The sequence below is a fragment of the Haliotis rufescens genome, unplaced genomic scaffold (assembly GCF_023055435.1).
Source record: "Haliotis rufescens isolate VD_foot unplaced genomic scaffold, xgHalRufe1.0.p SCAF_11, whole genome shotgun sequence".
In the NCBI taxonomy this organism is placed as follows: Eukaryota; Metazoa; Mollusca; class Gastropoda; order Lepetellida; family Haliotidae; genus Haliotis; species Haliotis rufescens.
Window position 1 is genome coordinate 38,739,754 of NW_025963791.1, and position 72,089 is coordinate 38,811,842.

Consider the following 72,089-nt stretch of genomic DNA (forward strand, 5'->3'; position numbering starts at 1 on the left):
GCGTCCCTTAGGCGTGACAGAAACCAATGATTATGATTTGAATCCCAGACTCGTCCTGATTATGTGTCTGGGTTTGTCAGACCCATACCTATGTTCGTGGGTTTCACCAAAGCTTTAAATAAAAGAGACCAAATACTTTCCACATTCAGAAGAAATCTCTGCTTTAAGCAGAGCCGATTGTACGACTCTGACTATATCATGAGCGTACGTTTATTAATCGTTATCAAATGTATAATGTGATGCAAGGTGTTTGCAAAAAGGCGAGCGTATCCTGCCCCATAGGTGACACCCGTCACAAACACATGCAAAGGCAAGTCAATTGTTCACCTGAATCAAAACACGGTAATATCATGGTACAAGTCAAAAAAGGGAATTGACTTGTCTGGCTTTCGTCCCACATCAAGCTGACACACCGTGATATAATAGTGAGTGAGTGTGTTGGGTTTAACGCCGCTTTTAACAGTATTACAGTTATATCACGGCGTTCAGGTTAATGTGGGAGGAAAGCCCGAGGTGATGCAGGTCTCAGACGTTTACCACTTCGGTGAAACCCACGAGCACGGGTATGGTGCTGACAAACCTAGAAACATAATCGGGGCGAACCGGGATTCGAACCCACAATCATAGGTTTCTGGCGTGCCCAAGGGACGCAACTCTGCACAGCGAATCGCGGCGCCTTAGACGACTGGGCCACCGGTATCCCCTTGCAACGAGTAGTTGTAGCTGGTGTTGTATTTCTGTTTGTCGTGAGTAGATTATGCTGCAGAGTTGAAGTGGTTGATAGTGTTAAATGAGATAGCTACGCGATAAATCGCAAAGACAATGAAGAACGTGATATAATAACTACTGAAATACCGTTCAAGTGGTGTTAAACTCACTCACTCACTCATTCACCACAGGATGTCTAAGCGATAACCATATGGAGGGAGTGAAATCAGAAAGAAAACTTTCTAAATCTTGTCAAAGAAACTGAGATTGACCTCCAACAGCCCCTGACCTTCAACAAGTCTTAGGACACTGTTACACCCTTTGAAGTGTCATTTTAATGAAATTGCCCTGAAACTCTAAGATATGTAGAGATGATATAAACAAATCGGTCCTAAATTCAAAGCTAAAATGTTGCATCAAAATGCAAATATGAAATGTAGATTATGCAATGAATGTAATGAGACTGTCCAACATATTGTCAGTGGATTTCAAGCTTTGGCACAAACACATTATCTTAAGCAACATGATGGAGTGGCTCGGTCCTTTTATTACCGTCTTCGCCATGCTTGTGGTTTTGACACAGAGGTCCATCCATGGTACGACCCAGAATATGAAGAGGGCGTCGTGGAAAATGATAAATACAAACCTCTTTGGAATAGTCCCTTATACAGCCTACGACGTATCTCGGCCAAAAAAAACCTGATATTGTCCTTTTTGATAAATCCAATGAAATCATTTATTTTATTGTATTTTCTGTCCCTTTTGACAAGATTCGAGAAAAAAACATGGCAAATATGCGAACCTCGCTTTCGGAATGTCACGCTTGCATCCCAAGTACCAAGTTGTCCGACTCCCCATTGTTCTCGGTGCCTTTTTCGTACCTCCCAGACTGTTGACTGACATTGGGAGAGTACCCGGGTTTGCTACCAGGAATACAGCCCTTCTGACAATATGGGTAATGCAGAAGGCTGCAGTTTTGGGAGTCTTCACAATCTCCGAAATGTTCTGTGTGAGTGTGAGTAGGCAGCGCTTCCTGGGAGAAGTCCCATTTGCTGTCTGGGCTGCGTGTAGCGGGGGCTAGGGCCCTGAGCTGATGATGAACCTAACCAGCCTGACTGTGCCAGGATCACCAAAACCCTCTTTGCTGCATTTTTAAATTTAAATCTGTAAATAATAATAATAACAACAACAACAACAATAATAATAATAATAATAATAAAAATTAATAATAATAATAAAAAATAAATAAAATAATAATAATAATTACTCACTGACGCGGTTCTCGCCCGTCTGACATTTATACAAATATTGATTTACGTAAATAAACAAGAAATGTACAGTGCCTAATGCCTAATGCGATTTATAGTTTTTGTGTATGCAAGAACAGCACTACATACATATTGTAACAAACCTGAGATTGCCAAATATAGTGTGTACATATAATTGTATTTTTACATCGTTCAATACAGATATATAATTAAGTATAGCTTGAAAAATCACATCGGGTTGAGAGTGTTTTGCCATCTGATAGGGACGTTTTTGAGCATGTTGAATAAATAGATTCTGTCATGCAACACATTTTTCTTTTGACATTCTGTGAAATAAAATGAATAATAGCAGTTTTCATTAGGTGATAAATGTCTTTATATGTAATATTAGTACGTCTGACGCCATTACTATACATCAATCTGATACGGAGGCTCGGCTATATATGACGAGGTATGTCTATCTGATAGCAAGGGTTTATCCTTTAGTTAGCAATCAACTACACATCTGTCCATTTCCTATTACACTTGTCATTTTAGTTCCCTCTAAATCAAACAAGTGACTTCCCCTACTGCAACGTTACCTATTCCATTCATAACATCGACACACTGCAACCTCCACCCCCTCCCCCTACAACGCTAGCCATCCCTGAAGTGATGGTTGTTCAAGTCGCCCAAGCTCTCATTTCCGGCTACAACAACCATGATGCTACAACACAATAGCTGTAGCATTATGGTGGTTGTAGCCGGAAGTAGTAGATAGTGTTATAGTGTTATGTTAATGGATAAACACTTTAACTCAATCTCCTACTAAAACAAAATCTACTCACAATAATTTGGTCTATTCGCTATCTTACTACTATAACGTTATCTACCACTATGACACAATCTACTCACAACTAGATCTTTTTGCTATCTACCCACTATAACGCTATCTACCCACTATAACGCTATCTAACCACCATAACGTGATCCACCGCTACAACATTATCTAAACACAACTAGATATAGTCTAACCACTATAACGCTATCTACCCACTATAACGCTATCTAACCACCATAACGTGATACACCGCTACAACATAATCTACACACAACTAGATATATTCGCTATCTAGCCACTGTAACGCTATCTACTCCTGTCTACCATTACAACACAATATAATAACGACAACTAGACCTATTCACTACCTACCCACTAGAAATGACGTCATGATAGAACAATGTTTTATCGTGACGTATAAACATGTTTTGTTCTTCATTGTCTTTGCGATTTATCGCGTAGCTATCTCATTTAACACTATCAACCACTTCAACACTGCAACATAATCTACTCACGACAAACAGATATATTCGCTATCTACCCGCTACAACACTATCTACCAAGTACAACACCAGCTACAACTACCCGTTGCAAGGGGATACCGGTGCCCAGTCGTCTGAGGCGCCGCGATTCGCTGTGCAGAGTTGCATCCCTTGGGGACGCTAGATTGTGGGTTCCAATCCCGGTTCGCCCCGATTATGTTTGTCTAGATTTGTCAGCCGAAGTGTTTATTATTTTAAGGGGACACGGCAGGCCCAGTCGCTGTGTCCCTTGGGCTGGCCAGAAAAGTAGGATCTGGGTTCGAGTCCCGGTTCTCCCTGATTATGTTATTCGTGCTCGTGGGTTTCACCAAAGAGGTAAGCGTCTGAGACCTGCATCACTTCGGGCTTTCCCCCAACATTTGGCTGACACACCGTGATAAAACTGGAATACTGTTAAAAGCGGCGTTAAACCAAACTCACTCACCCACTCACTCGCTCACTGCCCGCTGCATCCTACACTGCAATTCTACCTCGAGCTAAAAGGTACAACTCAAGCTAAACACTACCACTCCAACAGAATTTACGGTTTTAAACCATCCGTTACATCTCTTACTAAACACTACATCTCAAACTAAACACTATAACTCTATGGGACATTTACAGTTATATCTACCCGTTACAACTGAAGGTCAACATTATAAAAATAAAATACTACCCTAGCAAAACGTACAGATTGATGCCCTCAACAATGTATTCCCACTGCCTCGGATTAAAGCATGTCATTGTTACAGCCCGCACGTGAAGTCCACATTATCCACCGTCATTTTAAGTCCGTCACCTGAAGAAACTGAAATATTGCCTGATATTAAACAATGGACATGTTTTGTAAGCTTAGATTCATGATTCTATTTGAACATTAATATTTTGAATCAGGGTCAGGGTTTTGGCAATATTCCAGCTAAATGACGTCAGTCTATGAATATTCGAGTCTGGACCAGACAATCCAGTGATTGATATCATGAGCATCGATCCACGCAATTGGGACATGCATGAACCAAATCAGAGAGACTGACCACCCGATCTCGTTAGTCGCCTCTTACGACAAGCATAGTCGCCTGTTTAGAAGTACAGAAATGTTCCTCAAATAATGGTTACCAAGCAGTTCAAATTGATTACAGGAAGTACATCTGCAGATTCATTTTCAGATTCAAGCAGTTTATGTTTACTGTAAACAAACTGGACATCACCGAAACTTGATTAATGTTTATATCTGCATGGTCCACTTAGGTGAATGAACTGCCTTTAGCCTCACAAGAGTTACCTCCCTGTCCCCGCCAAACTCAGTTAGGGTGTGATAAAAACATCAAATATGAATAATATAGTTATTCTCTTCAGCCACCTCGCGGCGCTTCTTGCTGATGACTGCCAAATACGCCGTGCCATGTCCGTGATGCCCTGTGTTCTCGCCCAGAGCGTATCGCCTTTCTTGAGGTGTGCCTTTTCAACCAATTGAGGACAAATCAGTCATGGGTGGAATATGCCTCGTGCTAAAGTCATATATACGGGGTATCTAGTTAAAATCCTTGAACTGTTTTATTGTTTTCAGCCACATACCCCGAGTGCGTGTATAGATGCTCATAATATCAACCTCTTGTTTGTCCAGAATGGACTCGAACCCCACGATTAGCTGTGATGGCGATGGTTTATCTTTTTGAGTTTGCCACTATCATACGCCTGCTCGTTGGAGCATCGGTGACGGTCCGGGTCAGAATTTGTCACTGGATTGTCTGGTCCAGGTTCGATTATTTACTATAGGCTAGAATATTGTTGAGTGCTGCGTTAAACAACAACGATCAAAACAGACGTTGTTTCGCAACCGTTGTTACCGTGTACAACCCTGTGTCAGTCTACTCCAACGTTGACATATACTGTGTGGTCACTGTAATACCGCACAAAGCGACGTTTTACAAACTCACTCACCTTAAAACTGATATTCATCCTGAGAGCTGTTTACATGACAATAAGGTGCAAAAAACTTTAATACTGGATTAAGATACAAAGTCATATTTCCAGGTGGTTTGGGGAGTGTAAATGTCTGCAAATCAAACATAATTCTGCTATAAGAAAACTCAACTTAATTCAAGACCATCTATCGTAAATTATCAGTTGGTGGGACCTGTAAGAGCTGGCTTAAAACAATCTAGAGGCTCAAGAAATCTAGAGGCAATATATATAACAAGGCCGTAGTGAACTTTTTTTGAAGGGGGCAAATATTTGTACAAGTATCACTTGTCCCAAACTTGTATTTTCATGATTCAAATAAAACTGTTTTCTATAAAAAAAAATCCAGGGGGGCCAGTTACGGCACTGTATAACATCTGTTAGTAAGAAAAATCTATCTATCTATCTATCTATCTATCTATCTATCTATCTATCTATTTAGATTTCTTGAAGGCTCTGGATTTCTTGAATCCAGATGTAGATATATATGACTCTAGATTTCTTGAAAACAGCACCCAGTTAAATGGATCAGTGAGCATTTTTAGTCTCAGCTTCCTGGGCGGTATACATGAGTGCGGAAAAAGGTCGGAAAACATCTGTTATTAAACAGCAGTTAATAAACATTGAAGGGATCTAGTTTATCAACGCATGGATAATTCCATCAAGAACATGGAAGCGGACATACAATCATTATAACTCATCCACCATCGACACTTGCCACGATAGATAAGGTAATCCATTATCAACAGCGTCTTTGTTGCATTGAAGTACTTTAGCGTCAGTAGCCTGTTTAAAGAACAATTGTCAACATATCCCTATTTCATTTTAACCACAAGCTGAGTTTGTTCCAAAACGGAGTCTTAATTAACTAGGTGTCCAGCAACCATACATAATTGAATAGATGACAGCATGGTATATTCTCACATAAATTATTCCGCCAATTTTTCGAATTCTTACCAGCATGGGAACGTTTCATGAAGATGGCGTATTTTCAAAGAGACGGTTCTTTGTAAAATATAGTCGTGTACATGCACATATTTATACTTATACATGCCATGGCAATCCTATTACCGAAACGAAATAAAACTAAAATGTCCTCGTATACGATTTACAGATCGCATTATATACGTCTGAAATCCTTAAGACCCTATTTCTATGAACGCATTTTTCATATTATGCTCAGACAGTTTTTGTTTGTTGTTGAGATTTTTGGCCCCCCAAATCAGGTCGGTGGGTCGAAAGTTGTTTTTTTTCACATTTCATGTTTTTGGAGTCGTTGGATTCGTAAATGAAGTTTTAAAAAAGATCAGGCGTAACTTGAATAAATTATCCTACATACATGAATGAAGCAATCCCATTTCCGTGAGTAGGTCAGCGTTTGAACCCATGTGTTTTCGCGAGATCTGTATAAAACACAAAGACGGAACATATGTAAAGAATAATGATACTTATAATATGATTGTAATAATAATGGTACGAAGTGCCATCAGAACAACCATCTTCATATTAATACAACTAAGCCTCCCTTATTTGTAGAACCTAACACCACATTCAGCTGATGCATGAAACAGGAAGTATATCTGCTAGGTTGTTTTTTTCACTTCGACTAAGTGGCAGTTTTTTGTAGAACCTAACACCACATTCAGCTGATGAAACAGAAGTATATCTGCAAGGTTGTGTTTTTTTCACTTCGACTAAGTGGCAGTTTTTTGTAGAACCTAACACCACATTCAGCTGATGAAACAGAAGTATATCTGCAAGGTTGTGTTTTTTTCACTTCGACTAAGTGGCAGTTTTTTGTAGAACCTAACACCACATTCAGCTGATGAAACAGAAGTATATCTGCAACGTTGTGTTTTTTTCACTTCGACTAAGTGGCAGTTTTTTGTAGAACCTAACACCACATTCAGCTGAATACCCCACTTAGACACAGTATACTGACTCCGAGCCGCCAGTCCTTGTTTTAGCACATTAATGCCGAGCGCCAGGCAGGGTGACTACAAGTACCATATTTTAACGTCTTTTGGTATGACGCGGCCCGGATCTTCCGCTCTCCGGGCGGACGCTCTACCAATAGATCACGGAGACGGTCCAATCACATCACGAATAATATTTTATAATGAAATATGCTCAGATTTAAATACAAGGTGAAATGGGCGTGTGTGCTTGTTATGTTGGTTTGATAATTAACGCCACAGTCAGTAAAATGCCGACATAACACTTTGAAAATATTTTTACCTGACAACCAGTGATCGATATCGTGAACAACGGCCTACACTGTCGGGGTACGGTGACAAGCATTCAACACAGTCACTGGGGCTGACCACCCGCTCCATTCAATCGCCTATTACCCCAGACTTAGGTTGCTAGGAGTATAGTCAAACCCAGATCCCCACAGGGTCAAAGCAAAACTGAACGCACGACTAGGTTAGTACACACGTACCTCTGGGACTACACCACTTGAAACCGTCTCGTCAATGCAGCGCTTAGTGATTGAAACGACCAGGGCTCTAATTACCAGACCACTGAATCTCGCCTCCGATCCCAAGGTGCAGCCCACCGGAAGTTGATCGATCAATGACCTTGAAAAGACTGCGCTGACGTCATACGGAATAGATGAACCGTTGTCAGACGGCCATAAATAGACATTGCTTCTAATATTAGAATGGCTGCTGACCAGATTGAATGATTAAACGCTCAAAATTAGATTTTCGTCCTCCTATCGCAGCTGTTTTGAGCGGTGTCTATATCGTGTCTTGTAATGAGGAAACACGTATTGCCCGTGTTCCGATCAAAAACTATACCATGGCCTAGCTGTGTTTTTACTCGCTAAGGGTGATCCTTTCCGATCTGGTTGGAAGTAGACCTGACCCTGGGCACTGTGCTGCTTCAAACGCCGAAGAGAAGGTTGAAATGTCATTTACTCAACACCGTCTGAGAAGGACATACATACAAATTGTCTATCGTGATGTCTCTAGAAAAATTCAACTCTCCATGATCAAGTCATGCTCAAACAATTACAGTCACGCAGGGTTGGAGGAGGGTTCTGAAGACGATCAGAAGTGGTTCTTAAAGACACAGTAGGGAGGGAGGTTGGAGATTTAGACTGACATACATGACACCAACTTGGAACTCGATGTGATAATAGTTCAACACATTCCAAGAATTTGGAAGAGTGAGAGCGGATAAGGGTTTGGGGTCGTTTGCCACTTCAAAAGACGGTGTCAGTCTGTGTTCCAGCAACGACGGTTGTTAAGATTAGTCTGCCACACAGACCCTGAAACAAAATATCTAGAAGCCCACGTACGTCTATAATAACTGGCAAGTCTAGATCATTACTCATTCAGGTTTTGTGATCCATTTTCTTATATCTTATTAAGATAATTTTATTTAAATCACTACGTTTTTCTGTAAAATAGTTTCATTTCAGAGACTAGAATGTTAGTCTATTGTCAAGTTATGCAAGGCAACAACAAACATTGTTAAGATTTCCATCTGACGTCTTTCCGGACTAAACACTTCCCCATCTGACCCGTGAAGATTCCGGGGTAGATAGGTCTTCAGCAACCCATGTTTGCCGTAAAAGTTGACTATGCTTGTCGTAAAAGGCGACTAACGGGATCGGGTGGTCAGGCTCGCTGACTTGGTTGATGCATGTCATCGATCCCAATTGCGTGGATCGATGCTCATGATATCTATTACTGGATTGTCTCGTCCAGACTCGATTATTTCCAGACCGCCGTCATATAGCTGGAATATTGCTGAGTGCGGCGTTAAACAACAAACCAACAACAAAAATCTTCCCCATCTGACAACTTCCATATCTGATAACTTCGATTTCCCACCCGACAACTTATTCGTCTAAAACTAATAATAAAGCTATAATAATAATAATTGTATATTTGCCCAGTCCTATCTGGAAGGCTATCATAAGACACTTATACCAACATGTCTGATTTAGACGTGTGGAATAAATGCATTGAAACAAAAGTGACAACCCTATAAGAGTGTTCCTGTTATTCAGACAGCCCATAACTCGTCCACTCACTCAAGCTTAGGAACACAGTTCGACGTGGTCTTAACTAATCAAATAGCCACAGGGTCCCTTTGCCACTGTCGCTTCCATTTGTTCTGTGCTGTAGCGTCTGACCACCTTCCCGTGACGGAGATAGAAGTACGAATACGCCAAAGGCACTGCCGTGTTTAATTCACAATACAACGCACAAGGTCATTTACAAGAACCTCCGTATCGAGTCCTGTCCCCTATCAATGTGAAATTACCAGAAGAAATCTTTGTCATAACTTTTTCTTTGCTTAATGTCTCTTTCTAAAATATATTCTCTTGGTAAGTTTGTACGATGAACTGTAATTGGTGCCGACATCTTGATAAACATCGCAGCGACGATAATTTCTATATTCGATGGATATTAGTTTATAATCTTTCCCAGTTCGTAAAGGTGAAAAAAATAATTTCACATTCATTTCAAATCTAAGGAAGTATCTCGATGCCTCGAGTCGGTCCCAGCTACGGGATAATGACTCTCAGTAAGGGAAGGAAGAAAATGTCGTTTATATATGCGACAATAGCCATTTCTATAGTCATAAGAAACGCCAGGATCCCAACTTGAGAACGTTGTAGGATATACATCGAAACATCGTTAATGCAATGAACCAATTGTTATCCATAAAGTTGTATGTTTTCTTCTCCCCAACTTCTTTGTTTGTTTGTTTGTTTGTTGTTTAACGCCGCACTCTGGATCTGGATCACACAATCTAGTGATTGACATCATGAGCATCGGGATACGATGACATGCATCAACCAAGTAAGCGAGCCTGAGCACCCGATCCCGTTAGTCGCCTCTTACGACAAGCATAGTCGCCATTTACGGCAAGCATGGTTGCTGAAGACCTACCCCGGATCTTCACGGGTCCCCCAACTTCTAGAATGGCAATGAAAATGCAAATGTATACAAGAATTTGTTCTCTTCAACTGCCGCAGCCTGCCAACTGAAAGACATTATTAGCTCAGTGCATCCGTACACTGGTTCATTAGATAGCTTACATGGACGTTTACCTTTAAACACTTGTACTCAAAATAAACATGGAGGTAATTCTTCAGTCTGTTGATGCCATTCACCCATGAACAATCTTTGAGTACCGTGTGAGGAGACAAAAGGCCAAGGTGTACTTCCCGGGCGGCTCCCGTCTAATTACTGCAATAAACTTCGTAAACTGATTAATTTGGCAGTCGGTCCGAAATTCCACTGACGACAGCCAAATCAATACTTGGGCCCCAATCAGAAATAACATGCAGTCGCGCCAACTACGCAAACACGAATAAACAATGTAATTCCAAAAAACATACACTTACTTTGATATTGTGACAAACGGCCTTTGATTATGTATGGAGATTAAAACTATGTTCCTAAATACATAAAATGAATTTTAACCGCCATGCAACAAATTGTTTTCAAACAATATATTTTCAAGCATTCTCTGGGACAAATCCCTAGTGAACTGAACTTAATTACCCTGCCCGAACTTAGAGTCAGACTAACGGTAAACATTGAATGAGCAGAATCCTACTTCGCACTTTATGTTTTAAACACATTTACTGGGTTTCTATTTCTAATGAGAAAATAATTCAGCCCAATCTTGTTTCGAGAATAATATTATTCGATGCAATGAGCCCCGGGTCGATAATACATTTCAGTTGCTATTGGAGGAATAAACAGCCGCGCCATACTGTAAGTTGAAGGAAAGGTGGCATTTCTTCTGTTATGTCAGTTTTACCAGTGCTTCCAGTTTGAACGATTTTGCATTCGTAGATTGATATGACGTGCAATTTTCACTGCACTGGGCAAAGTTATTTCTTATTAATCATCTTATAATCATATCCACTTATTGTGTACGTAAAATGGTTAATAGTTGCCCTGCGATCAAAGGTCAATCATATAAAGTTGCATAAATCATATAGCAAGCTGGACAAAATTACTAATCCCATCGCAATTCGTTGATTTTTTTTTAAAAAAAACGTTGCAGTTAATCTGTCAGGCTGCTCCGGTATGTGTAAGACTTTCAAACTGACAGAACCGCCTCCGTGGTCTAGTGGTAGAGCGTCCGCCCGGAGAGCGGTAAAGTCATACCACAAGACTTTAAAAGATGGTACTTGTTGTTACCCTGTCTGGCGCTCGGCATTACGGGGATAAAACAAGGACTGGTCGGCTCGGAGTCAGTATACTGTGTCTGAGTGGGGTATTGATGTTACACTGCGGCATGGTATCTCAGTGGGCTAGCAGTATAAATCGGCATCAGTCCGGACTAGTACAAGCAGCCACACACACACACACACACACACACACACACACACACACGTGCATGCACGTCGCTATATCAGTGCAATAATCTTGGACGCGACGTTAAACCCAATTTCACCTCACCTCACCTCAAACTGTCAAAAAGGAGTGGACAGGTTACAACCCTCATTCAAGAAAGGGGTGTAAGAAAGGGGGAGAAACCAATTCCAATTGAGGGGTATGACCTAGAACAGTTGGTGGTTTGGTAGCCGATGAAAACGAACACATGCAGCGTTAGCACTATTATACACGTTCATCTGGATCGGGTTGTACAGTTACAGTTTAACGGACACCTCCATGGTGTAGTGGATAGAGGTCTGACGGGGAGCGGAAGGTCGGTGGTTCGATTCTGGGTAGCGTCATACCAAAAGGCGTTAAAAGATTGTACTTGTTGTTCGCCTGCCTGGCGCTCGGCATTAAAAGCATTCAAACAAAGCCTGGTCGGCTCGGAGTCAGTATATTGTGTCTGAGTGTGGTAGTCATGTTAAACTGCGGATGGTATCTCAGTGGGCAAGCGCTATAAAACCGACATTAGCCTGGACTAGGACAAGCAGCCACACACTCACACTCGTGCATGCACATCGCTATATAAGTACAGTAATCAGAACCGTCTAAATCATCCCACTTCACCTTTACGCTTTACGACCCGTGAAGAGCCGGGGTAGAATAGGCCTTCAGCAACCCATGCTTGCCATAAAAGGCGACTATGCTTGTCGTAAGAGGCGACTAACTGGATCGGGTGGTCAGGCTCGCTCACTTGGTAAATGCATGTCATCGTATCCCAAATGTTTGGATCAATGCTCATGATGTCAATCACTGTATCCAGACTCGATTATTTCCAGACCGACGTGATATAGCTGGAATGTTGCTGAGTGCGTTGTTAAACAACAAACAAACAAACGAACAAACAAACACACTTTACGTTTTACATGTCGGCAGAGCAGCTGGATTCAGCAACTGAGAGAGATGCTTTGCCACTGATCGCAAAGATTCAGCAGGTGACGAAGCTGATTTTTTATCAGTGGTCATCCCGGAGCACATTGCCATTGTGAGACTTGGTCGAAGTTATTAATACTGCTTATCCATTGATGATGACTGTTGTCCATGTAGTGATTTTATTGCGGCAGATTCAACGAGGCTGTCATGTGTGAGTCAGTAATTGCAGAAAACTGGTTCTATTGCTGTTTCGCGCAGCAAATATAGCGCTTTTAGCCAACAGGCGGTAGCCACAAAAGTAAAATCTGTACCATATCCGGTTATAGGTGCGCATGCGTAGTATGCTTTGATTAAATACAAATGGAGAGATGTCTACACCTAGAAATAGTGTTTTGGGTGATACAAAGAATAACTAACTGCTCCGATGGTGCTACATTCAGTCTACAATGTCAGTCAACCATTTACTTTCAATCCACAAAGAGACCAATGGACACTGTCCTTATTGTCGTCCAATCGCAGCCTTGGATAAATCACGGCGGAGCTCAGCCAATAGTTTAAGCCCCAACCAAAACTTTGTTCAGTTCCGCAAAGAGCACTGCGCAGCGCTTTAGTTTAAAACTGTTTTTAAACTAGTACTGTCGGAAAAATGCTTTTATGGCGTCATGTTATAAATACGAAAATAGCTTTCCTCTACACAAAGCACCCCGAGACCCCAAACGTTTCTATAAAATACAAGCAATTGGGGACCACGACATTCAGTCTGATGTAACTAATGATGTGCGATTCCTGTTTTGTTGGTTTACACTCATAGCAGCAACACTCCACTGTAGGGCTTGAACCCATTTAATCACTTTTGATGAAGATGGATCGACAGTGAAGCCAATAATAGCTAATGTATTAAGGTTGGATATGTACAGAGCACAGCATGTAGAGTATAGCCTGGTTATAGAGTACAGCGTATCCAAATATGAGTTACTTGAATAAAATTTGCTGGAAGTTTCAAGTTATATAAAGCTTACCAGGTTATACGTGGATGTGTTACAAACAATTTGAAATCTACAAGAAATTCTTTTTGACATGGATATGAGGCTCTGAACTGACAGTGGAATATTTGAATTATTGTTTTCATTTTTCGTTTCTTTGTCGTTTCCATAAATGAAGTTTCTTTGGTTGAAACCTTTGGTTCCGCTAAAAAATGTTTCGTTAATAATATATTCCTATACCTCGGATATATGAATACTATATGGAAGGGCCTGTGACAAGATCTAGTTCCAAAATTATACTCATAAGTACCCAGGTTGAAATTCCCGTTTTGGAGAATAAGAGCAAGGGTAGATTTGCACGTCAGAAGGTAGTTTCCACAAATTGAAAAGCCGGATAATATATCATCGTATATAAACATCAACATAAATAGCGGTTATCACGCTTGTGTGTTTGGGGATGGTAAATATCATATATTAGGAATAAACATTGTATTTAGCGAGCCTTGGCACGAGTCCTTGATTTGGATCCTTAATGCCGAGTACCAGGCGGGGTGACAACAAGTATTACTGTTTGGCGTCATTGGGTTTGCCACGGCCTCGGATTGAACGACAGACCTTCCTCTATCCACTCTACCACGAGGCCATGGCGGTGGTCACTGTTGGAATAAGGGTACGTCACAAATATACAATTTAAATAGCTCTGACATCATGTCATAAGTATTTTGACAATTATAACTTTGTCCAAGAACGTCTAAGTCTAATGTATCAGCTAGCCCATCTGTTACTGTGCGCATGTACATTTCTGATACCCTCTGACCCCCAAATTGCAACTCTGCGTTTCTGTCTATATCTAGCTCGCTGTATCTAACGGCGAGATTATCTGCTTCCTAACCAAGTACAAATCTAGCTGTAATCACGTATCCATGCTGAGTACTCCACTTAAACACATTTCATTATAACCTTTGATTAAATGTCACGTGATGGCGTGTCACTTTTCCATCACTTGGAATATTAGAGGTACTGATAGCTGTAAACAAATCGCTTTGGCATGTTGTACAGTAAACAGCTATCTCTAATCAGATAATGATACTTCTCGGTGACCATACTGGCATCTTGTTTATTTATCTACGTTCCATTTTTCAATGCCAAAAACAAATTAAAATCCGTTTAAAATGCAGTATGATGACAGGCAGTGGACGTGGACATATGTAAACAGGACATACAAAGGGAGGTAACTCTGACTGCCCTGTTTGACGCTGGGACTGTGGCTCGACTCAGAAGGTGCTGAAGAAAACATTAATATTCGCTTACATTCAGAACATTAATCCTAGTTCGACCTGTCCGCACATGTTAATGTTTTTACCTTTCTGTACAATTTGATTATCGTGTTTGCGCTCTAGGCTTTACAACTCGTGTTCTCATAACATTCTAAGAACATGTAAAGCATTTGTCTCTACGATAGTACTCTAGTCAAACTTGGAATGCAGACAATGCAGCGAGGAGATGTACATGTAATTTGAAATCAGTAACTTTATATGAAGCTGGATTTTGTTATACGTCTGTAATCATTCTGCGTTTGGTACTTAGGTGTACAAACATGAAAGCTCGCCAGAAAGGCGCCACGAGAATCATTATAATTATGCTATCGCCCTTTCAGGGTGTAATCAACAGCATTCTCTAAGTTCACTAATACACTCGTACTGAATTTAATGTTAATCTTTCAAATATAAATTAAGTATAATCTCTGATAATCATGAAATGAACTTATTTTTTAGGGTTAATGGTTATAACATTTTATTAAACTTTTTTTATAGCCGTCTACGTGTATAAAATCGTTTTAATCTTATCAGATTTTAAAGGGATGAAATTTAAATATACAGAGAATCTTATCCGAGTATGTTTAATATAAACGATATCAACACGTCTATGAAAGATTAAAACTCCGAGTTTGACCGAGGAGTTGTATGTTTTATCGACGAGTGCTGATATATTTAATATCAAAAGACCACAGGTGAGATTCTGTTTATAATCCAAAAGTTTCTTCGAATGTTTTTCAGATTGTAAGCATTTGTAGTCAGTGTCTTGAGTGTCAACAGTACAGCTAAAGCAGCTTCTTTTGTAGAGCGATTAGTGATGTAATTTGATTGTGACGTCACGGTCACCGAGGACGCCACGATGGTCCATCAACCTAGCGGTATCTCTCATGGAAGTCAGGTTTAGATGATAAGGATATTTATCATCCCAAACTGGCTCCCATAGGAGAGATATCGCTGGGGTGAGATCAAGCGATATCTACATTATTGGTTACCATAAAATCACAATCAAATGACATCACTAATGCTGCGTCTGAAGTTGTTTGCAGTAATATTTACACTTAAGACACTGCTTATTACTGTCTACAAACTGAAAAAGTTGGAAGAATGATGTTGGATGATAAATATAATCTCACCCTTGTGTCTTTTGATATCAAATATTAACACTCGTTGATATATTTGATATCAAAAGACACTTGGGTGAGATAATCTATTTATTGTATTTATTTCCGAAGTTGAGAAAAGTGACATTTTCATTGCAGTGAATAGAACAATTTATATTTCAATGCAATGAACAAAACACGATATATTTCACTGCTTTAAACATAAACACTTTGACGGAACTATTGACATACAAGAGTTACCTCCCCTCAAATTATCTCCCTTCATCGTAAGTGTCTGGCCCGAACACAAACTGTTGACTTCCTTTTCACGTTAGTTTACACTGACAAGGCAAAATAATGACAGATGGTCATTTACTGAGTTAATATTGCTTCATTCCGTTTGTTATTCTCTTGAAAATATCTTCTTTTCCCCGAGTCACTCGATGAGAGAAACATGCCATTTCACTCGACACATGAAATATCCTCAATATATCACTGAGGTCACATATCACCTGAACCCGAACGGTTACTTATTCCTGGTTGTGGAGTGTTTGTTACTATTTAACCTCGTTGTGCGGATAGTTGTCCTCGAACGGTGGATCTGTAGGTCGTGGCTTGGAATCTCAGTTTCACTGCGAATATGGTCCTTGGTTTGCCAGCACTAATAATGTGATTGGTTGTATCCGTGCAGAACCAGTCTCACCTTTGATTTTTCCACTTTGTCACACAACTATCCAACATGACAAAAACCTAAGGAAAAATGTCATTCCTTGATCCATGGGGCTTTTGTTACAAAACGTGGTGACCACATATACAGTTACTTATCTATATGCAGAGGTTCAGGACAATGTGTGAAAACTTAAAGCAAATGCCATCTGAAGTTAACTGAGAAAACAATATTTGAAATGCTGGACTTCCTCATTGATAACATCTTCATACATTTGGGGGTAAGACATTTAGGCAAGAAGGAGGCATCCCCATGGGCACCATTTGTGCTCCCCTTCTTTTGGATCTGTTTCTTTGTGGACATGAATCGGATCTTCTGCTCGGGTTGGCAAAGTCAAAACAAGGTAATCTGGCCAAGAAGTTTAACTTAAACTTCAGGTGTATCGATGATCTGATATCGTTCAATAACAAAAGTAGCCGTCCACTGATTTAGCCACCTGGACTAGAAATGAAGGAGACAAGTGCGACCGCCTCATATGTTTCATATTTAGATCTACGCATACAGATTCAGAGTGACAAACTACTCTCAAAACACTCTGTATGACAAGGACTTTCCCGTCCTGTCGAACAATATTCCAACAGCTCCAGCCTTTGGTGTTTACATTTCACAACTTTTGAGATACAATCGAGCATGATCTTTCTACCAAGATTTCAAAGAGCGTCATGCGACTGTTCCTCAGAAGTTGTTTGATCAAGGTTACATCTTTCAAGGCCTCAGTAAAGTTTTCAAAAAGTTTTGTGGTAGACATGTGGATGACATTTCGAAATTTGACGCATCAGTGACAAAAATGATGACCGATGCAATTCCTAATTTTGACTTGTACCATAATTCATTATGTTCCCGTGCTTTTTCAGGTGAACAATTGACTTGATCTTGCATGTGTTTGTGACGGGTGCCACCGGTGGGGCAGGATACGCTCACCTTTTCGCGAACACCTGGTATCATTACTATTTGATAGTGATTCATAAACACTTGCTCGTGATATAGTCGGAATTGTACAATCTGCTTTATGCAGAGATTTTTATTGGATATGGAAAGGATTTTGTCGATTTATTCACGCTCACTCACTAACACTAACATGCTGTGGTTATGACGTTACAGATGATGATATTTGACAAGTGGGTACTATATTACTTTGCTGACACTGGTAAATCATGAAATGAGAGAGGTTAGTATACAAGGAAACCTCATTTATCCGGACTGTATTCTAACGATCCCTGTGAAATTTCAACTATACAAGCAGCGAAATACAAATGTATATGGATGCGTAGATGAGATGAATTCAATTTGAGTTATGTCATTGCGTGTCAGCTGCAGAGCCAAGGACCTTCCCATTGGTGAGGTTGGATACAGGAGGAAGCACAACATGATGCCTGTTGTTCTGCGTAGTATATACATATATATTGTAAGTTTATTTCTGATGATTGTAACACTATGTCTTCATATATAGAGTGATCTCCCTTAGTTGTGGTTACACGCTCCATCTCAGCGTTTGCTACTTTCGTTATCCTCTCGGTTAAGAGAGCTCCACTGTGTGGAGTTTGTTTACAGTTTGTGATTCACTTCCGGGACTGACTACCTCATTCGATAAACTTATGTTGTGAGGTTTCCTAGAAGGACGACGGCACCTATATAAGACAAGGACGAGGGCAGTTCGAGGCATTCTACGACCTGACATGCGCCTTGACTACTGGTCAAGTGCTAGCGGGTTAACTATTGAAAGCCCCACCTTTAGCACTGCATCCTACACGGCCCCACCTTTTAGCACTGCATCCTACACGGCCCCACCTTTTAGCACTGCATCCTACACGGCCCCACCTTTTAGCACTGCATCCTACACGGCCCCACCTTTTAGCACTGCATCCTACACGGCCCCACCTTTTAGCACTGCATCCTACACGGCCCCACCTTTTAGCACTGCATCCTACACGGCCCCACCTTTTAGCACTGCATCCTACACGGCCCCACCTTTTAGCACTGCATCCTACACGGCCCCACCTTTTAGCACTGCATCCTACACGGCCCCACCTTTTAGCACTGCATCCTACACGGCCCCACCTTTTAGCACTGCATCCTACACGGCCCCACCTTTTAGCACTGCATCCTACACGGCCCCACCTTTTAGCACTGCATCCTACACGGCCCCACCTTTTAGCACTGCATCCTACACGGCCCCACCTTTTAGCACTGCATCCTACACGGCCCCACCTTTTAGCACTGCATCCTACACGGCCCCACCTTTTAGCACTGCATCCTACACGGCCCCACCTTTTAGCACTGCATCCTACACGGCCCCACCTTTTAGCACTGCATCCTACACGGCCCCACCTTTTAGCACTGCATCCTACACGGCCCCACCTTTTAGCACTGCATCCTACACGGCCCCACCTTTTAGCACTGCATCCTACACGGCCCCACCTTTTAGCACTGCATCCTACACGGCCCCACCTTTTAGCACTGCATCCTACACGGCCCCACCTTTTAGCACTGCATCCTACACGGCCCCACCTTTTAGCACTGCATCCTACACGGCCCCACCTTTTAGCACTGCATCCTACACGGCCCCACCTTTTAGCACTGCATCCTACACGGCCCCACCTTTTAGCACTGCATCCTACACGGCCCCACCTTTTAGCACTGCATCCTACACGGCCCCACCTTTTAGCACTGCATCCTACACGGCCCCACCTTTTAGCACTGCATCCTACACGGCCCCACCTTTTAGCACTGCATCCTACACGGCCCCACCTTTTAGCACTGCATCCTACACGGCCCCACCTTTTAGCACTGCATCCTACACGGCCCCACCTTTTAGCACTGCATCCTACACGGCCCCACCTTTTAGCACTGCATCCTACACGGCCCCACCTTTTAGCACTGCATCCTACACGGCCCCACCTTTTAGCACTGCATCCTACACGGCCCCACCTTTTAGCACTGCATCCTACACGGTTTCCTGGAATCAGGAACGGAGCACATACCTCACTCAAGACATTCAACTGTGACATATTCTGGATTTTTGTGAGTGACCTGACCATTATAAGCGAGTCTATTATTTATTGCTGTTGTAACATAGTAACATTTTATGATTGTTGATATATAAGTGTGTTTTTTAATACAATGTCTGGATTGGTCATTGATCTTGTGTGGTTATGTACTGACTTCACAATGTTGTTCCGAGTTGTTCTGAGTTTGATGTAACGCCGATTGAATATCTTCAGTTATATCACGGCTTGTCAGCTTAAGATGGTAGCTGGGAAAGCCCCAAGTTACACAGGATATCTGCTACTAAACCAGTGTTTGTGACGGGTGCCTCCGGTGGGGCAGGATACGCTCACCTTTTCGCGAACACCTGATATCATCACTATTTGATAGTGATTCATAAACACATGCTCATGATATAGTCGGAATTGTACAATGGACTATTTATGCAGAGATTTCTCTTGGATATGAAGAGGGTTTTGTCGCTTTATTTGTGAAACGCATAAGCACGGGATACTGATGACAAAATATGAAACATAATCAGGGCAAATCTGGGATTATATATATATATATATATATATATATATATATATATATATATATATATATATATATATATATATATATATATATATATATATATATATATTTATAATAATAGAGACGATAGCTGGAAGGGATGTTGACACAATGAACACAAATACTTTCACATTAGATCTACGTTTATCATTCGTTTATGAGGTATCGAGTCGACTGGATTATACACATATTAGATTAAACCTTTCTACAGAAATGATGACAAAAGGTTCAAACCACTGGAATCCTTGCACACAAAGAAACAAATATACAAAGGGAGATTATTAGATATTTGGCGTAGTCCATGCGTAGGTTGTATTTATGTTATGCTTTATTTTAAATAAATATGATCAGCAAAAACACTTCACAGATATGTTAATGAAATCATAGCCTTAAATACTTGTAAATATATCTACAAATATTCATGTAGGCTAAAAATGTAATTATGTGTTTGTGGGAAATAGTGAGTGAGTTGGGTTTAACGCCGCTTTTAACAGTATTCCAGTTATATCATGGCGTGTCAGCTTAATGTGGGAGGAAAGCCCGAAGTGATGCAGGCCTCAGACGTTTACCAGTTCGGTGACACCCATGAGCACGTGTATGGTGCTGACAAACCTAGAAACATAATCGGGGCGAATCGGAACCCACAATCATAGGTTTCTGGCCCAGTCGTCTAAGGCGCTGCGATTCGCTGTGCAGAGCTGCGTCCCTTGGACACGCCAGAAACCTATGATTGCGGGTTCGAATCCCGGTTCGCCCCGATAATGTTTAGCTAATCATCGTGTATGTTTGTTCATGGTTTATTAATCATTGTTAGTGTCAATTGGGATCTTGATCCTTTAGATTGCCTTTAGCTACAATTATCTGATGATGATATAACTGTGAACTTTTAGCACGTTTTCTATTATTACTTTACCCTGGTCTCAGGAGCACAGCTCCGTGACAGTTGTTTCGCATAGCAACCACATGTTTATTGAACAGAAACACAAATATCCCGTTCTGATTATCAACATTTGAACATCCGAGCTGAAAATATAATTGATAAACAATTTATAAAATTGAAGGGTATATCATCTTCCCGAGGCAAGTGCGTTAACTGACTTTACAAGTCCAGTTTCCACCCTTGCCGAACTAGGCTGGAATTCCTGAGCTCGATCGTAGCACCACCAGTGGCGATTACAAGTTATGTCCATTCTATGCCTCTCCCATATGTACCAATCAGACTCTACCTCTCGTATTACATGCATTTGTTTCAAACAAAATGGTGGCGCCGAGTCAAGACGATCTTATCCATAATCAAGATCTATTTTGTGATAAAACGGTTCTTACTTCGCAAAGTACATCAAATCACGTGAGCACCTGGATTAAAAACATGAAAAGATTTGGAAAATATCTGTTGACAACGAGTTGGCGATGCACATGCATGCTTTACAAATCCTGCAATCGACCGAACTCTGCATGACAGTTTACGAACCGGATTTCGATTTCGGTGCGCGATTGTGATTGGACTATGCATAGACTCGTTAGCCAACATGTAACTCCATAATCCCAGCCTAGTTCGGCAAGGGTGGAAACTGGACTTTTGTAGTCAGTTAACTCTCTTGCCTCGGGAAGATGAGGGAATATCGACGCAATACATAACCAGAAACAATCTGCGCATTCAGCAGTTATAAAGAACTTCTCTGAGCGAAGAGGAAACGTTAAAGAAGGATGAACAAGAGAGCTAAACAACATCACATCCTTCAGAAAGAAAATTTGAGCGCGAAGCATCAATGGCTATTTACTGAAATAGTTTGACAGTACCCTGTCGACTGCGTGCAATGTTCCTTCTGACCAGACACCCAGCATCCCCTCCGCCCACGAGTTGCTGACCACATACACGTCATCTGAAGGTGATGGCTTCATCATTATTTCAGCAACCTCATCTTCTTTGAAGCCGGGCTTGAAGCAGTGCCAGCCAGCCTCGAACGGGTAACGGTCCCACAACATCATCCCTCCACCAACAGCCTCGGGAATATCGGATTGATTGACATTGTAGATGAGGCTAAGATACGTCTCAAGTCTGTTCTTGACGACGTCGGTAACAGCATTAGCTCCAGGAAGACTGCCAGGGATGGGTGTCCCGAACTGACTCAGCTCCCGCCAGTAGCGAGTGGTTTCTCCGTTGTGGTAGGAGGCAAGGATGATAGATACATTGTTAGTTCCTGTAAACCAGTCTCGCGTGTGTCTACACGGTAGATCACTGTCGGTGTTGGTAGTGTCAGGGTTACCGGTCTTCCACCATTTGTAGGGGTATGCCAAGAATATCTTTCCAGCTGGGTCGTCAAACACCGAGTTGATACTATTCATAATGGCAGGATTGTTCCTAAACGTGGGAAAGTCAACGTGCACCAAGCAATTTCTTGGAACTGCCAGAATTACTTTCCTGGCGCAGATTGTCACCTCATTGTCATCCGTCTGAAAATAATATAATCACTTATTAACCAATATCAATTACCAGTAGTTAAAGACTAAAATATACTTATGTCATGAACATTGATGCGATACCTGTCTACATGCAGCTTAGGCAAACACTCCATGGGGGTCGCCTCAGCTAAACCTAATCAAAATTATGGTGCTTGTTTCCAGAGCCAATTAGGGCAAGACGTCTTACCCTTTTGTCGAACACCTGGTGTCATCACTGATTGTTAGTGATCCATTCATATAGCTTTCACCGCTATTTTGCCTTCTACGCTCAATGGAATCTGTTTCGGCGGATAATCGAGACTGGTTATTCTCTGACATTGACGTTTTTTTGTTTTTTTGAGGCAAACAGACAACGTCTGTCACAGCAATCCAATTTGTACAGACGTCCAGTTATCGCCATTATTTGTGTGACAACGTGAAATGCACTGATAAAAACATAGACGTATATTTTCTGTCGATGTTATATAGTTATCCAAGTTTCACTCCCTTTCTATAATAAATAATCCATGAATGAGTTTTTCTTGTACCGTGAGAGGTGTCGTGACACCATCGACTGTCTGGGTCCTTCTGAACCTGAGGTTGTATCCCCCAGTCTGACTCTTCTCAATCCTTATCAGCTGATGGTTCAAGTGCAGATGGTGGCTAGAAGAAATATATAGTTTAGTTTAGTTATTGAACAGACCCGTGAAGATCCGGGGTAGAATAGATCTTCAGCAACCCATGCTTGCCGTAAAAGGCAACCATTTCTGGTATCCCCCGCCGTGATATTGCTGGATTATTGCTAAAAGCGGCGTAAAACCAAACTCACTCACTCACCCAATTGCGTGGATCGATGCTCATGATATTAATCACTGGATTGTCTGGTCCAGACTCGATTATTTCCAGACCGCCGTCATATAGCTGGAATATTGCTGAGTGCGGCGTTAAACAACCAACCAACCAACCAAGTTACTGAACACTATCGAGCCCAATGGGGATACAACTCTGCTTCATTTTGAATGAAATAAATCAAAGGCCATATAGAGGGGTGACTTTACTCTCCATGTATGAATATATAGTATTAGATCACTCCTGGTAGGTGATTTCAATATGTTGGAAAGAAAGAAGGCCGGTACGTTTTTAATACGTTTGAATACGCAATACGTTTTGAACAAGCTGTATTAATGCATCTGGTAAATCTTTAATTTTCAAACGTGTGTACACCTTATAAATAGTTTTCACCTTTTACTTCTTTGTCGGAATATATCCATGAGTGTAGTGGGCAGTCTCCCCATTCCCCCCTCAATTGCGTGGAGAGCTGACGAAGGCGAGTTGGCCATTTTAACCCCGCGCAACGCTCCCTGTTGTTGGTTGACCAAGCCCATTGCCATACAAGCTTGTAAATAACCGTATGCCTCCATGGTAGCGTAATGACTATAAAAGTTCAACTGACTGAAACAAATCAAAATATGTGATTTGTATTTTGTTTCTGGATAGTAAAAAAAAGGCTCATGGTGATCGATTTAAGACTGAACTAAATATGTGTTCCCCGCCATGGTATTGCTGGAACATTGCTAAAAGCAACATAAAACCAATGCTGAGGCGACTAACGGGATCGTGTGGTCAGACTGGTTTTGGTTGATGCATGTCATCGTATTATCGTAGATCGATGCTCATGATGTCAATCACTGGATTGTCAGATCCAGATTTGATTATATACAAACCACCGTCATGTAGCTGGAATAGTGCTGATTGCGGTTTTAAACAACAAACAAACAAAACAAAACAAACGAAAATGTGTACGTCAGCCATGGCGCCTCATATCGACATCCATGAGCTGACTAATCCTTTAAAGAAATATCACGTTATAGTCCTGGGTGGTTTAGATAGCTGCGTGTTAACCTTTATTTTTGCCAACGTGAACAACACAGCAAGCTCTCAGTTTTCTAAACTTAATCTTTGCTTAACTATTAATATCATTTTTGTTATCTTTACTGCGTGTCAGTTTCTATCTTTGGCATTTTACAATTTCATTTGATGGTACAGTCATAAAAATGTCAATTTTCTATACCCCGGAGTTCAGCTTGACTATCCACATTACTGATAAAATGCATAACCATAATCAAAAGACATCTCTGCTAAATGAAACGTCCACTGCACGATTCCGACTATATCACAAGCATGTGTTTAAATTGCACTATTTAAGGCATTAGCAACACCTTTTAAAGGTGTTATGTGGACATGTGGAGGACGTTTCTAAATGTGAGGCATCAGTGACAAAATGATGTCCGATGCAATTCCCTTGTTTGACTAGTACCACGTGGCTCGATTTTCGGGTGAACAATTAACTTTCCTTTGCATGTGTTTTTAACGTGTGCAAGGGTGGGGCAGGATACGCTCACTTTTTCGCGAACACCTGCTACCATCACCCTTTAATGGTACAATAAACTACGGTTATAACAAACACGCTTATAACGAACTGGCGGATATAACAAACTAACTTTTAAGGCCCGATAATTTGCTGTATTTTTGCTGTATATATGCTTATAACGAACTACGGTTATAACGAACTAAAAATAGTAGTCCCTTTGAGTTCGTTATAACCGTAGTTTACTGTAATTCATTAACGCATGCTCATGATACTATCGGAATCGTACAATCGACTCTGCTTTCAGCAGAGATATCTTATGGCTATGGTAAGGATATTGTCACTTTTATTTTCTTAAGAAGCAACCACATCGCTAGCTATCAGTTTTAAGACAATCACTTGTCTAACTCTGTTGTAAGCATCTGACGAGTGACACACAGTGAACGCTGGTTAACTCGAAGTCATGGGAACCAATGAATACTATGTCGAGTAATCCGTAGCAGTGACGATATTTATCAATCGTAAAACGTTGAGCATATTCTGCCCCGCTGTTGCACACACACGATGCTTCTAAATATAAACGACAAAAATGTCCATTATCATAACAAATAAGAAATTATAAACACACCTCATCTTGTAGACTGGGACGCCATCGTTTGTCGTCAACGAGTACATCTCCTCTGGAAACTTGGTGCTGGTTATGTTCGTATTATTGGTGAAGATGTCCCTTCGGGCATAACAACAATATACAAACTACGGTTATAACGAACACGATTGTAACGAACTGACGGATATAACGAACTAACTTTTTAGTCCCGACTATTTGCTGTATTTATGCTGTATATATGCTTATAACGAACTCCGGTTATAACGAACTAAAAATAGTCCCTTTGAGTTCGTTATAACCGTAGTTTACTGTATGAATACCAGATCTTGTCTATTCTAATCGGGGAAGTAGAGGAGGCGAGTAAGACCATAACAATTATTTGTCTTTTTACTTACTTCATTTCGTTGTCACTGCTACATTTGAAATGAAGCCTATATGTTATTAACATGCTCCGACGTTCATACAGTTAGGCCCTCACTCTATGAAGGTTCTCCAATGAACTCACACAAAGTGACAGTCAATTCTTAATTTTACTTTGTATGTGCGAATCGTTTTGTGTAACTGGGGCACATCTGAGGTTGTTGCGGTACATTACAGAAAAATAACAGAACCGAACGTCTTGATTTCGTTAATCTTACCTAATGAGGGCCTCTGGAGATTTCCTTTCATTGGCCTTCAGATTGAAAGGTGTTTTGCTGCCTCGCAGATCATCTTTGCCCAGGTGAGTCCCTCGCAGATACCAGAGTTTTTGGTTCCCATCACTTTTCTGAAATGGAACGATTTTTAAGCCAATCTCGATTGCAGTATTTATAAGAATACTATGATCCGTTCGAAACCGCATCCCCCCAAATTCAAGATACGTCCCCGGGGCTTCAGGCAGCTCGGCAGTGAAAAGTCTCCCCCCGACTCTGTCCGAGTACTCGAACACGGAGATGGAGAGACCTCTGTCCCTCAGTCTCCACCCGGTGTAGGCGCCCCCGATACCGCCGCCGATCACAGCGATGTCCAGACAGTCGTTGGGCTCTATAAAAAAGATAATTATTCCATCAATCAGTTTCTTGATGTTCCTGGTTCAATGGTCCTAATTGCAATGAAAATGTATATAATTTAATATATTTAAGACATAACATAACATAACAAATTGTTTGTTTGTTGTTTATCACCGCACTCAGCAATATTCCAGCTAGATAACGGCGGTCGGTCAATCCAGTGATTGACACCATGAGCATCGATCTATGCAATTAGGAAACGATAACATGCATCAACCAGCGAGGCTGACTACCCAATCCCGTTAATCGCCTCTTATGGCACACATGGGTTGCTGAAGATCTATTCTAACCCGGATCTTCACAAGTTCATAGCATAGCATAGCATAGCATAGCATAGCATAGCATAGCATAGCATAGCATAGCATAATAATGCAATGGAATACAATACAATACAAAACAATACAGTTATGCCTTATTTTCCAAAGCAGTTATAAGCATACCTGGTATTGTGTGATCAAGACATGTAGCAAAGTTCAATAAACATTAGGAAAATGACGCCATGACAATAGCATGACACCTGATGATAAACACATGCTCATGACATAGTCGGAATCGTATACTCGACTCTGCTTCAGCAGAGGTGTCTTGAGGCTTTGAAAAAGATTTTGTCGCTTTTGTTCAGCGAAATGTGCACCCAGACATGTCTATATAACTAGTACACTTCTATGTGTAGCTAGAATACTGTCATCATGTAAAACTCAGGTGTACACGATTGTTGAAAGATTTCGAACTTAAGTATCAAGGAAACACATTGACCCGTTTGCGCAGAACCTACCGTTGTCTGCCTTTGTTGTGTTTGTTGTTGCCATGGTGTCTGTAAATAAAGAGAAAACTATAACATACGACATCAATTTCAAGATGGGTGATTTTTGTAGGTTCGTTGTAGTTTTCACAAATAATCATGTTTCAGAATTTATGTTCAGTAGCTCATGGACAAACGTCGCTACTTTTGTAGTAGCATCAGGTCAAATGGGAGTATCCTGCTCCATGGCACTGTTTACTGACCAGATTCAGGCAAATTGGCAGTCCTTGAAAGTGTAACTCACGTAATTCGAAACCCACTTTTTTGTCTGAACACTAACATTTACAATAGATAACAATACACCGGGTAATGGTTATTCAGTCAGGGTTGAAATTGGGTTCTCTGGAAGGAGGAGTGCCAAAATTAGTTTTTCTTTCAGATCATCCAGTATCTCCATTGACATTTATTTACATTCGAGGACAAATGAATGTGTCACAGTGTTTTTCGGAACACATTATTCACGTCACAGGAATTGGTCAGAGATACTTACACAGACTGACAGAGGAGAGTGACGCCTTCCTGATCCACCTATTGCATCAACAGCGAGTGGGCACACTGGCAGAGTTCGACCCTTCCTGATCCACCTATTGCATCAACAGCTAGAGTGGGCACACTGGCAGAGAGCAACCCTTCCTGATCCACCTATTGCATCAACAGCGAGCGTGGGCACACTGGCAGAGAGCAACCCTTCCTGATCCACCTATTGCATCAACAGCGAGCGTGGGCACACTGACAGAGTTCGACCCTTCCTGATCCACCTATTGCATCAACAGCGAGCGTGGGCACACTGGCAGAGAGCAACCAATCCTAATCCACTTATTGCAATTACAGCGAGCGTGAGCATATATATTTAACAAGGACGGTACATATGTCGCGTCCAGCAGAGTGTGCCCACTTTATGATCCGTATTGTCTTTTTCAACAAACACCAACATCACAAGCGCAATAACCCTGTTCCAAATAAACATCAATGACTGCGCCACCGTCTCTACCAAGAGATATAATGAGGTTTTCGTGCTTTAATTAACATGTTATAAACACAAGCGCTATTGTGTTGTTCACGAGAGACTAGGCACAACAGTATCAATAATAATGCAGAAGCAATAATGTGAAAAGAATCTCCTTATTGCATTTGTGTGGGATATCAAGCGATTGGAGCCATTCGGCTCATCCAAGTCCCTAACCACAGCCAGGAGTGAGTGAGTAAGTTTGGATTAACGCCACTTTTAACAGTATTCCCGTTATATCACGGCGTGTCAGCTGATTGTTGGAGAAAAGCCCGAAGTGATGCAGGTCTCAGACGTTTACCACTTCGGTGAAACCCACGAGCACGGGTATGGTGCTGACAAACCTAGAAACATAATCGGGGCGAACCGGGATTCGAACCCACAATCATAGGTTTCTGGCGTGCCCAAGGGACGCAACGCCGCACAGCGAATCACAGCGCCTTAGACGACTGGGCCACCTGTGCCCCCTGCTGCAAGGAATCTAGACTGGAAGTCTCGCGCACGAGACTGTCACGTGACACAAAACAACCTTCAGCAACCTTACGATGTAAAATATGTTTCTGTTTCTGTTTGTCTCCTAAAATATGCATACCTTAGTTGATAGCTAACTTCAGTTAACCTGGAGGGTAGGAGCTCCACGTCCATGGAGTGAGTGGGTAACGTTTTACGCTGCATTTAACAGTAATCGAACCCTGGATTTCGACTTGACAAGCGAGCGGAGCTAGGCTTTTCAATCGCAACCTATATGTTTTGTTTCTTTGTTTAAGTGGCATTCAGAAGTTGGTCTGATAAACAAGGGAGATAGTTCCTGAATGTGACAACTTCTTTATTACAGTGAATGTAACGTTTCGTGTTCTATAGTAACACCGTTATGAAGCAAGTGGTAAAGTAGGGAGGTCATATGCTTGATGATAATTGACAAGGCTGAATGGTGGTAGATTGAGTGAGTGAGTGGTTATTGTTTTAGGCCGCTTCTGGCAATATTCCAACAATATGACACATGTGGGGTATCGAACCCGGGACTCCGGCATGACAAGCGAACGCTTTAACCAATAGGCTACAGCAGCGCCCCTGGTGATAGACTGGTGTTTATACAACAGATAAGGTTGAAGTATGATGCCTGATGATGTACATATTAGAACATATAGAAAAACAGTAGGTATGATGGTAAAAGCAATACAGTGATTGGTATTCACAAGATGATTGGAAGCAAGTAAGATGAGAAGGATTAAGATATATTAACAACTCACAATGGAAATGAGATGCTTAGCGATGAGCTCATGGTAGGCTGTTGGGATGAAATAATCTGCTATCTCTAACCATATCCAAGCCAATCCAGACCACTGCATCCATTGGAACACCATCAACGTACTCACGAACAGTCATACCAACTACAAGATCAGGAAACTGCGAGAAGCCATCCACACTAAAATACTCCAACCAGCCACCAACAGAGCCCAAGTTTATCACATCCCAACAGCCTACAATGAGGTCTTTCCTTTTGATTTGATTCAAACAAACATTACCTTATATCCAGCAATCTGTCCATCCACCCATCGTCCATCAGTGCCTTTCTTCTCCCTGAAGGTCATTGAACGTGCATTAGAGATGCTGCCTTCAGTGAACACACTTTACACTTCAGCTCCACCTATTTGCAAAATAATACTAAGCCATTGTTTTTCGTGATTTATATTGAAAGTCCAGATTAATTACAGTGACATGAATGTAAACAAGCTTATTCAGAGAAAAATGTTTTGACAAAATATGGCATTCGTAATTTATAGATTTACGGTTGGGCAGAACGATTATAGGCTTACAACTTATTTGAATCATATACTCCTTTGTCAATTCATATCAAATACAAAAGGGACTATCAGGGGCAATGTCGATACACTTTTGAGAGGTAAAAAACATGATCCATAAGGTGGAAGGTGAGACCGGAAGTGAGCTGGGGCTTACTCCACAATGAATGTGTATTCCTCAAACCGGAAGTATTCACACCGGAAGCGACGATTACTGGAGATACGTGAAGTTAGCTAGAGGCATGGTATTTTGTCCTGAGGTTGACGTTTTTGAAACCAGGAATGACGCCATCAAACCGGACGTACACTGAACTTTCACTCTAAGGTAGCAATTGGCATGACAGTTTTCTGCGTTCACGCATTGAATTAAGTGTTTTCTGAGACTGAAAGTGACATTGCATCTCAGCAGCTGAATGTATGTGTTTACATGGTGATTATCATTACTGATTACTCAGCTATATCGTGTACACGCTTCACAGACAGTAAACGTCTTAAAGTGTTTAAGAAAAAATGTTATTACCGTATATCATGTATCATTGACAAAAGTTTCTTGTCAGGGGATAAACAGCGTAGAGGTATTAATAATATATATCGTCTATTTCATAACCACATGAATTACTCATTAAAACGCAGTTGTGGGATTAAAAAGAGCAATTCATCATTACGAGCATATTTAGTGTCAAAATATGTCTACAATTGCACCTCGTATTTTCTCCTTGGAATGAAAACAATTCTGCGCCGTGCAATGAGTAAACAGTGCAGCGATTCTTGCAAACACAGCATGTTTTCAATCATGAAATACACAGAACCTTCTGTCACAAAGCCCAGTAATTGCTTGGAGAATATTGAATAAATACCGTTGCATATAACTGCTACCGCTATTGTTGAGTATGGGAAGGAGAACGATGGAAGATGGTTGGTGGAAGGTGGATGGTTGATGGTGGATGGATGTTGGAGTATGAAAGATGGATGGTGAATTGTGGACGATGGAAGATGGATGGTGGATTGTGGACGATGGATGGTGGATTGTGAGTTGTGGATTGTGAATTGTAGATGGTATATGGAAGGTGAATGGGATATGGTTGATGGTTGATGTTGGATGATCGATGGGTGTTGAAGTATGAAAGATGGATGGTGGATTGTGGAAGATGGATTGTGAGTTGTAGATGGTGAATTGTAGACGGTGTATGGAAGGTGGATGGTTGATGGTAGATGGACGATGGGTGGTGGACTAAGAACGATCGATGGTAGATTGTGGACGATGGAAGATGGATGGTAGATTGGAGTTGTGGATGTTGAATTGTAGATGGTGTATGGATAGTTGATGGTGGAAGGTGGATGGACGATGGGTGGTGGTCTTTGAAAGATGGATGGTAGATTTTGGACGATGGAAGATGGATGGTAGATTGGAGTTGTGGATGGTTGATGGTTGATGGTGGATGGACGATGGGTGATGGACTAAGAACGATGGATGGTAGATTGTGGACGATGGAAGATGGATGGTAGATTGGAGTTGTGGATGTTGAATTGTAGATGGTGTATTGATAGTTGATGGTGGAAGGTGGATGGACGATGGGTGGTGGACTTTGAAAGATGGATGGTAGATTGTGGACGATGAAAGATGGATGGTAGATTGTGAGTTGTGGATGGTGAATTGTAGATGGTGTATGGATGGTGGATGGTTGATGGTGGATGGACGATGGGTGGTGGACTTTGAAAGATTGATGGTAGATTGTGGACGATGGAAGATGGATGGTAGATTGTGAGTTGTGGATGGTGAATTGAAGATGGTGTATGGATGGTTGATGGTGGAAGGTGGATGGTGGGTTGATGTTGGATGGACGATGGGTGGTCGACTATGAAAGATGGATGGTAGATTGTGGACGATGAAAGATGGCTGGTGGATTGTTGACTATGAAAGATGGATGGTGGATTGTTGACGATGAGTGGTGGACTATGAAAGATGGATGGTGGACGATGAAGATGGATGGTGGATGGCTGATGCAAAATGGACGATGGGTGGTGGACGATGGGTGCTTGGTGATGAATGGAAGATGGATGGTGGGTTGTGGGTGGTTTACGATGGATTCTCGGTAGTGGAAGGCTGACGATGGATGCATGGATGGTAGGTGGTGGGTGGTGCGTGGTGGATGGTAGGCGGTTGGTGGATAATGTATGTGCCTCGTGGAAGGTTGAAGATGAGTGGATGGTGTAAGGTGTATGTATCCTGATGGAGGGTGGCTTGAAGGTGGTGTTTGGTGGTTGGTATGGTTCCCGAGAGGGGGCATCGCTTTCTCGCCTTCAGTTACGGCCGCAAGAAAGGGATAAAGCGACAACACGAGACGAGAAAGCGATAACACGAGACGAAGAAGCGATAAAGTGAGAAAACGATGGAATGAGAAACAACAATACGAGAAGGTGACAAAAACAAGAATGCGATAGAGCGAGAAAGCAGTCTTTCCTATAATGCCGTAGATAAAAGGTTTCTCAAGATATTCAGGGATCCATACCTATAATTTTCATTGCCTTTTATGCCTTATTCTTTTCTTTATTTTATATTCGAGATAAATTTGTTAGATATATATACAGAATGCCATCTCGTTTCGTTTGATTCCACGCACGTGTTTACGTTCTTGTACTGTTGTATATCAGAAAGATCTTTCATGGGAAATAGAAGAGAATTCAGGACCTGGTATCCAGCTTTTTCTCATACAGCTTTTTCTTTTGATGTTTGCAAACGATGTAATACCTATTGCTGATACGGCGCTTGGTCTACAGAAAAGAATAGACATTTTGAAAGAATATTGCTTTGATTATAAGTTATCAGTAAACCTGGATAAGACGAAGGTTGTTGTCTTAAGAAATGGTGGAATTCTTTCCAAATATGAAAAGAAGTGCAAGTATTTGAATGTGTGTCATCTTATTAGTCTTTAGGAGTATGTTTTGAAAGAAATTTATCTTGGCCCAAACACTGGAATAATGCAGCATCTCCGGCTAAAAGGAAACTGTTTTCAGTCTTGAAATCACCTGAAATCATATATAAACCTATTCCTTAAACACTATTTTCAAAATCTCTGATGCAAAGGTCGTTTCGATTTTTCCGTATCTCAGTGGGCTAGCACTTTAAATCGGCATCAGTCCGGACTAGTACATGCAGACACACACACGTGCATGCACGTCACGATATAAGTGCAATCATCTTGGACGCGACGTTAAACCCCATTTTACCACCTCAAAACAAATGACGTTATAAGACCAATGACGGTAGACATCTCTACTGGTGCAAAGTATCGGATGGTTGATGTGGACAAACGGGACAAACCCGTGTGGCCCATGGTCGGTAATTCACGCCTTGTTATTAAACAACGAGGTACAGTTTTATGTCCGCTGTTATGTGCGTGAAACAATAGCTGTCATCATTATGTGTCCTTCCAAGGCTTGCATCCAACACACGATAACGGTCGGCATAGCGTTCGCTTCATGGAGTGTGTTTATTTACTATTACTGGGGTGCTCTCGCAGTAATGTTATTGTATCACTTAATAGGTAATTATTAACTAATTGCCTTAATAATATTTGGCAGAATTAACGCCTTAAACAGTCCAGATTAATTACTTTGAATCGGTTAAAGGGTGCTGGTACAAACAGAAGCCAATGCAGCTAATTATTACTATAATTCCACATAATGAATATGAGCGTATAACGTCACTGTGTTGATAACAAGTATGATCCGGGTAATCCTCAAACGTTTATTTCGACGCTAAAAGCAATGAAATATACCCGGGATTTTGTCAGTTGTGTCAGTGTTTCAAGCATACTGGTCCTGGGAGGTTATGGTGTACATTAGATAATTGGGGGCACGGGTGGCCCAGTCGTCTAAGGCGCCGCGATTCGCTGTGCAGAGTTGCGTCCCTTGGGCACGCCAGGAACCTATGATTGTGGGTTCGAATCCTGGTTCGCCCCGATTATGTTTCTAGGTTTGTCAGCACCATACCCGTGCTCGTGGGTTTCACCGAAGTGGTAAACGTCGGAGACCTGCATCACTTCGGGCTTTCCTCCCCTATTAAGCTGACAGGCCGTGATATAACTGGAATACTGTTAAAAGCAGCGTTAAACCTAACTCACTCACTCACTCATTAGATAATTACTAATGTAGCAGGGCAGTGAGCGAGGGATAGGCAAACACACGCTACGGGTGAGAGACGTTTAATCCGCCAATGGATTTGTCATATATTTATCTATCTAGTATCTACACCCTGAAACATATTAAAGGAATGATAAGTAATATTAACAATATACATAATGCAGTCATCGACATCACAGTATCACAAACCGTTTTACATTACAAACACATCTTATTCATATATTAGTTGTTATACTGTACAATAATCTGTTAACTGATGTAAGAACCAAATAGAATAATTTAATATATGAATAATTATTCTAAGTGTAAAGCGATTACAAATCTCTTTCAAAATACATACATATACATGACTTTACGGGTGTGACACACTTATGTGTTACACAAATATAGAAACTGACTATACAAGTTATTATGTGCCTACCCTGTGGGTGAGACTGGGGTGTCTTCCCGACTACCGCCGCAACTTATAATTCCGGATATCTGAATAAAACATACTTTTATAACAATGACTAATACAACTATTTACATACACGTTAAAATATTTCTCCGGATCCCGTATAGTGCAGACTGTATATTATACAGAACTGATCACAAAAGCATTTAAAACATAGCCTATTCCGTAAAACAACGCATACATCCTTCCTCATGCATACAAGAATAAAGAGACAGAAAATTGATATATTAGTAATTACCAAAGCTTACAATTTATAAGTCTTGTTTACCACATTTACTTATATAGATCATTGTAACTGAGAATATGATAATATTAAACACGTTTAGTTAAGTTTAGTATTATAATAGGGGCGGTCGGGTAGTCTAGTGGTAAAAGCGCTCGCCCGTCACGCCGAAGACCCGAGTTCGATTCCCGACATGGGTACAATGTGTGAAGCCCATTTCTGGTGTCCCCCGCCGTGATATTGCTGAAATATTGCTAAAAGCGGCGTAAAGCCATACTCACTCACTCACTAGTATTATAGGTTTATTATACTGCAATAACAACAATACAAGTATACACATACATATTAAACTAACCTGATTTTAGATGATTTCACCTGTCTGTGCAGGAAATGTGTGCAGACTGCGAACATGCAGTGAGACAAAGGGTCAACTTTGAGGGTTAGCTTGGCCAATCAGTTGAGCACGTCATGGCTTGGGTTTGTTAAGGCTTACAACATGAAGGACACATTCACTACATTTAATCTATCTTAACTAATGATTAAACATAGAAGTTGAACACTTAAAAGCAGATACTGAAGGTGAATAAATTAAATATGTACAATGTTGTATCGGTCACACCAACATAGTGTATTATTGGTCTTTGAAAGGCATTTAGAAGTGATTCGCGTAAGGAAGAGAATATATGGATGTCAACTTCTTTATCATGAGGAACATAACGTTTCGGAGTATATGCTTACTCCTTCATTCACCTGATGAAGGAGTAAGCATATACTCCGAAACGTTGTGTTCCTCATAATAGTGAGTGAGTGAGTTTTACGCCGATTTTAGCAATATTCCGGCAATATCACGGCGGGGTACACCAGAAATGGGCTTTACACATTGTACCTATGTCGGGAATCGAACCCGGGTCTTCGGCGAGACGAGCCAACGCTTTAACCACTAGGCTACCCGGCCGCCCCCTTTTCCCTCATAATAAAGAAGTTGACATCCATCTATTCTCTTCCTTATAGTGTATTATAACTATGCAACTAACAGATGAAGGTATTTATCCCACGAGTAAAAGGTTTACCATTCGTGAATATATTCCACAATAAACGCTGCGGAAATACCTTTTTGAAGTGGTGTTTGCCTTGACCTTTGATCTTTTCTCTGGACTAGCATTAACAGTTGACTTCACAACGAAACGAATACATTTCTCTGTAAAAAATCCCTGATCCCTCTGAGCGACACATGTTTTTTCAGAGCCCAGTTTAAGATTCGTGGCATGGCGTCTCTGAATTTATGTCTTATTCTGTCTCAGAAATTAGACCTGGGATCACGTGGGTCGCTCGTCTAACTCAACGTGCATAGTACACTTAGTTTCATAGCTCCGCTCTCATACGCGACCGGTTAAAACCCTTTTACACAATGATTCAATTTCGTTTAATTGTTTTTATCATACCTCCATGTCAGAATGACGGGATCTTATTGGTCCACGTGATCTTGATAAAATACTATGTATCCTGCCTGCGAGAGAAATAAATTCCTGAGAGGGAGATAAATCCCTTATACCCCGCCACGATGAAAACAGGCTGCACGTGGATTTCTCAGCGGGTGAATAAATCCCTCATACTCCGCTTCGAAGCAAAAAACCGCACGCCGTTTCCGAGTCAATGAAAGTAACGTGACATAGCACAAGTTAACCTCAGCTGAATCAGCTGTTTTCTATCAGTTATGAATTTGTTTTAATTCTTTCACAATAGCATGTTAAAAGGTTAGAAATCAGCCAATATCCGCCCTAAAAATAGATATAACTAAAAGCATTGAGCGGCAATGCATGCATACATGTGTACAACCTTTTGAAGGGTGATACGGGCGGACGTCTTTCCGAAAAAAACATGGTAAGATAAATTCGTTGCAGAAGTATCACTCGAGGTACATGGGTTTTTATGCGTCCCTCGTTAGGTTCTATGCCACTCGCCCCCGGCTCGTCGTATAAAACCTCATTTGGGGCGCATAAAGCCATGCGTACCCCTCGTGATCTTGCTACAAATTATGGTGTCGCGTCACTGACTGTCTTGAATATGCCCAATTTAGGAAGAAGTTAGTTTAACGCCAAGCTGAAGTTTTATATCTCATCGTTGGGGAGCTCTGTACGTGACAGTTAGGGCTTGATTGAGAAAGAGGGGAGAAGGGAGGGAGCTGGGTTGGCGACATATGTAGATTTGGTTGCTAAAGGAAGTGGAGTTTGATTAAGATGGCATTTAAGATATGCGTCACGAAAATGCTTTATTAAAATTAGAAAGATATAAATGTGTTCTTTATGTGTCTGTCAAAGCTTTGAAATATGCACTGGTATATATCAGATATAACATAGGACACAATAGGTATAAACTGCTGAAAACGAAAATACGCTCGTATATATCCATTTTGTTATGGTGGCTAAAATGAAACAAACAAGAAATGGTTCTTCCATAGTGGGGTTCTTACGGAAGCGTAGTAGGGCCATAGTTTGTTTTGTTTTTTTTGTCTATGTATCTCCTACGTAGGACTTAGTATCTTCTATGTAGGACTTACTATCTCTTCCGTAGGACTTAGTATTGCCTGGAATTACTATCTCCTACGTAGGACTTAATATCTCCTACGTAGGACTTAGTATTGCCTAGAATTACTATCTCCTACGTAGGACTTAATATCTCCTACGTAGGACTTAGTATTGCCTAGAATTACTATCTCCTACGTAGGACTTAACATCTCCTACGTAGGACTTAGTATTGCCTAGAATTACTATCTCCTACGTAGGACTTAACATCTCCTACGTAGGAGATACTAAGTCCAACGTAGGAGATAGTTATTCTAGTCCATACTAAGTCCTACGTAGAAGGACCGCCTCCGTGGTCTTGTGGTAGAGCGTCCGCCCGGAGAGCGGAAGGTCCAGGGTTCGATCCCGGGCCGCGTCATACAAAAAGACGTTAAAAGATTGTACTTGTTGTTACCCTGTCTGGCGCTCGGCATTAAGGCTAAAACAAGGACTGGTCGGCTCGGAGTCAGTATACTGTGTCTGAGTGGGGTATTCATGTTAAACTGCGGCATGGTATCTCAGTGAGCTAGCACTATAAATCGGCATCAGTCCGGACTAGTACAAGCAGCCACACACACACATACACGTGCATGCACGTCGCTATATAAGTGCAATAATCTTGGACGCGACGTTAAACCCAATTTCACCTCGCCTCACCTACGTAGAAGATACTTAGACAAAAAAATTCACCGTGGCCCTACTACGCTTCCGTAGGTTCTTGTGGCTGTATCACTCTCAACGTGTTTTTTCAACGTTTTGTTCGTGTAAGGAAGTTTTCGCGAAACCTTTCCGAATCCACAGCGGAAGGATACGGTTACGTCGCAAAGGTACGGCGGGCGTTCAGTAATAGGTTTACTAAAGTGGCGCGGTACTGTACCGCCGAAAAGAGGAAAGGCGTCGTGAGCAGTAGTGTACCTATATAGGATCCAGATGTACTGGGATTTGTACTTTTCTGATAAGCTGTTGGATCTCAACTTCAGCTCCTTGTTTTGATCTGAACAAGTATTTCTCATACTTGTATCTCTTACCGCACATTCTGCCCTGCGGTTTCTGCGTACGAGATTTCTAATATACTTTCATAGGTCGAAATACGAATGCAACGTGGTGTATACACGGAACGATACATGAACCGATATATGATACACGATATCTAATACGATACACATAATGATCTAAAATAAACGATATATAATATACATGGAACATAGATAAACTTTTGGAAAAAAAGGCCTATACGACAAACACTACCATACGCAGTTATATACACGATATATACACAAAAAACGTTGATTTTCAATTTTCTTTTTACGAAATAAAATCAAACCCTCAATCGTTAAGAGAAATTGATGATAAATTTTCAAGAAAGAAAGAATGTTTTGCTTCAAACCTGACGAATACTGACAAAGGTCAGTCTCATATCGTTTATCAATATTACATTCATATTGAACAAACATAAACAAAGCACAAATGATAATAAACATCCAGAAATACATAATATTGTACATTGATACAAAAAAATCCTCAAAGAAATAGCCAGACAGTGCGTTTTGCTGCAATCACGTTTGTTCATATTTGAGTTACAAACTTAATAATTTCCTTGCTCTCTGGCTCATCTTGTTTATCTTATTCCATTAAATATAAATATTGTGTTGTGGCTAAAATAAGTTTGGCTACAACCATGTATTGTGATTTACGCGGCTGCATTATCAAAGCTCTAGTTGCGCTGTTACTCAATGTGCAGTCCTTCGGATCGGTTGTTTGAAGACCAAATCATCCAAATTATGATGCTTGGCCTGTCAGTGCGGTACCCCTGTTCGTGGGTTTACTTAAGGTGGCGATCTAATTTAACGTCATTTCTTTGGATTTGGGGGCAGGACATGTTTCCCCGAACACCTGGTGTCATCACTGATTCTCGGTGATCCATTCATATACTCTTCACCGCCGTTGTGCCTTTTAACCCAATGGAATCTATGTCGGTGAATACTCGAGACGTTTTATATAAATATTTATTATATTTCCCACAGCATAAACCCGATACGCCGACATAAAACTAAAATACGTTCAAAGCGGCATCAACTCAACTCACTAAATTATAAAACCGTTTTCCGTTAAAAAATTGTTGTTTGGGCTGAATGATAACTATTTCATTTGTGGTTTCTTTATTCTGACGCATGGGTTCGTAAATGGAACCCATTTATTCCAAACATGTTCTTTCTGAAAATAAACTTGGAAAAATGTTTAAATCTTGGCGGGATAAAAACATAAATCGTGAATTACATTCTCTTTTATGTTTGGACAAAATGTGACAAAGTTGGTCCTGTTATTAATGTTTTGCGGCGACAGGAAACATGTATTTCTTCTCGGGCATGTAATACACAGGAAAAGAAATCGAGTATTTACTTCAAACATGCGTCTATTTTAACAGCTGTGGCAAAGCTGTGGTAAACTCGCTGTAATGGTGGAGGGATAACGCTGTATGAATATATCTGTCTGGTGTGGACACTCACCAATCCAACCAACTCGATAATCGTCATTTGTCTTGACCAATATTGAATTCGATACAATGTGAGGAATTTATGAATAAGATTCAAGTGGTCATTATGACATATTTCTACTATGACGAAAACGTGCAGATAGCTATATACACACTTGTAGTAGAGTGTTGGGTAGGTTAGTTTGCTTTTAACGCCGAATCTTGGACGACAGGAAGGATAATGCGGTGTCACGTGGATATGTTTTGTGTTATGCAGCTGAAGGCTTGAATATTAATGTTAGTGGTAATATTCAGTTATAGTCGCTTCGCTGAAATAGTGAATGAATTATAGTAATGACTCTATGAACACAATTACATTTATATCACGTGTGTGTGTCAGCTGCGTGTGGGATGAAAGCCCGAGGTGATACAGGTCAGAGACGTTTCCCACTTTGGAGAAACCCACCAGCACGGGTATGGTGATGACAAACCCAGAAACAGTGATTCGTATCATGGATTTCTGGCAAGGGACGCAACTCCGCACAGCGAGTTGCGGCGCCTGAGACGGCCGGGCCACATGTGTTCCCTCTGTGTTGAGGCAATAGCGGGGACGTGGCTATATTTTTGTACCAAACGTACAAGGCAGCTTAAGTCAACCATCTAAAACGAAACACACTGATTAATAACAAACTTAGATTTCAGTCCCGTTAATGTGACTTTGAGACACTATCTTTTTATCGCAGGACTTAGTAACAAAAAACATTGTACGCACTTTAAATTGCACTCTAACGTCATACGCCATATCCTACACGAACATGCAACCGTATTTGACGTTTATGTAGTCTTTCGAAACATATTGAGTAGTCCTGTTTTCTGTTGCGCTGCAATTCGCCATTCAGAGTTGCTTCCCTTGTTGTTCCAGAATCCTGTGATCGTGTGTTTCAAGCCTTGATTGATTTGGACTATAATTGTCGACTTGCCAGCCCCGCACCTGTGCATGTTGGTTTCACCCAAACTGTAAACATCCAAGTTTTGTTTCACTACATGCTTTTCTCCCACACTTTTCCTACTCGCCGTGATATAACTGATTTTGTGCAAAGCGACCCTGCAACCAACTGGATCTCTTAGTCATACCATATTGTTGTGCAGTGTTGATATTGATGCTATTCTTACTGTCTTAGATATCATCTTCTTTGTCACATTGCCATCTTCCTCAACAAACAATAATTGGATTTGAATTCAGTTGTCAATGTTGTATTGTAACTTTTGAAACATGTCTGTTACATTCGGCCATGTGACTTTCTAATCAAGTGAAGAAACTGAAGAACGATCTGTATTCCAAGTCCTGTGTGTTTTTCAAAACATGTTGGCAAAATCTTCAAAGAACCCTTTGTCCTAGTTTGAGAATTCCTCAGCCAGATAATTACTTGTAGGGGATTAACCACATTCGTTTTTCTTCCATCATTTGCTGAACACATTGCGCCATGTTGGGAAGCCATCAAACCATCAACACACTTCAAACTTCAATGGAAGTCGACGAAATTGACATGACGAGCCATTCCAGACAATTCCGAGGTGTCGCGTATCAGTGCCATCGACACGTGTATATTTATTTAATTCATCAACTTAAGTCCATTATGCATGTGCTGCCAAAGATATCGAACAATTAGCCACTCACGGGTGGGCTCGTAAAGATCAGTTCTTGAAATCGATAAGCTTGATGTAAACTAGACTCTAGATGCGGACTTTTTAAATGAAGTTTCTATGCAATAAAGCCCACAAATTCCCAAATACGACTAGGAAAAATACACTTGCTACCTAAATAATAACGTTTAAAGTTGTTCCACTTTTGATTTATGCAATCGGAACATCAGACAAGAATTACATGTAACTCAGGATTTACCTAAATGTATTTGGTAACAGAGCTCGGAGAATTTCTAAGGTAAAGGGATCTTTTGTTTGTATTGGATCCATTAGCAGGAACGCTTTGAATGTTGAACTCCGGGTATATATTGTTGGCCTGTGTGCTTTAAAGAAATGTTTAAACATGATTAAAGGGAAACTATTTCTTTCTCTCTCTCGTTCTTTCCACTTGCTCCTAATGAGCATAGTGCAAAACCTATCCTTTGACTTGCACTAGCCGTGATCTGTTTCAACATGTGTTATTCGAATAGGCGTGGCCCACAAGCCTACCTGACGGTTGGCAGGAGATTGGAAATTTAATAGCCACTAAATATTTGAAATATTTAAAGTACATCTCTCTGGGTAGGTATTTAAATCAGCATAGAAACGACTTACTTAAGACGAGAAGACTGGAAGGAAATGAGTTCATATCATGATCATCAACATCAATTGTGGACATTTTCAACTCTAGTAACTGGTTCATTAACTGGTCTAACAGGCTTTTGATCTAAGAATTGTGGAATAAAATAATGTTATTCTGTCATAATTTATCTTCTTTTTCATTCCGCCTGGCATACAGGTGTTAAGTCAACTCAATTAATTTCATGACAGTTTAGTAACTGTTCACCAGGACCCACTTGACACCAAGCACCAGATTCTCTGTGGGGGAATCCCCAGTACTAGATTGTCTGTGGAGTGATCCTCAGTACTAGATTATCTGTGGAGTGATCCCCTGTACCAGATTCTCTGTGGAGTGATCCCCAGTGCCAGATTCTCTGCGGAGTGATCCCCGGTACCAGATTCTCTGTGGAGTGATCCCCGGTACCAGATTCTCAGTGGTGGGATCCCCTGTACCAGATTCTCTGTGGAGTGATCCCCAGTGCCAGATTCTCAGTGGAGTGATCATCAGTACCAGATTCTCTGTGGAGTGATCCCCAGTGCCAGATTCTCAGGAGACAGTGAAGGACATGTAATCCTCAATACGATTCCCCGGAAACAGCGAGAGGCGCACATATTTCTCAATACCAGATACGCCGTGGAGTGATCCCAAGTACCAGATTTTCCAGACAGCGAAGGACGCACGTCAACGCAGTACCAGATACTCCGCGAAGACCTATTAAAGAGGCTATGTTTTATACGTTCACGTTCACATGAGAAGTGCTTCTGAAGCATATTTTGATATATATCGGGTATCGTGATATAGAGATCACATTCGCTGTATATCATCATAAAAAAAAGTCGATAAGAATTGTTATGAATGTTTAACATTCCTCTCCCTGGGCGAGATAGCATCAACATTATTTAAGAATTGTAACCTGCGTATCTTCTCGGAAACCAGAAATTAGGAGTAATGTGCTCCGAAAGAAGGTGGGTCACCGAGATAAGAAGTTATACGAAGTGTTTATGACATCATGAAAACGAAATAGGCGTGAAGAAGGTGAGAGATATCAGTATAGGTATCCGATATACAGCCTGCACGGCGTGACTACATTGCGTGCTAATTACATACAATATCGGAATAAAAACAGCCTGCCGTTTGTTGATTGCAACAGTATAGGGCAGGTCGTGTTCGCGTTTATATCACCTGTATGAGATAACAAACATTTCCTTGTTCCTCAAGCAGAAGGGAGGCAATTTTAGACTAAGTTTACGCTCTACAAAATGAAACGTCGAAACGGGCTGATTTTCAACGTGGACAACCAATGATTATTTAAGAGGGAAAGAAGTGGTCTCCCAACACACGAAGAACGCCATCTTGTCTAAATCGGCGCTAGTGGACGAGATTGTTAATGTGCGCACGTGTGCCAAGTATGGTAACGATGTTCTGACTACGTGTTCTGTGATATCGTCATGACGTACTTACAGTCATATCACCTTATTCTGTCCACAAAAGAGATATGAAATGTCGAGAAATGATAATCTGTCATCACTTGAAGAGAATTAGTACGTATTCTGACGAATTTTGTTCCACTCGTAGAAAGATAAACTATGTTTACCAAAATAAAATAGAAATAGAAGAATTACTTCAAACATATATGACGCTGAAGATTCAGAGGGGGGTCAGATTCCATCAAGTCCCAGACATATATGACGGCGAGAGTAATTTAATTACCACCAAGGGTGAAATTATTTATTATATACTTCAGTGTGAAAGACTGAGTTTTCTGAAGTTGAGAAAAGTTATATTTTGGTTGCAATGAACATAATACTTGATATTTCACTGCAGTGGACATAACACTTGATACTTCACTGCAGTAAACTTAACGTTTTGACTCGTCATACAAGAGTCACCTCCCCATAAATTGTCTCCCTTTGTCGTAAGTGTCTGGCCCGTACTGTTGACGTCCTTGTAACGTTAGTTCCACATTGACAAGGCCAAATAATGACAGATGGTAATTCATGGAGTTAATATCACTTCTTGTCGTTTGTTATTCTCTTGAAAATCTTTCGTTATAAACTGTAAATTTCCCATTTAACTCGTCAATCGAGACTATTCGCGCCATTTTTGTTAGTTGACCAGCGTCTATTCTTTCGCTTCCAACAGCGGTTTCCAAGTTTTCAAGAATATTTTTTTGGTAAAGTTGATCTTGTATGTATACATACCTGTATATATGTATGATAAAGTATTTTCGTGACCCTAAATATTTTTTCGTACTTTTGTTTATATTTGTTAAGATTTTGCAATATTTTTAAGGTGCACATACAAGAGGTGGTGAGCAGTCCCTGTGTGTCAGGTACGGAGAATTTACGTTTCAAGGTTTTACATTTGTCATGAACTAGTTTAATTTTCCGGTAGACAACTGCACAAAAGGTATATAATAAATATGATATTCCATGTGTCTCGTGAAATGTTTCTCTCATCTCGTGACGGGGGAAAAGGAGACATTTTCACTCTTGGCTACATCACTCGTGAAACTGTCTCCGTTCCCCCGTCACTCGATGAGAGAAACATGATATTTCATTGGGCACATGAATATCCTCAATATCTGTCATTAAAGAGCTGCAACCAATAAATGCCCGGGAATGGATGGGTTGATATCTGACTTTTGAAGCATCCAGAGGACACCTTACAGTCATATTCCTCTACACCAAATGTGATCTGTCAACGAGGTAGATCAAGACACAGGGATCACTCTTTTAAGTGTGATATCTTCATCTGCATTATCCATTACATCTGCGAGTTAGTGAGTGAGTGTTGCCCAGAGTCACCGTCACATATATCTCAGCGTGTGTAGATTACGGATTCGTAACAGTGATTGATAGCATGAGTAATAATCCCCGATGACACGTCATCAAGTAAGAGAGCTTCCGTCCTCTAGTCAGACCTTATGACAAGCGTGGTGCTCGGAGGATCTATTCTTACTCAGGTTCCCCTGGTGGTTACGTCTGAAGTCTGATGCTTGTTTGTTTGTATGTTTATTAAACATCACAATCACGCAGTGAACACTATTCCAGCAGTATGTCAAAGGCCTATCAATAATCAGGTCTGGACCAAACAAACTAGAGATTGATATTATGAGCAGCGTCGTCGGGGCACAATGTCACGCAATCCACAAAGTCACCGGGGCTGACCATCACATCCATTAAGTCGCGTCGTACGACAAACATGTAGGTTGCTGAAGATAATTTCAAACCGAAGTCCTTACCACAGTAGCAATGTATGGTGCCGTCTTCTATATAAGAAACATTAACATATAAGTATAACATTAAGTTATAACAAGATCGGAGCTGCATATTCAAATATAAAGAGATGATAGCCGTAAACACTTTTCCCCTTTCTACACCTAAATCTTCTCCTCTTTCTGTACAATCAGTCTGTATTTAGACAAGTAATCACTGCCTCTTACGGTCAACGTGTACCTTTATTGCTACTTTATTCCCACCTCACAGTTGGACGTGTGACACTCACACCCTACTTTCCCTACCCCAAGGGCCGTGAGACAACCCAGCCATACGTTCCGATAAAGCAAAACTATAAATCTTGAAACAATTTACATCTCCGGAATGGCCCCTCTGTGCGACTTGGCGCTACTTTACATAAAAAATATATCTTTAAATTGGCCTGATAAGCGGTTTTAAAATAGGTCACTAAATTTTGTACAATGACACGGATCTAAACTTGAGGTTTCTTTTGGTGTGATTAAGTGTGCATGGTGCAGACAAGTTTTGGCTGCATTGCTGCATGTGAGAAACACACTTGATAAGGACTCTTGTAGATAAAGGTAGAGTTTATCTCCGGGTCTCTTGAGTGATAAATGTACATGGCTCTGTAGAACCATTCCTGTCCCAGGGTCACACGGCCGTGTTTATAATTGAATACATTTTTTTCAGACTATGACGAAACATTTAATAAAATCTCATATTACAGCTATTACATCCTGAAACACCGAGCTTTCTTATCGCGGACTGTTGCCATACATGATATGGCGGGTGCAGTTTAATAAAACGTGAAACATATATTGGTCAAAGGAAATATATTGTACCTGAAAAGAATATGATTCGGTCAGAACAGTGTTCGCGTAACATGATAAAAATAAATGTACTTCCATGTACTGTAAATGTTATATCGTGGATATCTGAAATGTCTCTTCAAAAGAGTCGTTTAAACCAGAGAGTGAATGAGTGAGTGAGTGAGTGAGTGAGTGTGGCTATACGCCGCTTTTATACGTTCAAGTTCACATGAGAAGTGCATCTGAAGCACATTGTGATATATATCGGGTATCGTGATATAGAGATCACATTCGCTGTATATCATCATAAAAAAAGTCGATAAGAATTGTTATGAATGTTTCACATTCCTCTCCCTGGGCGAGATAGCATCAACATAATTTAAGAATTGAAACCTGCGTATCTTCTCGGAAACCAGAAATTAGGAGTAATGTGCTCCGAAAGAAGGTGGGTCACCGAGATAAGAAGTTATACGAAGTGTTAATGACATCATGAAAACGAAATAGGCGTGAAGAAGGTGAGATATATCAGTATAGGTAGCCGATATACAGCCTGCACGGCGTGACTACATAGCGTGCTAATTACATACAATATCGGAATAAAAACAGCCTGCCGTTTGTTGATTGCAACAGTATAGGGCAGGTCGTGTTCTCGGTTATTTTACCTGTATGAGATAACAAACATTTCCTTGTTCCTCAAGCAGAAGGAAGACAATTTTAGACGAAGTTTAAACTTTACAAAATGAAACGTCGTTACGGGCTGATTTTCAACGTGGACAACCAATGATTATTTAAGAGGCAAAGAAGGGGTGCTGATAAACTCTACCTTTATCTACAACAGTCCGTATCAAGTGTGTTTCTCACATGCAGCAATGCAGCCGTTCACTTTTAGCAATATTCCAGCAAGTGAGTGAGTGAGTGAGTATGGCTATACGCCGCTTTTAGCAATATTCCAGTAAGTGAGTGAGTGAGTGAGTGAGGGAGGTGGGTTTTGAATGAGTGCGTGTGAGGCAGTGAGGGAGTTTTATAACTGGTTTGTTAGTGGGCAAGCACTACAAAAACGACTGGGACAAGGAGCCACATACACACACGTGCATGCATGTCTCTATATACATGTAAGTGCAATGATCTAGAACGCGACGTTTAATCCCATTTCACTCCCTTTTTAACTGTCCAAACTTTAGAAATAAACAAGACCTCCAACCAATAAAATCAATCCATCCATAAGTTACAAATCAGGACTTCTCTGCGAGTTGTATTTAGTGACACAACCTTCCAGGTCCCACGTGTAATAATTCTGTCCTTCATACGTGTACTTAACTGCTTAACATATCTCACTTTTTCTGTTACCGAACAAATTCCAGAAAGGTGGAAGTATCTAAAAGTCATCACAACATTACAAAAAATAATCTGCCATCATCCCTCGGAAACAGGAATGCGGCCATCTCATCATGATCAAAATGCGTTTCATTTAGAAAGTTGGCAAAAAAAGAATTGAACAAAATGGCGAAAGGCTGTTTTCCTGGCAGCTGGTGTCAAAAGCTCTGCTAGTTTCCTATCGTGTTTGGCAAGACAATAGATCTGGAACTGCCAATTTCGGAAACACTTAGGGAATTTGTTCGCACTCATCAACTAGACTATGCCACATGTTTACTGTTCCTATATACTCTTAAGTCGGCGACAGACACAATCGGACACAATAATATCAAAACGTCAGCCGGGGAAATTATCTAAGAACTCAAGATGCTTCTAGCGAAGAAACCGAATGGAGATGTTGAAAATTTGTCGAAATTCTTTTTGTCTTGACACTTACTCAAATAAACAATTCGTTTCTTTGGTTTGTAAAAACAATCTGCAGACAGCGGCAGATAAGAGCATGTTGTTAGGGGGAGAGAACGAACGCTGTTCATATTTACACAACGGAATGGATTGGAAGTGTAAATTCTCCAAAGAATGTTGATATACTCCGTATTTGTTTATATGTTTATGTTTACCCTGTATATTGAGTTAAATGTATTGGGGACATTTGGATTAATAAGATATTATTTCAGCAACGCCCAAATGTTTGGTTCGTTAGTGTCAAGCATCTAGGGTAGGGAATTCTTTATTCCCATATTAATTAATGTGGATGTAAGTGTGTCTGTAAGTCACGCGGTTTGTGTCACGGTGTTAAAGGTGGATTTCCATTTCTCCCTCACTCACTCACTCACGTTAGTAAATAAGGTGGAGATGCCTTGAGCTGAGAATTTATCGAATGCTTTGGTTAATAAAGCAGAGACGATTGAACGATTCCGTATATATTATTAGCATGTGTTTATGAATCACTATCAAATAGTGATGATACCAGGTGTTCAAAGAAGACAGAGAAGAATGTTGTTATATACTATATCAGCACATCGTATTTTCTCAAACGCCCAGGGTACCGTTGTACAAAGCGATCTTTGGCTAAGGTGATCGTAACTGCCAAACCTTAAACATAGGCTAACGACAGTCCTTGCGCTCAGGTTGTTATAACAGCAAGGGAAAGGACCGAGTGATATAAACATATTTATTTCCATAAAGTGGAGGGACTGGCAAAAAAGCAAATTTTGCTTATCTGAATGCCTCTCCCAAACATGATACATATACAAATAGCAATGTATTGATAGTGACATGAGAAAAAGCATACATTGTATAATTGGCATTAAAGGTAAGTATTGTTCTGTAAGTGTTTAATTACTGGATTATCTTCCATAACTACAGTTACATTATTATTTACATTCAGCACAACAACATCGCAGTATCATATAGCAAAGCCATCATCTCAGACAAAACCTCTAAATCGGCAAGAAGATAGAATAAAACTGTGCACCGATTTCAAAATTTCAAGATTTGCTACTGTCGTTACATTTGAATTACCATTTAGAATTGAATTTAAATTAAAAAGGACCGAGTGCTATGTGGTTTAGTTTGATGCTGCCAAGTGCAATAAGGAGAGGAGATGGATAGGGTGAAGTCGACAGAGAACTTTATAAGGAAGATAATGACATGGAATGAAGGGAATGTTATATTTGGGATAACACTTTCTTAGTAAAGTACAGAATCTAGTACTTTGGGGGTTGGGTCCCATCCTGGATCCGAACCGACACTGCCAGAATGAGGCACCTAATCGCCAGCACACAAAGACAGCGATCTAACCCACTCAGCCACCGAGGCTTCCATGAACGTCCGACAACTGGTAGTCTAGATCACATAATTTTTGTACCCCTCTGACATGTGTACGAGGGGCGATTGATAAGTTCTAAGCCTAACAAAGAATTTTCGACATAGTCCCCTTTAAGGTCAACACACTTCTGCCAGCGATGTTGCAATGCCATTATGCCACTTTTGTAGAAGTCAACTGCTTGGTCACTCAAAAAGTTGTTGACCGCTGTAATGACGTCATCATCTGACTGGAAATGAGTTTCAGCTAAATGCCTTTTCAACTGTGGGAACAGATGATAGTCCGACGGGAGCCAAATCAGGTGAATAAGGTGGATGTTGGAGAAGTTCAAAGCCACACTCATGGATTTTAGCCATTGCTATCAGTGATGTGTGTGCTGGAGCATTGCTGGAGCATTTCTCTCTTAACTGTCTCAGAAGTTCCACATAGTAAGCCCCTATAACAGTACAGCCTTTAGGAAGCCAGTCCATCTTGATCACACCTTCAGAATCCCACAACACGGATGCCATGACTTTCCAAGCTGAAGGCACAGACTTTGCTTTCTTTGGAGTAGGAGATGTGACATGTTTCCACTGTTTAGACTGTTGTTTTGATTCAGGTTCAAGGTGGTGGACCCATGTTTCGTCCATTGTAGCAAATCGTTTGAGAAAGTTATCTGGATCACCTTAAAAAAGCTTGAGGTTCTCCCTTGGAGATTCTCTCTTTGACGTTTCTGATCAGCTGTCAACAGTTTGGGGACCCATCGAGCAGAAACCTTGTGCATTCCTAGAATATCTGTCAGAATGAAATGCACTCGCTCCTGAGAGATGTCCACTAAGTTGGCTATCTGTCGCAGTGTCACTCGTCGGTCGTCCATGACTATGTCCAGGATTCGCTGTACCATTTCAGGTGTTGAAGACACAACAGGTGGACCAGGACGGGGTTCATCATCAGTGCTCGATCGCCCACGTTTAAACTCTGCCACCCATCTTTTCACTGTTGCATATGACGGGGCATCTTCCCCTAGTGTGGATAACATATCCTCATATATGGCATTGGGTGTTAAGCCTTTCTTGTAAAGGTATTTGATAACAGCTCGCTTTTCCTGTTTCTCCATTTTAAGTCATCTCATAACCCCCGTTGCAGTCAATAGCTTATACTAAACTAAATAATGTGTCCAGTACAACAATCCTCCTGTGTATGTCACTGTACTTGATCAGTCTATCACCACCACAAAGGAATTCATCCGTACCACACTCCTTCAGAGGTAGGCTCACAATTTATCAATCGCCCCTCGTAAATTTGCACTGCTCCCATGACCGAAAGCTGTGAATACACAAAGCCATTTCGACAGTGGTCAAATGTAACAAATGTTATATTTTGGATAACACATTCTTAGTAAAGTACGGATTCTAGTATTTTGGGGGGTTGAGTACATTCAGTGAAGTGAGAAGACGGGAAGGGAGAAAAGGTGAAGGGAGAAGAAGGGAAGGGAGAAGGGAAGAAGGGAGAAGAAGTGAAGGGAGAAGAAGAGAAGGGAGAAGAAGAGAAAGGAGAAGAAGGAAACATGGAGAAGTTGTGGGGTGGAAGAAGATGCGGAAATACACAGAGGAAGACATTTGGATGGAACGGTGGATTGAATTGCGATCAAGGGACTACAGTTATTTGTTTGTATTTTAACGCCGCAATCACCAAAAGCCCCGCTATATGACGAGTCTGGACGAGAAAGAAATAGTGATTAATATTATGAGCAGCGCCTTGACGTAGATGACGAAATTAAACACCCAAACAATGTACTCGCCTTGCACGACAAGAATAGGGAATCCACACGGGGATTAAAGGGAAATACGTCCTTCCATGTCAACAAGAAATACAAAGGGGAAATAAACGCCGGAAAGTTGGAGAAATATTGAGAAGTCGAAAAAGGGAAACTCCGACACATGGACCGGGAAAAGAGCCTTACTAGGTTGTAAGAAGGAATGTGCACGTGCTATGATAGTAAGAACTAAGACATCCCACCCACAAATTTTTAAAAAACTCTTCCCACACTACCATTAAAGTGAAGCAGTATGCCTTGAACTCATCACAAGTAAAACGTTTTAAAGAGGGAAAAAAGAAAATGCTAAAAAAACCTCAAGGCACTTCTAGATCTGACAAGGTGATGGTCGTTAACACATCAGCGTGTGGATTTCGCCCATTTCTAAACCGTCCCTGGAGTTACATGTGAGCTAGTTTCTTGCCCCGCCACATGTTACATCTGTCTAGACAAACAGGTGTTCTGTACTGAAAATACTCTCCACCTGGAAGTGATACGAAGTGTTCTGCAGGAACCTAGCCCCGGAAGCAGTGCATGACTCTGCCAGGTACAACGAGGACGTTGTGTGCCTGATGCCTGCCCTAGGGAGAGATGGGGATTAAAACAACAACTACCTCTGTTATGACGACGTCGGATGTCACGAACATCGTTACTAGGAAACTAAGAATGTTGTTGTGATGTTGTTGTACGCCGCACTCAGCAATATGCCAGACATATGTAAGACGGTATGTAAACAATCGAGTCTGGACAAGACAAACCAGTGATTGATATGAAGAGCAACTGTCCACACAGGGGGAACGATGAATTAACGAAGTCATCAAGTCAATTAAATCACTTCTTTCGACAAGCATAGGTTACAGGGGACCTGTTGTAACCTGGAATCTCTACGGGTAGTGTTCCATAACGATCATTAAGGGATTATAATATTTACTGTTTTTTTCACAAAGTACATAATGGACTAATAATTACCCGTATAAAAGACGTGAAACATACATGTCTTTGTACAGTCATGTATTATTCAACTTATCAAGTCCAAATGGCTGAAACAATGCCGAAGCGACATAAAGTCACTCGTCGACTAATTACACCCTGAATCATACTTCACGATAACTTTGTACATATCAACTAATCACCGTCTAACAACACCGTGAAACATACTTCACTTTAACTTTGTACATATCAACTAATCACCGTCTAACAACACCGTGAAACATGCTTCACTTTAATTTTGTACATATCAACTAATCACCGTCTAACAACACCGTGAAACATACTTCACTTTAACTTTGTACATATCAACTAATCACCGTCTAACAACACCGTGAAACATGCTTCACTTTAATTTTGTACATATCAACTAATCACCGTCTAACAACACCGTGAAACATACTTCACTTTAACGTGTACATATCAACTAATCACCGTCTAACAACACCGTGAAACATACTTCACTTTAACTTTGTACATATCAACTTATCACCGTCTAACAACACCATGAAATATACTTCACTTTAACTTTGTACATATCAACTAATCACCGTCTAACAACACCGTGAAACATACTTCACTTTAACTTTGTACATATCAACTTATCACTGTCTAACAACACCGTGAAACATACTTCACTTTCACTTTGTACATATCAACTAATCACCGTCTAACAACACCGTGAAACATACTTCACTTATATCAACTGACCAACCATCACAACATACACTGTGTCTGAGAATATATCAACTGACCAACCAACACAACATACACTGTGTCTGAGAATATATAAACTGACCAACCAACACAATATAAACTGTGTCTGTGAATATAACAACTGACCAACCAACACAACATACACTGTGTCTGTGAATATATCAACTGACCAACCAACACAACATACACTGTGTCTGTGAATATATCAACTGACGAACCAACACAATATACACTGTGTCTGTGAATATATCAACTGACCAACCAACACAATATACACTGTGTCTGTGAATATATCAACTGACCAACCATCACAACATACACTGTGTCTGTGAATATATCAACTGACCAACCATCACAACATACACTGTGTCTGTGAATATATCAACTGACCAACCAACACAACATACACTGTGTCTGTGAATATATCAACTGACCAACCAACACAACATACACTGTGTCTGTGAATATATCAACTGACCAACCAACACAACATACACTGTGTCTGTGTATATATCAACTGACCAACCAACACAACATACACTGTGTCTGTGAATATATCAACTGACCAACCAACACAACATACACTGTGTCTGTGAATATATCAACTGACCAACCAACACAACATACACTGTGTCTGTGTATATATCAACTGACCAACCAACACAACATACACTGTGTCTGGGAATATATCAACTGACCAACCAACACAACATACAGTGTGTCTGTGTATATATCAACTGACCAACCAACATAACATACACTGTGTCTGTGAATATACCAACTAATCACTCATTTCAACATACACTGTGTGTCTATGTATATCTGTGCGTCAGTGTATACATATATAAGCCTGTCACCTCGCCCTAACAAAGCACCAACATACACTATGCGTCAGTGCTTTATGAACTAACTAAACTCTCGTTGCCTTCCCTCTCATATATCCATAGCCGCTTGCATTGCAACCAGTGTATTGTTACACCAGCTATGTTATGAGATGCCTGATGTATTGTTATCTATCCAGATAACTACATTATTGCCACAGTGTAAAACATTCTCGTGACAACCTCATTAATATCTGAACCTTGGCATGCGTACGTGGAAAGAGTAACGACACATTTGTCACGTCGACATGGATGTGCACAGTGCATTGTGCAAGGAATAATGTTTCATCCTCTGGCCAACTTCCGTTCAGAGAAAATTCACATCGGAACACTCACAGATTAAATTGGACACTATCGATGCGTCTAGAAGTGGAATCGCTGAGTGACATCATACAGAGAATAATCAGTCTGGAATATCTGGCCGAAACAGATCTTACGTATGCATGGTGTAAAGGCAAAATTGGGATGAAAGTTAATTGAATGGATCACTGAAAAATGTGATGACGAAATGTCCTACTATATCTGTAGCACCCACCACTCAAGTTCCATACAAGAGTATGTGTCAGTGAGTACTGACGTGTATCAACTCGCTGTGAAGGTCATAGCATGGGATAGCACCGCGCATTATGTCGACAAGTAACCTGTTCCTTGTATGAAGTTTCTCAGTTTGTCTGCAATAAAATGAATGTAGGGACTTGATTTAAAAGCTTAGTAGTAAGTATAGTGTGTCTTTTCATGACATTTGAAGAAATATATCATCTGTTTCAAACCCCTCAGCTGATGGCATATTGCACGACATGAAGGGGAAGTTCAGTATTAAATACTTGAAATCGGTAGGTTGATCTGGCTGCACCTGTACTATTTCACTGTAATATTGCGGTAGTTACATTTGTCCTGACTATTTGACAGTGATATTGCGGTAGGTGCACTAATACTGACCATTTGACTGTGATATTGCGGTAGGTGCACTTGTACTGACCATTTGACTGTGATATTGCGGTAGGTGCACTTGTACTGACTATTTGACAGTGATATTGCGGTAGTTGCACTTATACGGACTATTTGACAGTGATATTGCGGTAGTTGCACTTAAACTGACTATTTGTCTGTGATATTGCGGTAGGTGCACTTGTACTGACTATTTGACAGTGATATTGTGGTAGTCGCTCTCGTACTGACTATTTGACAGTGATATTGCGACAGTTGCACCTGTACTGACTATTTGCCTGTTATATGCAATAGTTGCACTTGTTCTGACTATTTGACTATTATATGCGGTAGTTGCACTTTTGCTGATTATTTGTGATATTGCGATAGTTGCACTTGTACTGACTACTTGACTGTAGTATTCGGTGTGGAGTGGGGGCTGTCTGAGTTGCGACCCACTGAACCAAATAAAAATACCAAATATGAGTCAACTCCAAATAAAAAGCGAAATAATGTTGGGGATTAATTATCTGCGTCATAATGAGGACGGGATGTTTTCATCAACTCCATGACCCTGGTTTTCGGAAAGGATTGGGAGGAATTCTGTATTTTGCTGGCCATGTGTTTAATGTCAGCGTAACTTACAGATTCTACGTTTTACGTTTTACTGACTATTTGACTGTTCTGTTTTGATAGTTGCATCATTGTTGCTACAATGTGAGCATTACTTTTACATATCCACAAGTCAATACCCTAGGCTCAGTACAAGGAAGGAGAAGTGCTTGAATGTGGTGCATATGTTGCCGTACGTCGCCTCAACAAGTCATCGATGTACTTTCATCGAGCAATAGTTCATTGCAATGCATCATACAATAATATGTATAGTATTACGCAACAGTGTTTTCCTGTTCTGGTAATAGTGACGTGTACCATATGTTTCCATGTTTTTATTCAGATAAACAATTGACTTGTCTTTGCATGTGTTTGTAGTGCAACTATTGGGGCAGGATATGCTCACCTTTTCACGAACATGGGGGTATTATCACCATCGCCAGATTGATTCATAAAAAAGATGCTCATGATAAGTTCGGAATCGTACAATCGACTCTGCCTTAAGCGGAAAGGAATTTGTCACTTCTATTTGTGACTAGCGAAAAGTTAAGAGTATTCCGCCCCACTTGTGCACAAACACACGCGAGGCTTCCAAATAAGAACGACAAAACATTCCATAATTATAACATCATATCCAATTTTAAGTGTGTATTTTCATTTGCCCGGCAGTTTATTTATAACACGTGAATAACACTGAACAACATTGGTCACAACAAAACAAGACAGATGCAGTATTCCATTTTAAATGCAAGATAAAAATATATCAACAGTTTACCGAACTTGTCAGTTTGGGATTCACTGATAAGAGGAACCACCCGTTATCAGCAACTCACCAGCATCTGAATCAAGTAGACAACATCATGTAAAATAGAGATAAAAAATATCCTTATAATCCAATGACTTTCATACCGAAATAAATATATATATCTATATAGCTATATCTTATGATGTATCAATTTAATTAGTTTTGTGATAATAAATTGTTGACTTTGGTACACCCATCCTTTGAACTGACAGTGTAACCTTAGTGACCCACATACACTGACCGTTGTGTAAGCGTCCGGAGCCTGGTGTAGTCCGTGGAGATTGATGGAGTTACAGTAACGAGTTCCAGAGATTATTAGTGAAATTAACTACGATACAGACAAGATGTGTCTATATCAAGTTGACAGATGTAGCCTGGATTTCATCAGCGTATAATTACTGCTCCAGCATGCGTCATTCCTCTTATCTATTACACTTTAAGTGAGGCTTCAAAGACTTGAAATTGACACCTAAAGCAAATATAGGTGTAGGTGGTAATGCCCCGTGTTGTGGGTTGAGGAACAGTAGGGCGAGAGGACGTGTGTCTTGCGCGGCCCACGGTAGCAATAATGTGTCGTGGTTAGTGAGGTAAGAATTTGAGTGAGTGAGTGAGGTAAGAGTTTAGGTGACTGAGTGAGTTTTGACGAGTGATTTTTGAGTGAGAGAGTGAGTAAGCGAGCGGGGCAGCGAGGCAGTGCCTGAGGCAGGTAAGTGGGTCAGTGAGTGAGTGAGGTTTAACGCTGCTTTAAGTTCCAGTAATACCCCGGCGAGGATGTACCAATATAGGGGACCTGTGAAGATCCGGGGTAGAATAGGTCTTCAGCAACCCATGCGCGTTAAATAACAAAGGAACAAACAAACAAACCAATATAGGTAACATAACCGGGATTAGAAGTGTGAATGGCTAACGATTTAATCCCCCGAGATGCATCACGGCGTGTCAGTTAAAGTGGGAAGACGTTTACCACATTGAGTAAACCTACTCGTGTCTACCTGGGAAAGCTCTAGGTACAAAACTCGGACGAATTTGACATTTCAGCCCACGACACACAGGTACACAACACGAATTGCATTGGCTTAATTTGAACGATAAAATAGATGACAAGTATATTGCTAAGCTGTGCTGTATATAACACAGTCTGCAATATATCAGCTATATATCAGCTGATCCACACCCTCCAGTGTTCCCATCACAAACCCTTAAAGGGAGTTAACAATTTTGGATACACACATAGTGAGACAAATCTTGGATAAATATAATGTAGTCATGTAGTTGGTTTGTTTGTTTGTTTGTTGTTTAACGCCGCACTCAGCAACATTCCAGCTACATGACGGCGGTCTGTAAATAATCGAGTCTGGACCAGTCAATCCAGTGATTAATATCGTGAGCATTGATCCACGCAATTACGATCGATGACATGCATCAACCAAGTCAGCGAGCCTGACCACCCGATCCCGTTAGTCGCCTTTTACGACAAGCATAGTCACCTTTTACGGCAAGCATGGGTTGCTGAAGACCTATTCTACCCCGGAATCTTCACGGATCTAGTCATGTAGTATTCGGGGTGGAGAGGTGGTTGTCTATAGGTGCTACCCAAATTAAATGAACCAAATAAAAATACCAAATAAAACCCAACTCCAAATAAAAAGCGGGGGATTAATTATATGCGTCATTCTGAGGACGGCATGTTTTCATCAACTCAATGACCCTGGCTCTAAATTTGGAAGGACTTGGTAGGAATTCTGTACTTTGCTGGCCATGTGTTTAATGTCAGTGTAAAAACAGATTCTACGTTTTCCGGGTCATAAAAAAATCAAGCACATAATAAAAACCAAGTTTTTATGTTTTAATGCGTTTTTTAAACATATTGCTATCAACATTCCCAACTAAATAGAGCAATTTTCAATTACGCATCTTTTCAAATCATATCCCCCATACGGTGCTAGGAATTTTGTCTATTATCTCACTCCTGATAACGTGGTACCATATCTAAAAAATGCTAAATTTTGATGGAAATAATAAACAAAACTTTTATCAGCCGGAAACATTTGTTCTCCGCGGAATTCCAAAATATCAACACACTATGTGCAACAACACAGCCACAGTGTCGAAACCTTCACCAAGCAGTGATCGAATCACAGACAGTGATAAATGACTTGGTAACAAATAAATATCCCTAAGTCGGGACATTTATGAAGAAAAATTATTTGATTCGGAATTAGTCGGCTGGGAAAACTTACGAAAGCATAATGGTGCCACTTTGGAAGCATAATGTTATTTTTGAACTCGACATTTCGATTATTTCTTCTGTTTATTTCGATCCTCACTATCATTTTCTTAGTTTTATTTTTTTCAAGTATTTTCGATCATTTTCTCATTATTTCAGAATAAAATATTTTTAAAATAAAATTGAAATTACGAGAAATAATTTAAATTCAGAGAAAATAATCGAATTACGAGAAAAATACTCGGAATTTCGATTTATGTATTTCAACTATTCTAAATAACGAGACATTTTTTTGAAAAAATCGAAAATTGATTTGCTAATTAAAATAAAGAGAAAGTAATTGAAATAACGAGAACATACTCGAAAGTATGCTACTAAAGTGGCACGATAAGGCTTTCGTACAAACTGGATCCAGATTTACGTAATTACCCCTCCAGAAGCCATCAGGTGGTGTAACCTCGCCCAGTTTTTGCCATTGATAATGTACTGATAGAAGAGGCTTGTGATACTTCAAATCTGGCAGGACGCTCAAATAACGCTCTGGTTAATCTCAGAGATTCACAGATCTTTCAATGAGAGATTAGTGTTGAAATACACATGTCAGTGACGGATAACACCTACCATCGTGTCTGTCTAAGGATAGGGGACCAGAAGGGTGAATTTATGTCGTTAATTACGTCTGTCTGTTCATCGTACCCAGGACGTCATGCGAGTGTTATGGGTAATTCATAGCTTCTAAATGGTACCATGGAGAGCGAGGCATTTTTGTTCTTGTCGACACTTAAAAGTGAGCATGGCTTCCTTATGCTTTTGAAATTGCTCCGATTTGTCTTACTTGATGTTATGGCTCTCTGATTTGTGTTGCACATGGCGCGCGTGGTTTTTCATAAGGGTGTTGAGGTCGGCCAGGTTGGTGGGGGTTGCCACACACTATCTTGGAAGACCTTTATTTTATGTAATTATGTGTGAAAACGTAAAGGTCATGCGATGAAAAGTGACCTTTGGTTAAGTTATTTCACAGATGTCTTTGAAGTCCGCCGTCATGCTTTATGGCTGTGTGGTTTAAATTTGAATTGTTAACAAGCAGAACAATACATGGCGGTGTGAGTTGGCAGTAAAGTAGTGCGGTGCGGTGACGTGAGGTGCGGTGCGATGCGGTGCGTTGAGGTGCGATGCGGTGACGTGAGGTGCGGTGCGATGCGGTGCGGTGCGATGCGGTGAGGTGCGGTGCGATGCGGTGCGTTGAGGTGCGATGCCGTGCGATGCGGTGCGGTGCGGTGCGGTGCGGTGCGGTGCGGTGCGGTGCGGTGCGATGCGGTGCGATGCGATGCGATGCGATGCGATGCGATGCGATGCGATGCGGCGCGGCGCGGTGCGGCGCGGTGAGGCGCGGTGCGGTGCGGTGCGGTGCGAGGTGTAGAAAAGTGGAGTGATCGGTGGCGAGGGTGGCGTGAGGTGCGGTGCGGTGCGGTGCGATGCGGTGCGATGCGATGCGATGCGATGCGATGCGATGCGATGCGATGCGATGCGGCGCGGTGCGGCGCGGTGCGGCGCGGTGCGGTGCGGTGCGGTGCGAGGTGTAGAAAAGTGGAGTGATCGGTGGCGAGGGTGGCGAGGGTGGCGTGAGGTGCGGTGCGGTGCGGTGCGGTGCGGTGCGGTGCGGTGCGGTGCGGTGCGGTGCGGTGCGGTGCGATGCGGTGCGATGCGGTGCGATGCGATGCGATGCGATGCGATGCGATGCGATGCGGCGCGGTGCGGCGCGGTGCGGCGCGGTGCGGTGCGGTGCGGTGCGGTGAGGTGCGGTGCGGTGCGGTGCGGTGAGGTGCGGTGCGGTGCGGTGCGGTGCGGTGCGGTGCGGTGCGGCGCGGTGCGGCGCGGTGCGGCGCGGTGCGGCGCGGTGCGGTGCGGTGCGGTGCGAGGTGTAGAAAAGTGGAGTGATCGGTGGCGAGGGTGGCGTGTGGATCGTTGTTAACAACTATACTAATGTTGTGTTGAGAAAGTTGTGTAGTGTTTTATATGCAGAAGATATAAACCTTTACTTCGTTTTCATTGAAGAGCTAGGTTACCTACAGATGTAACCGCGCTAAAGTGAATTTTTTTAATCGCAGGTTCATCTTGTAGGTTTGTCTCAATTTTAACATGACAAAATTAAACTGGAATTCTTTAGGTTGACCAATGTTTTGAGTAGGTTGTCGAGCTGAATAAAAACTAGGAATTTAATAAATTGCAAGTGATTCGTGGCATTTGATTGGCTAACCAATGATATTTTTGCTTCCATGTTTCTATAAACGGAAAAGGGATTCAGCGACGCCCACTAACGGACTTCTGTTTCATGGTTTAGTTTAGTTTTACACAGCACGTCAATACAATGACCGCTTATTGGGAACGCAGAAAATATGACGTCACTGGCAGCTATAGAAAAGCACCATATGTCAAGCTCGGTGATGTCCCGAAAACGTGAAATAAAGTCTTAGTCGATTTCTACGTGTTTTCTGCTCAAACTGTATTGTCAAGCACACTTTTTGTTTAAAAACTTACAGCTGTACATATTATTTTTTAAAGTGCCTTTTTTTATGAATACAAGCTTCCTCGATGATGCGGCCGTCAAATCAACTGTTTCACATCATAAGTTTTTATTGTGATTTGATACCACATTGAACAAAACGAATTTCCAAATTGGTTTTAAACACATCATCTACTTGATTTATGTTTGGCTGTTTACAACAAATAGCACGGCGTCTAAGAAACAATACCGTACACTGGGTCGCTGAAATGAGACATTCAGCGATAACCACCTTTGATGCCAGAAAGTTAGTCCAATGTTTCGAAGATAGTTATCACCTACTTATACACCTGCGTTAAACAGGAAGATCGTTTCACACCTATTTACAACATATAAACACAAAGACTTAAACAGTGGTAACTTCTAATCCTTCAATAAAAGAATGATGTCTGCCATGCAGCATCACGCCTTGTTTACACGTTAATGGAACACAGAAACTGAACGAGCACCTGTGTGTGGGGTGGCAAGCTTCACAGCAGTGGTAGTTATAAAAGCGAGCCCTCTCGTATGTGATAACATTGTATCCAGACGTATGGCAGCGCTCAGCATCATATTTCACTTAGGAAACGACCCGAAACCAGTCTCCGATCCCCCATATTCACGACCTCTTCATCACGCATGTGCCTACGAGCAGAATCTAACTCTTAGGGAGAACAATTGTTTACACTCCATAGGTTTTATGGCTGAGTGTCTAGACAGGTAATCTTGCCCAAATGCCGCCCTTAAGCGGATACCGTTGGTGAAAGGAGATCGGTCTTCCTTCACTGGCCTCCCTCACGAAACCCGGAGTCGGTATATTATTTTTTTTCAGTGCGTTCATCAATGGACTTATAGGTTAGGTGAGGTGAAATGGGGTTTAACGTCACGTCCAAGTGAGTGTGAGTGAGTGGGGTTTAACGCCGCTTTTAACAGTATTACAGTTATATCGCGCCGTGTAAACTTAATGTGGGAGGAAAGACCGAAGTGATGCAGGTCCCAGACGTTTACTACTTCGGTGAAACCCACGAGCACGGGTAGGATGCTGGCAAACCTAGAAACGTAATTGGGGCGAACCGGGTTTCGAACCCACAATCATAGGTTTCTGGTGTGCCCAAGGGACGCAACTCTGCACAGCAAATCGCGGCGCCTTAGACGACTGGGCCACCCGTGTTCCCTCACGTCCAAGATAATTGCACTTATATAGCGATGTGCATGCACGTGTTTATGTGGCTGCTTGTACAAGTCCGGGCTGTTAGTGTTATCCCACTGAGATACCATGCCTCAGGTTAACAGGAATACCCCACTCAGACACAGTATACTGACATTGAGCCGACCAGTTCTTGCTTGAGCCCCATAATGCCGAGCGCAAGGGTAACAACAAGTGCCATCTTTAGACGTCTCTTAGTACGACGCGGCTTGCCGGATCGAAACCCGACCCTTCCGCGCTCCGGGCGGACGCTCTACCACTGGACCATGGGGCGGTCACTGGCCCTACAAATGTCATATGTTGATAGATCCATTTTAGTCCAGGCAATCTAGGCCATTTTCTCACTCAACTTGGAACAAATTGCATCAGAATTTGTATAACTGTTTTGGGGTTAATTCGGAGAAGACCTCATGAGGTCATACTTGTTTGCAACAAGTATTTATATGAATGAAAACAAAACGTGCTATTATGTTTACTGGCATGTTAATAAGTAGATTCAGACAATAACAATAAATATTGATATATAAGCTCGCCAAAACATCTCTTTAAGAGATACATATTGATATATCGAGGTTATGTTTGATTTATGCAAATGAGTAGTCTACATGCATCCTTGGGTACCCAAATGTAGAAGTTCAAATCACTCAAATATATCACCAGAGACAAACACTGTATTGTCTATCCATCAATCTCTTGGTATCCATCTTGGAATCTTTGGCCTTCAGGGGGCTCTGGTGATGGAGTTTCTTATCTAAAAGTGTTAACTATACTTCAGTGAGTTGGTGTGCCAAGTTATAATTATGCATCAAAGTCCAAGCACACTGTTTTAGAGTTAAAGGATTCAATAGTCTCAACTCATATATAGGAAACTTGTCGGCCATCTTGAAATTGGCGGCCATGTTGAATTTCTGTACAATTGTCGAAAACGTTCATTTGTCGTGCACGTGATTACCATTTTAGAAACATAATGTGGCTATTTCGCAAAACAAAACAACACATGCTTTTTTTCATCAAAACATTGAACCTCATCTGAAATATGGAAGTTATATTGAAACTTGGGGCCATATTGGATTATGCAAATTAGACATATTTCCCTAACTGGGATTGCTTGGGACTTTTAGTATGTTGTTTTCGGGACCTTGTGGAAATGTATTGTGGTGAACTAAATTCTGTTGCAATTTGTTCCAAGTTAAACCTTAATTTGCCTGGACTACTTGGAATCAGGCGGCATAGCAAATAGGATATGTTGGCAAATATATGCAGATGAACACATATCTCTGTGACTGGGTTGGTGTGATTTCTCGGGGTCGGAGATTCACGTTCACGGTGGACAATCTGTGTGGCCGCAGGTCCGCTGTGTGTTGAGCGTTCGCTTGTAACGTCGAAGACTCAGGTTCGAAACCCATGTTGAAATATGTGTGAAACCTGTTTTGTTGTCACTGCGATGATGTTACTGGAGTATTGTTGAAAACGGATGTATAACTTTGATGTAGACCAAATATTGCAGTAGTGTTTAAAACATTTCTATGTGTTTTAGTTTATCTGAGCGTCGACGAAACTAATGGTATTTTTCAACAACCGGAGTATCGAGATTCACGAAATGATGGAGAAATTGAGCAAGTCATGCAATTGCCTTCGTCAGCTGCTACAATTTGTTGACATAACTTAATTTGACATAGGGTTAGAGGACTGCCCCACTGTATTACACTCTAGGGATGTGCATGGGACCAAAACAAGGCTAAGAAAACGTGAATAAAAGCAACAAAACCCATTCAATTATGATATGAAATCTCCAAAGTACGATTCCGACTATATAATGATCATGTGCTTTTGAACTACAATCAAATAGCGGCGATACCAGGTTTGCGCAAAGATGTGAACGTATCCCGCCCCACCGGTGGCACCGTCACAAACACATGCAAAGGCAAGTCAATTGTCAACCTGAACAAAACGGAAATATATTTTACAAATTATAATTGGGAATTGTATCCGACATAATTTTTTGTCACTAATGCGTCAAATTTGTAAAAAGAAAATAGACATTAGATCTTTATTCAATAAAAATCATATTTTAATTCAAATTGATATTCTATCAACATTACAAAAAAATCGACAATTGATGCTTCCATTTAATAATGAACTTTTCGATTGCCTTACTCTCACTGACGAGAAATAATCTGCCAAGGACGTTCAACTAATTGATTTAGAATGACCTACAGGCCATCTAGTTTACTGTTATCTATTTGGAAGCTGGCTGCTAAACATCTGGTGGGTGGTTATCACCAGTCAGGGGGTGATTAGGGATCTATCTTTATTAGCAGGATCTCAAGAGAGGTCTTATTAGCCCCATTCAAATTTTGTCTCCCCTTGAGTCGATTAGGCTTCCTACGGCTTGAACATTAAAAGTGTACTAACTAAGGAATTACGCAGGGGTTAGGACGTGGTGCAAGATTTTTTTTTTTAAATGTGCTCATGCGAGATTTATTAATGTGAAGTGCACATCATTAAAATCTTACACTCGATGTCAACGGACGTAATCTCTCGATCCCACGACTGTGTTATTTTATTTCAGGGTAAACATCTTCAACGGCTGCAATTGTGTCGATAACCTCATCAGAGGCTTCAACAACGTTGCGCTGCGTTTGGTTTAGTGACGAACTCCGTTCCCGTCTTCAAAGGAGAGATTTCCGGTTATACCGGAAGTTGCGTACACGACCTTGACAGAGTTGGTGGAGAAAGTACCATGATGTGTTGAGTAACGGTGTGCGCTATCATATCTTCCGTCCTCACATTGTCCAGGCCTTGCGAGCGCCAAGCGCCTTTATCGGCATGAAAATACCAATCCCCACACAGCGCGAGTCTGTATACTGATTTCCTGCGCGATCAGAACATAAACGAACTGCCATGTCCGTCAAGGTCACCAGATCGCAACCTAACTAAATCAACAGTGGCCACAGACTATGTATGAATTACGTCAGGCTCTTTAGGAAGGATGGGCAGTCTTTCCACAAGGTCTCATCCATAAGACGTCTTGGTTTCAGGGACAGGAGGTGTCGTACTGTCATGCGGGCCAATTTTGTGGACACACGCGGTTTTAGGCTTACGACTGCTTCAGATAGTGAATTTCTCTGTTAACGTTTGATGAAGTCTGGTTGACTTTGCAATCTTACAAACACAAGCACATATCCCACGTATTGACCCTTAGCAAAGTAGACGTCAAGCAGTGAACGTCTTCAAAACCACATGAGCGTTTCATTTTGGGGTTGGCAGAATTATGTATTTACTGCCCGGCTGATTCTATTGTTCACCCCTGTCTGTCTGTCTGCCTATCTGTCTGTCGTCTGCCCGCCTGCTTGCCTTACTGTCTGTATGTCTGTCTTTCTGCCCGCCCGCCTGCCTGCCTTCCTGTCTGGTCTGTCTGTCTTTCTGTCTGCCTGTCTGCCTGCCTCCCTGTCTGTCTGTCTACCTTCCTGTCTGCCTGTCTTTCTGCCGTCTGCCCGCCTATCTGTCTGTCTACCTTCCTGTATGTCTGTCTGCCTGTTTGCCTGTGTCTCGCTCTCTCTTGTTTCTTTCTCGCGTTCTCCACCCACATGACTTTCTCACATCACCACACCCAGAACGTCTTTCTCCTCTTCCTTCTTCCCTCCCTTCGTCTCTCAGTTACATGTGTTACTAATTCATCGATGTGAGTAGCCCTTTTCCCTGTCGTTCTGTCTATTTGCACTACCTGATGTTAAAAACACTGTAATCTGCCTTTATATCTGCACCCCACTACACCGCGAGCAGCTAAGACAGTCTCTAGCCCTTTTACACCATCAAAAACCAATGTATCATTTTTCTGTCAGTTTTCAAACATATTTCGACAGTTATTGTTCAGAATGAATATAAATGAGCCCAAGCGAGTCAGATTTTACCAAATATTATTTTGAGCAGGTGTCGTATACCAAACTAAGGCTTCTGTTTTGAGTTATGGCTCAATTGAATCAAAGAGCTCTTAATAGGAGAGCTTGAAATATATACCAGTAAACGCCACATGCAAGCCATTGCTTTAAAGTTGTCACAATGTCTCACATAGAACACGAACACTCTTCCCATACAATTCCCTGAAAACATTCACATCGTCAGAATCTCCCTTTGTTAGCCGAGGTTCACCAAATCGCAACAATCCTGGAATAAAAATGTGGAATTAGGAATGAAACGAAACACGGCTTGAAATGGATCCAGTTGCAGTAGGCTTTCGTTATCAAACAACGTGCGCATATGTAATTTACCATTGAAAGACCATCACCCACTTCAATTCGGGGAGTCATTCATGTTATCACTGGCTTGTCTAAATACAGGGCAATGAGTCTTCGAGTTATATAGACGAACATAAGAAGTTAATGGTGTAAAGGTAAAAAACAAACTGATTACAGATTGCAATTTCCTCATATAAATTTTATCTGTAACAGTAGGGTTTTATCTGTGACGTCCATACATTAACCGTGACAGGGATATTTAGAAATGATTGATAACGTTCTCAAATGTCTCAACAATATTGTTATATCGTATAACATCAAAGGCTACACTACAGAAGTATTTCTTCATTTGGAACAACAATGATAAGAATTGTGGCCCGCGTCAACACCGTGCTGCTGTCCTTTTTATTTATCTGAATCAGCCGATTGGATTACATTGATGTAAACATCTTACATAATGTTATCTACACATCAGGTCAGGGGTCAGATCTGAGGATCAATTACGTCACATAGATGACAAAAAATCAGATCCAGACCCGAGAAAAAACAGCAATACTTCGGTTTAAGCAAGGCCTACTCCGAGAGTCGGTGAATTGTTACGCGTTCGCGTTCTGTGGGCTGTTGTGTAAACCTGTAAATCCTTAAGGGAATAACTTGAAGGTGTTCTTTTGCTGAAGCCTTTCATGTGTGTGGTGCAGTGTGCAATGTGATTGATTGCAGTCAACGTACAGATTTCATGTTACATCGACATGCATGGTTCCCTGAAAACAACATAGTTTAAAAGTAGTACCACTCTGTTGGGCCTTAAAGGTAGTCATCGAGAGTGCATTCCAAGCGCTGCTTTATCCGTCACCGATGCTTTTCTATTGTGTCCGTGGTTGTTACAGTAATGTTCAGTGATCGTATTCTGCTTTTCTGGGGTGTTATCGTTTTGTTTGGTTGTTTGATTGTTGTTTTACAGCCGTGCCGTAAAAGGCGACTATGCTTGTCGTAAGAGACGACTAACGGGATCTGGTGGTCAGGCTCGCTGACTTGGTTCATGCATGTCATCATATCCCAATTGCCTGGATCGATGCTTATGATGTCAATTACTGGATTGTCTGGTCCAGACTCGATTATTTACAGACCATCGTCATATAGCTGGAATATTGCTAATTGCGGCGTTCAACAACAAACAAACAAACTAGGTGTACATCCAAGTCTGAACACTTTCCAAAAAAACATTACCTAAACATCACTTCCAACAAATCTGTTTTCAAAACCATGTAAAACATTCCTATTAATGAGCAGATGAGCTAGTAAAGGTGGCATTTCAATGTTAAAATCACCGAAAATAGCACATATATCTGTTAAACTGTTTGAAGTGCAAGACTGAAATTTAAAAGAACACCCCGAACGTTCATAAAGGCGATATGACAACTAAGGGCAGACAACTGCTGTGCAGCATGCATATGTTGTTTATTCAACTTCGACAAAACGCATTTTCAGAGCAGCGACGTCAAGAGCATATGACGTACAATAAACACCTTGGGTTGAGATTACCCATGGTGCGCCAGCAGCTCTTTACGAGACATACGATGTAATCACGCCACTTACATGATGCACATGTATCCTCCCAAGCAAAGAGCAATACATAAACCAGAAGATTTTTAAAACACACGAGCAGCGAAAGGTTGGTTCCCATGTGTAAAACGTATTTTCACAAACCGTGTGTTTCTCCGCACAATCTATTGAAATCATTGAGCAATTATTCGACAGAAACCATGGCTAAAAACTGGAAATTACAAAACCTGAATAAACGTTTATTCAGCTGTCGGTGATGACGTTACAGATATGTTTCGTCTCTTCTTTGATGTGCCACATATATGTGAAAATAATTATTTCAATGTGTTGTTGAGGTTTTGCTTTTTATTATGGTTAAAGAATGTGTGGCCCTTCTTAAATATATGTCAGTGTTGAAACGGAATGACGTTGAGGGGTGTTGCGCATGTCTACAGTGGACAGTGTTAGCGGTTTGTCGTCACCGCTGACAATTAACAATCTGTTCTCTTTAAGACTGGGACAGCCACCGTGGTCTAGTGGATAGAGCGTCTGCTTTGAGAATGGAAGGTCTGTGGTTCGATCCTACATTCTAGGTTTACGACGGCTGTCTCTTAATAATCGTGTCTGAACCAGACAATCCAGTGATTGACATCATGAGCATCGATCTACGTATAAGCGTCATACCCACAGACATTAAATAAATGGTACTTGTTGTTACCTTACCTGGAACTTGGCGTTAAGGCGACATAACAAGAACTGGTCAGAATCAGTATAATGTGTCTGAGGGTGTGCAAGTGAGACCGAACTAGTACAAGCTGACACGCACAGCGGTATCCAAGTGCAATAATCTTAAACTCGACGTTAAACCCAATTTCACCCTATATCTTTAAGACCGGAGTCCTTGATGCCCCAGTGTAGAAACACAGACAGAGATTGCCAAACTGTTTCTTAACTGCTTGGTTTCGCTGGTGCGGGTTCGAACATAAGATTCGCACCGATTATGATCCTTGGTCTCTAACGCCATCGTCGTATTCGTGGTTTCACCAAAGATGCACGATGTCCACTTTGTGACTACTCCCATATCAATGACACGCTGTATTAGGAGCGAAGTACAGTTAAAAGCGGCGTTAAATCCAGTTCACTTACTCGCCGATAAATACGTAATATTCAAAGACATTTCCCAGCGTATGGGCGTAAACACTCGCATTAAATATGAACAGCACTACACTGTTAACCATTGGTTCAGGTAATAAACACACGCGCGATCTCTATTCTTGTTTAGAATTGTGATTAAATGCTATACGGGCCAAAGGCGTGTGTTTCTAAACACATGAGCCGCTTTGGGTCTCAGTGCAAATCCGCAGCATCCCAAGAATATGTTTAGAACTTTCTAAATTTATCTCCATGGCGATGAGCAGGATGCTAAGACATTGTCAAACATGCCATTTCCCGTCCTCCTTCCGCCGCCGTGGTCGAGTGGATTGAGCGTCTGCTCGGAGAACAGATGGTCCGGTGTTCGATCCCCGGCCGCGACATACCAAAAGACGTTAACAGATGTATTTGCTGTTACCCTGCCTGACGTCAGGCTTTTCGGGGATTAATCAAGGTCAGGTCGGTTCGGAGTCAGTGTTCTGTGTCTGAGTGGGGTATTCATGTTAAACTGCGGCGTTGCATCTCAGTGGGCTAGCTCTATAAGTCGGCATCAGTCCGGACTAGTACAAGCAGCCACACACACACACAAACACACACACACGCAGGCACGTACGCAAACACACACATATACACTCACCAACACACACACACACGCGCATGCATGTCGCTTTATAAGTGAAATAACTTTTAACGTGACCTTTAACCTCATTACACCTCCGCCCGGACACCGATAACGAGGTTGACGTGAACCAGTTTCTTGTATACATGTCACTGGTTGTGCAGTTAGATAATGTATATACACTGTCAGGTGCCATCGTCACGTGTATGTCTGAAAGACACTGCGTTTACATTTACAACCGTTTTCACCCAGCGTCGAGAAAGTGTCTGTACATATGTTTTTCGCTCACCATAACTCTCCTTTACTCTCGTATAAATGACAGTGTCAAAACATAAAATAATTCCTCTCCGAATCTTTGCATATATTTATGTCACCGTGAAGATCCAGCTTAGAACAGGGTGCCGTTGTACAAAGCGATCTTAGCGCTAAGGTGATCGTAACTCCCATACTTTAACATAGACTTACGACAGTCGTAGCGCTAAGGTTGTTTTGTACAACGGCACCCTGGTCTTCAGCAACCCATGCTTGTCTTAAGAGGCGACTAAAAGGATCGGGTGGTCAGGCTCGCGGACATTGTTGATGCATGTCATCGTATTCCAATTGCAAAGATCGATGCTGTTATGTCAATCAGTGGATTGTCTGATTCAGACGCGTTTATTTACAGACTGCCGTCCATTAGCTGGAATATTGCTCAGTGCGGCTTTAAAGAAACTAACAAAAACATATATCTGCACGTATATCCAACTTTGAAACACCGTTGTGTCAAAGATGAAGGGTCTTATATACATACTTTCAGTTTTCCAAGGTTCGACCAACCCGCAATGATGAATAAAGAAGGAACACGCAGGGAACAAGCTTTTACTTCGAGACAACCCTAAGCTCGACACATCAAAGTTCGACAGAACGGTGTTTGACTGTATCTACAACGATGTGCAAAGTATAACCATTATCATCAGACAGATAGATGGTTATAATACTTACATGTTTTACATATACAGCTACTAAAAACGAAACCATCCAAAACTGTAAAGATAATTTCAGTCAGACCTTCTGGAACCCTGGCAGTCATCTTGCTGAAAGTCCTATCAGCGTTGCCAGCTGATATATGGTAACGTGTCTCATTTGAAGCTGTACACGTAGAGCATGAATATATTTAGATGTTCATTATAGTTGTTTCAGTACGTTTGTCACTCTGAAGTCCCTGCCACTTACATAGAGTATTGGTTCCCAGGTAACACAGAATCCATGTCATCTCAAAGAGGCTGCCATTTCAGAATGGCAGTTTGATGTTCGCACTTACCGTTGTAGTTCCAGTGTGGGTCTGAGGGTGATGCGAAGGCTCCCGACAGGTATAACGCTCATGAGGTGTACAAGTAACGGGCCTAACCCGGTGTAATGTAACTGTTTGGCATTCTGGGGCTGATATATGGGTATACTGCTATTGCACGTTGCCCAGGGACCTACATAAAAACATAAACCTAGTTTCGGCAAACGGCAGTGAGAACGGGTTGGGTGGGGAAAGACACTTATCACGACAGACAGACCAGAGATTGATAGTACGAGCAACGATGCTAGACGTCGGTATGATGACACGCAATGACACAAGAGGTACACGTGGCATTTTACTGCTGTTCATAGCGAAACTTACAGGAGGAAAAAATAACCACTTTGTTATATAAGTAAGTTAATGTTCTTTTCGCGAACTTCTAATGTCATCACTGATTAACAGTGATCCATTCACATAAGTGTCACTGGTTCTTTAGCCATTTACGCCACATTGAGTCTGTTTCGGCGGTAAATCGAAACTGGTTATTGTCTGCCGTTGACGTTTTATATTTTCATATAAACTTGAGAAATTGGTCATTCCCCGACGGCAATATTAAAAAAAATAATTCAAAGTGCAATTAAAAGAGTGGGTGGATTGGGTGTGGTGGACCAACAGGGTATCGACTGTGGCTGGAGGGTAATGTGTCTGTTACCCAGCGGTTTATGTATAAAATGGCCAGACAGGATAGATGTGTCAGGGTTACGGTTAAGCTTAAACTTGTAGGTTGTTAATTGTCTGGTTTGCGTCCTTGCACGTAGGCAGACTATGTCA

At 41.3% G+C, this 72,089-nt stretch overlaps 2 protein-coding genes across 2 annotated transcripts; one reads left to right on the forward strand and one right to left on the reverse strand.

The window, feature by feature from the left end:
- The first annotated feature begins 18,373 nt into the window (after nucleotides 1-18,373).
- Nucleotides 18,374-19,702, forward strand: LOC125378121 (mucin-2-like). The gene has a single exon (XM_048392981.1). It carries the CDS (start codon nucleotides 18,374-18,376, stop codon nucleotides 19,700-19,702), a length of 1,329 nt encoding a protein of 442 aa, XP_048248938.1.
- A 2,052-nt stretch (nucleotides 19,703-21,754) lies between these two features.
- Nucleotides 21,755-27,533, reverse strand: LOC124149366 (aplysianin-A-like). The gene is made up of 6 exons (XM_048392927.1): nucleotides 27,500-27,533; nucleotides 26,314-26,698; nucleotides 25,697-25,795; nucleotides 23,943-24,152; nucleotides 23,249-23,363; nucleotides 21,755-22,712 (listed from the first exon to the last, which is right to left on the reverse strand). The coding sequence occupies exons 1-6, from the start codon at nucleotides 27,531-27,533 to the stop codon at nucleotides 22,032-22,034; spliced, it is 1,524 nt and encodes a 507-aa protein (XP_048248884.1). The 3' UTR covers nucleotides 21,755-22,031.
- Between the last annotated feature and the right edge of the window lie 44,556 nt (nucleotides 27,534-72,089).

What these genes read in the sequence shown, in the direction of transcription:
- LOC124149366 (XM_048392927.1), bottom strand. Translation starts at nt 27,533, where the DNA reads ATGGCAACAACAAACACAACAAAGGCAGACAACG. An exon ending in TCTCCAGAGGCCCTCATTAG is followed by an intron (nt 25,796 to 26,313) that starts GTAAGATTAACG and finishes TTATGCCCGAAG; the next exon opens with GGACATCTTCACCAATAATA. An exon ending in GTCCCAGTCTACAAGATGAG is followed by an intron (nt 24,153 to 25,696) that starts GTGTGTTTATAA and finishes GATTTGTTTCAG; the next exon opens with TCAGTTGAACTTTTATAGTC.
- LOC125378121 (XM_048392981.1), top strand. Translation starts at nt 18,374, where the DNA reads ATGCGCCTTGACTACTGGTCAAGTGCTAGCGGGTTAACTATTGAAAGC.